The 68,647-nt window shown below is 59.6% G+C and overlaps 1 protein-coding gene across 4 annotated transcripts; it reads right to left on the bottom strand.

The window, feature by feature from the left end:
* Positions 1-13,448: 13,448 nt before the first annotated feature.
* OLFM1 (olfactomedin 1) lies at positions 13,449-50,333 on the bottom strand. 4 transcript variants are annotated; one of them, XM_085019720.1, is made up of 7 exons: positions 50,047-50,333; positions 36,222-36,371; positions 31,098-31,253; positions 28,824-29,043; positions 21,334-21,440; positions 14,451-15,132; positions 13,449-14,244 (listed from the first exon to the last, which is right to left on the bottom strand). In XM_085019720.1, the coding sequence occupies exons 1-6, from the start codon at positions 50,110-50,112 to the stop codon at positions 14,458-14,460; spliced, it is 1,374 nt and encodes a 457-aa protein (XP_084875846.1). In that variant the 5' UTR covers positions 50,113-50,333; the 3' UTR covers positions 13,449-14,244; positions 14,451-14,457. The 4 variants fall into 4 exon arrangements, with proteins under 4 accessions (XP_084875846.1, XP_084875843.1, XP_084875850.1 ...); XM_085019717.1 differs by lacking the exon at positions 50,047-50,333 and adding an exon at positions 38,302-38,606; XM_085019724.1 differs by having other exon boundaries at positions 13,449-15,132; positions 21,334-21,473; positions 26,594-29,043.
* Between the last annotated feature and the right edge of the window lie 18,314 nt (positions 50,334-68,647).

The following is a 68,647-nucleotide window of genomic DNA, read 5'->3' as shown; positions in this document are numbered from 1 at the left end:
GCAGAGACACAGCCTCGGGGTGGGGAGGGCGGAGCGCTGGGCAGCACGGCCAGCATCCAGGAGCGTCGCGCTCTGCCGTCAAGGGCGCAGCGCCCACCACGGGCCTGGCTCCACACCAGCTGGCTTGCGTCCTTAACAAAGACGGGTTCCTCTCTGGAGGGGCCACCTTTGCCCATTTACCCTCCGTGTACATGCTGGGTTGGAGGCACCCATCCCGGCTCCTCCTGTAGCAACCAAGGGGGTCCGCTAAGGCCACCCCTGGGGGTCCGTGCTGCACGGACGGTGGAATGAACCTGTCTCACACACACACACACACACACACACACACACACACACACGTACACGCACACACACATGCGCACGTGTGCAGGGGCCAAGCTTGGCCCCAGGCTGGGGTTGGGGTCAACCCTCACAGCCCTGCCAAGCCGAGTGAGCCTCTCCGCTAGGGTAAAGCAGACGTGAGCTCAGAGAGGCTAAGCTGTCTCCCTGAGATCACCCAGCACTGCACCTTGGTTCTGAAGCCAGTGCAGCATTTCCTGGGTGTGGCCCCAGATACGATTTGATTTCAGTAACCATGGGGCCACGGACTGATCCTGGCCAGTGACGACCACGTGGCAGGTGCCCTCCTTCCCTCCCAGAAGCCCCTGGAGGCTCCTGGATGGGGTCCTGGATCCCTGGACCGCCGCCTTGGGGGTGGGGGAGGAAAGCTGCGCCGCTTGCCCGCTGCCCTTCCCGTACGAAGCAGGGAAATGAACACAGCCCGTCCATCAGACCAGGGGTCGGAGACACCCGAGGGAGGGGTCGCTTTCTAAATCTATGCGTAGCTGCGCACGTGGTCCCTGGGAATGCTAGGTGTCCGGGGCCGGGTGGCTGTGAGAGACTTTGGAAGGTCAGCGCCAGGCCCCCTGCGGCCCCAAACAAGTGAGAGAATGTGCCCAACGCCTTGGCTCAGCCTGGGGCTGTCGTCCTCTGCCTTTCAAAGGCCTCCAAGCCGGCAGGTGCCTTTAGAAAGCCCGTCTCCGCTCCCCGGGCTCCGTCCTGCGCCCTCTGCAGCCTCGGGGGGCACCTGGCTGCCTTCCCTCTAATTTAGGAGTCGACCACTTTACATCCTGAAAGGGCGGCCGAGGCGCCCGGGCAGCTCATTTCCCTGATTTATAAAGTCAGCGATTCCGCCACGCTCACTGTGGCCGATGTTTTATGGCGCCCTTTTATCTGCACAATCCATTTTACGGCTTAAGGAAGCGACAGGCAAGTGAGTTCTCGGCACGCGGGGACTGGACAAGCCCAGCATCTCAATCAACACAACCGTCTTCTCCTGACTTTGAGACAGAGCTGAAATGTCATCTTGGGGCTGTGCTCTGGCTGCGGGGAGCCGGAGGGGCCGTCTGGAGCCGGAGAGATTTCTCGGCTGTGATACGGATTTGCGGAGAACCGATCTGGCCCGGCACACAAACAGATGGTCCCGGGCAGGGCCCGTGCACGTGAGCATCAGGGCCCAGGGCCGGGGAGCGAGGTGACCCGAGCTGCAGCCCGCAGGGTCTCCCTAACCAGACTCAGGGGGCAGGCTGCTGGAGACTCGGATTTACACACTCGGGGGGCTGGGACTCTGGCCCCCTCCCTTCGTACAGCAGGCACGTCTCCCCGATGCCCGCCTCTGCTTGCATTCTTCTGGTGCCGGGAGGCTCACCACCGCAGGAAGGTCTTCTGGCATCAGCGGAAACCCCCTCCCCACAGCTGCCCCCTTGGTGGCTCCACCTCAAGGCTGAAGCCGTCCCATCGTTCCTCCTTCAGCCAGGAGAGGCCCCTGAGACGCAGCACAGGTGGAGGGCTTGTCAGGCCCTGGCTCTGAGCTGCCTCCTTCAGTTCTGGCCCCCCGTCTGAGCGCTGGGCCTTGGTTCCCCTCGTCACCCCAGCGCGGACGCCCTCCTGCCTCTGAACTCACTGCAGCCTCCCTGATACCGCTGTGAAGCCCTTGAACCAGGCTCTGCCCTCCTCAGACGCCCCCCTCCATGCCCTGCTTGGAGGCCGTCCTGGGGCTGGGGCCCAGCTCCCTGCAGCCTCCAGAGGAGAGGCTGTGTGTCCGGGCCCCGTGGGGGCGGGGGCTCCTTTCCTCGCATCCTCAAACCCCTCTCCTCCCCTGGGCAAAGCCCCGCCCCAACTGCATGGAACCTGCGGTCCGCTCCCTCCCTCACGGCCCCCTCTGGGTTCTGGGCCCCATTCCCAGGCCCCCTCGGGTCCTGACTCCACAGGCCCCGGCCTGGCTGCCCCAACCCCTGGGCAGCTCCTCCTGCGGAATCCTGGTGCCACGCCTCCCTCTGGCCAGCCTCCGGCTCTTCAGCTCCCTTGGACCTCAGCCCCTTGCGTGGCCAGTTCTCACCACGGAGCCGGCCCTGCCCGGCCCCTTGCATTTCCAGCGTAGCCCAAGCCGTCTGTCTGCCCTGTTCGCTCACCTGCTCGCTCACCTGCTCACTCACCTGCTCGCTCACCTGCTCACTCACCGGCCCCAACCCTCCATGCATCCGTGGGCCAGCTGGGAGCTGCCGGAGAAATGGCCCCGCGGGGTGTGGTGCTGTGGGTCTCCCTTGAATTCCGGCCACGGATCCCGAATGGGTGCCCTGCCTTTCAAACCAGTGCTCTTGCGCCTCGTCCCTTAGTCTGGGGACCTCCATATGCTGCAGGTGTGGCCCTAAAAAAATAAGAAAAGAAATTAACACAACACTGTAAACCAACCATACTCTAATAAAAAAAGAAAAAAATAGGGAGTGAGATTAAGAGAGCCACAGCCTTGTCTGGTCCCAGCAAGCCCGCCCGAGGTCAGGCTGATGCTGACACCCCCGCCCCGCCCGGACGCGTTGTCTCTCACCTCTCATGCTTGTGTGTCCACCAGGAGTCATGCAGAGATTCCGCAGGCCCACGGCGCAGGCCACCTCGACAACCGTGTCCTTATCCGTTTCTCCGGGGCACCCAGAGCCGTTACCCATGTCCCCACGGCCCCTCCCTGCCCTGCAAGCAGGGAAAGTTCTGGACCCAAGGCCTTTGCCTGGCGTGCCTGTGGCCCGATGGTTTTAATATTGGCATAACTGCCCCGCTCCCACTTTCTCACAGGGGGTGCCCCTGTCTCAGGGCAAAGAGGAGCCTTGGCCGCTAAGCTCACAGGAGCAATAGGTCTGGGGTGGTGCCGAGCATGCCTCGGACCCCAAGCCAGCTGTCTCCAGGTTGGGACTTCTGCATTCCTACAGGCCCCCCTCTGTCCTGCTGTGTGAGCGATTTGTGTTGGGAGATTGACGGCTGGGCTCCATCAGGCTGGTGGGCCTTTCTGGGTCCGGGACCTAGTCTGGGGCCGCCGTGGGGACATGGGGAGCTGAGGGGCTCATGAGAACAAACTGGAAGTCTGACTCAGCGCACTCCCAGGCCACGTGCTGGCCAGGGTGCCAGGCCTGGGGACGGGCGGGGAGGCCTTTGGAAGGTCCTTTGCCCTAAGGAGTTCCTGAGATGAGCCGGGGGGTCTGGAGGCCGCGCCAGCAAGCGTCACGGAAAAGCCCTTAGCGCAGTGCAGGTCTAACCGGGTCGGGGGAAGTCAGTTTACGAGTATTGTCCTCGAGGACGGCTGCCGCGTCTGATCGGACAGTGTTTCCGTAACGGCCCGCTAGTCTGATCTGAAGATGGACCTTAGGAATTCTTCCGGGTCAGGACCTGTTTTCTGGTTCTCGCTGTGCTCGTGGCCTCGGTTTTTCATTTCATTCCGGCTGTTCTGAGTAGTTGCCACCCTCCACGTGGCTTTGCCGTCCAGGGCGAGGCTGCAGCGGGGCTGGGGCAGCACAAGAGGGGCCCCGGCGGGCATCCCTCGCTTTCCCTGGGAGGGGCCGGAGGGGGTGCGGTTTCCTATGAAGCAGGCAGGGCCTCCGTCCGCGTCCCCAAGGGGAGCTCAGTCTTTCACTTCCTTCTGCGACTGTGACCCAGCGGAGTTCTGAAAAGCAGAAAGGAGATGCGCGGAGACCCCAGCCTGCGAGGCACAGAGAATCGTTGCTGGGCGGAGGTCCCCAGGTCCCCGAGGCCCTGAGCACCGGGACGAGTAGGTGAACACCTCGTCTCCTTGGGGCTCGGCACCTGACGGGCACCCCGAGAAGACGCTCTTGGAGTGGAGTGGAGAACTGGCTCTGCCCAGATCTGGACCTGCATTTGGAAAGACCGGTGGTCCCCAGTGACCGGAACATTCTAGGTTCACGCCTGTCATTCACTCATCAGCAAACACTACCATGTGATGGCGCAGGGGCCCTGGGGACGCACGCGCAGGGGAGCTTCTCTGTGCTGTCGTGCTGGGAGGGGGGGCACGCAGACAACGCAGTGGGGGGATGGATGCCTCCTGTGGGCGAGCTGACCTGCAGGAGGAGAAGCATTTGGCTGTGTGAGCATCTGAGCCAGCATCCCAGGCGGAGGGGTCAGCCAGCGCGAGGGCCCCAGGCTTCTGCCACGTGACCTGGGGTGGGTACCTGCCGACCAACAGGTGCAGGGTCCCTCGAACACATGGTCTCATGGCTCCGAGATGGGCTGTCACTCTGGCCGTTGCTCCGTGGCTGTGAGGCTGGTCCATGAGCACGGCAAGGGGGTCGGCTCACCAGCCTCCCTGGGGCCTTCGGGAGGTTATCTGATGGCTCCCAGCTGATCCTCTCCCCCCGGGCCACGGGGACTGCTGTGATGATGAAATGAGGTCATCAACTCAATGGCCCAGTGTGGAGCCCAGCACACTGGACCGGCCAGCCAGCCCCAGCAGCCCCTGCATCCATGTCTCCCAGTCCCTCTGTCCCAGCCCTCGGCCTTGTCCCCTGCCCCAGCACCCACTCCAGCCCTCACCTGGGTGGTTCCCCCAGGGCTGGGGGCTCTGATATCCCTGGGGTGGGTCCCATTGGAGTCCCCCCTCCAGGGTCATTGGCGTGGCTGTCACACCTCTAGCCAGTGCTGGGCCGTGGTTGACCAGGTCACTCTGATCTCAGACCTCTGCTGCCCTGTTCACAGTCCAGAGAAACTCCCTCGGTGTTAAATTAATCTTCTGTGCCCCTTTGCACCCCTGGGGAAGATGGCTCCCCCGAAAGCCGTGCTGGGGAGGAGGGCAAGAGAAGGTGGGGGCCTGAGAACGGGTTGTTTCTTACCCGGAAAATCGCCTTTCATGACTTTCAGCCTGTATTCATAGACCCTCTAAGGGCTGGAAGAGGCTACCTAATTTTTTCTGTTATTTTATTGCATTTTTTATGGGTGAAACTAGCTGCTAGTTTGGTAGCTGAGAATCGAAGCCTCATGACACCTTCTGGAATTCTCTGTCTCTGTCTCCTCTGCTGGACCGAGCAAGCCTCGAGGGCTGGGCGTCCGCTCCGAGCTCGGCACAGCATCAGCAGCGCGGGATCCCTGGCCAGGCCGGCTTTCCCGCCAGTCTGCTCGGGACCCGTGCGGATGCGCAGCCTCCTGGGAGGAAGGACCCAAGCAAATTCTCCTTCTGGACATCATTTGTGAAGCTCTGAGGCTCGCGGGCCAGGCCTGGAGCCGCTGAGCTGCAGTAAAACTTTAATTGAATGTCTCCTTCCCCGGCCCTCCCCGAGTTGTCGTCAGCGGCTCTGAAGGACCCGGGGCAGCTGCTGTTTCTCCTCTTTATTATGGCCTGCCACAGCCAATTTCGCAGGGACACCGGCGCCGCGGAAGTGAGACAGGCAGCTGATGGGAGAGCCTGTCCCGCTAATTGAAGGAGCGGCAGCTACAGCCTGGACAGAAAGGGGTGTGTGTATGGGGGGGAGGGATGCCGCGGGAAGGGGGGCAGCCTGGAGTCTGTGCTGGGGTTGCTGGCAAAGCCCCTGCTGCTCAGGAGCCCCCGGGAGCCGCTGGACGGTGGGGAGGTCCTCCGGGGTAACCCGAGAATTCCGTAAGCAAATGTGAAACAGTGAAGCAGGTGCCCAGTGGCCTCCTTCTGGGCGACCTTCCTTTCAAGCCTGGAAAAGATCAATAAGGAAATTGCTGTTTCTCTTCAGAGTCAGCTGCTGGAGCCGCCAGTGCGGCCGGCGTGCTCCCTCGAGGCCCGACGTGAGCAGGAAGGACCGGCCGGGGCGGGGATGGGGGCAGCCTGCTCTCCTCCCGCCCTTGTGGGGACTCAGGCCAATTAGAGGACAGGGTGGGACGTGCACTGATTTCTCCAGACGCGGCTCTTCTTTCCGCAGGAGCCCAGGGCTGGGTGTCGAGGTGGGTGCCCGCCCCAGCCTCGCCCCTAACTAGCTCTGCCAGCGTGTTCAGGGGTTAGCTTGTCGCTGCAGCCCCATTGTCTTCACCTGCTAGGTGCCTTCGAGGGGCAGAGGGCTGCGGTGTCATCCCATTTCACCAGGCAGGTGGGGGGTTGGGAAGGGGGCCAAGGGGCCCTTGACCTCCTGGCGGCAGCCTCTGAGGTCTCCCGATGTGGGACTTGGAGCCGGTGCTCCTGCCCTGGCAGAGGTCACAGAGACGTGGCCGCCTTCCCCGGGGGCAAGACAGCGGCCAGTCCTGTGACGTCACCCCTCAGCTGTGCCCTCCAGGCAGAGGGCAGGTGGAAGGAGGCCTCCAGGGAGCACCCGGTCCATTTTGCCAAAGTGGAGACTAAACCTTGAGGGCGCTTCCGAGGCTGGCTCACTGACCAGCAGCTTCCCTGGTGTGGTCGGGCCCTTGGAATCTGCTGATGTGAGCCTGTCTGTGTGCCCGGGCACAAGTGGGCAGGCGTGTACGCCCAGGGGGCGTCCGGATCAAGGGCACACAGAGGGAGGAAGGGTCCCCCTCCCCCACCTGCCGGCCTCCGCCCGTGAGGGTGCAGCAGAGACGGATGCCAGCCCCGTGCCTTCCTTGGCCGGGGTCCCCCGTCTCTGCGTGCTCAGCGCCCAGCAGCAGTGACTCACCAGCACGCCGGATCCCTGCTGCCACGGCGTTCTGGCACCTTCCGCCGCCTGCTCTGTGATGAATAAGCGTCTGGTGACTCACCGGCTAGAGGACAGGCTGTGTGTGCCCGCCGCCAGCCGAGGGCAGGAAGAGCAGAGCAAGGGCCTGGAGGCTCAGGTGCGCTCTGTGCCCTGGATCAGCACAGGTGAGGCGCCAGGTAGCAAGGGATTCCCTGAGGGCCCCCCAGCAGTGGGACCTCATCCTGGCAGTCTGTGGATTTAGACATTTTGTTTAGAACAACAAAGATCAGCCTCAGAGAGACGGAGCATCCCGAAACCACTTTATTCTTTGCTGAGGTGACAAAACCGGTGAAGGTAAAAAATCCCACTTAGGTTGACCAATCAGTCGGGGCGAGGCTGGGCGGAATTGTGCAAGCCTCGTGAAGAAGGCCAGGGAGTGAGGGCCTAGCTGCGGAGGCTGTGAATATTTGCCTAGAAGCAAATTTATGGAAATTTATGGAAATGGTGCAAATTCCAAGTGACAGCAGCAAACGCAGATTCACCAAGAGAAGGGCCTGGAAACGGGGCCCAAGGCCGTGGGACCCTCAGTGTCTGGCCCAGCACCAGGGGCAGTGGAGCCATGTCTCTCCTTTCTTTCTTTCTTTCTTTCTTTCTTTCTTTCTTTCTTTCTTTCTTTCTTTCTTTCTTTCTTTCTTTCTTTCTTTCCTTCTTTCTGTGTGTGTATTTTTCGGGCTGCACCTGAGGCATATGGAGGTTCTCAGGCTAGGGCTCGAATCGGAGCTGCAGCTGCCGGTCCACACCACAGCCACAGCTATACGGGTGGGATCCAAGCTGCATCTACGACATGCACTGTAGCTCGTGGCAAGGCCGGATCCTTAACCCTCTGAGCGAGGTCAGGGATTGAACCCTCGTCTTCACAGACCCTCGCTGGGTTCATTAACGCTGAGCTGCAATGGGAACTCTCTGTGTTTTTTTTTCAGGGGCGTGGCTTTTCATAACTTGTGTTGGGACAGCTGGGCCGCCTTTTGGAAAAAGATAAAAGCGGACCCACTATGGAAACCCCAGTAAGAAGGGAACCTGCACCAGCACCAGAGGAAAATGGGTCCATTCAGTCATGAGCACGGCCCTTTCTGGGACTCAAGAACCAAAAGCATTCAAAGGATGATGGGTAACTCTGATCCGATTTGAAAAAACCCATCAGAGCCAAATTCAGAAGATGGACGGAGCACACGACGCTGGCAACGCCCAGAGTCACAGACCCAGGCCGACCTCCCACACATTCGGAGCGCGCTTAGCGTTCCTAAGAGAGGGACGATCCCGGCCGCCGAGTAGGGAAACGCGGGGAAAGATGGGAGCCCAGAGCGCCCAGGTGAAGGCCGCCGATGGCCTTGAGACCCAGAGGAGCCGCCCTGACTCTTAATAAGGGAAGCAAACCTCGGAGTGCTTGGCGACCCCTCGATTTCTCGAACAGTCCGCGGGGGAAGCCGTGCACTCCTTCCTGGCTGGGGAGAGGGCACGCGGGGGACCTTGGTGGGAGGGAATGCCCCAGGACAGGGCAGAAGGGCAGAGTGTGTGCCCTCAGACCTTAGTCCAAAGACACACGTAGGTCATGCACAAGCATGATGCGACTTTACACGTGGCGGGGTGTGTAAAGCAGATTCTTAGAAACAACCCAAACAGCGGCTGTGGGGGTGCTAGTTGCCTCCCCGCCACGTCTGCTCCGTGGAACAGCACGCGGTGATGAAAAGGAACAGCTCCACGTCCCCAGCGTCACCTTCAGGAAAAAACTAGGTGAAAACAGTGTAGAATACAAGCAGGATGCGGGCAGCACCGGAGCCCTCTCTTTGCTCCTGGGTTCAAAGGACTCTATCTCGTCCCTGAAGCCTGTGAAAATAGTTTCTAACAATGGACTCATGAAAGCAAAAGCTCGCCGCAGGAGACCCTTAAAGAAACAGTTCACCCGCAGGGAATCGAATGGAGGCCGTTCTCACTCAGGGGGGCGTCACCTCAATGCCACCGACCTGGGAGACCAAGGAAGGAGCGCGTCCCCTGACGGAGAGCAGGCCGGCTCACCTAGGAGGCTCTGCTGTGCCTGGGCCTGCTGACGCCCGGCATCAGATGCGCCGTCTGGCATTGAGCCTCTGGGGTCCTGGGTCAGCCCCCCTCCAGCACGTCGGGGGCTTCAGCCTCGCTTTTCACTGGCTGGGGTCCCTGGGTCACGCTTCTTTCAGTGACACATGTCGAGGTCTGTACACGCAGGTTGGAAGAAGAACTTCCGGAGTCATAGCGGTGCGGGGGAGGAGGCGTGCGGAAGGGAAGAGTTTATTGCGAGTAGAAATGCTGCTGGGGCACCGGGCGGCCTCCTGGTGGTCAGGGAGCGTCGACAATGAGTGTGTGGTCCTGTTTCCACAGCCCAGGGAGAGGAGAGCTCTCGCGATTCACCTGCTGGCCTGCTGACTGGTCGGGGAAAGGGGGTCTTTAGATACACTCGCTGGTTGGTTGCGGGCGTATAAGGCCCTGTGGGGTGCGGGGGATGGGGTGAGGCCACATAGCTTTCCTAGTAGGGGCAGGAAGGAGTGGGCCAGGCCGCTCAAGGTGGGGAGGGGCATTACGCTGAGACGGGTGGGGCCATGATAAGGGTCAGGTCCTTCTTGTCTTGTTGGCCAGAGGTTGTGAGTTCAGTCTCCTTGAAGGGGCCTTGAGGTCCCACGAAAAAGTGTCAGGTCCTCATGGGCCACGCCTACGCAGGTGTCCAGACAATTGTCCGACCCAAGTCCCCGCCGCCTGAAACCCCGCCCCAGGCTCTAGGAACTGCCTCTGGGGTTCATTTTCCCGTGAGCTCCAAAGGACCGCTCGCTGCCCACCTTCCTGGCTCGGCTCCTGTCCAACCCGCCCTCCCCAGGGACCCGCGGGACCCGAGGGTTTCTGATGTGTCCCAGTGGTGGCGTTCGCGTTCCTGTGGACGTGGATGCTGCTTCATGGGTCAGCCGGCCCGAGAGGTTTTCCCCACCTGAGGACTGGGAGCCTGGCGCCTCCTCTACACGGTGGTGTGAGGTTGCAGGGATGTGTGGCTTCAAGTGACCTCTGGGCCCAGGCCTGACCATGAGTGACCCGCAAACTGAACCACGTTAAATGTTCCGATGAAAGACAGCCTCCCATCCCCCGCCCCGGCCTGTCCAGCTGCCTGGCAGCACCCTCACCTTCCTTTCCCTCCTCTCGGATGCAGCCTGGCACCTGCCTGGGGACCCTGCGCTTCCCAGGGACACCAGAAATGCCTACTTCCTGGTCCCTCCTGGGAGCTCGGCCACCCCCACCCCACGCCTTCCATAAACCCCACGCGGGCCTCGGACTCCGGGAGCCAGAAGTGAGTTCCACGGGCAGCAGGGCAGGCTTACCGGTCACAAGCCTCCTTCAAGAAGAACCAGGAAGATTCCAGGCCCAGTGGCAGGCGGGACCGGGCCTCTCACGCTCAGGCCTCCTGTACCCCCAAAGAATGGCTGGGAGTTGGTTCCAGGCCAAACTTGTAATAAGGAAAATTCATCTACAGATGTTCTGCAATCAGCCAATCTATTCCGTTATTGGAGTCAGGGAGATTTAGCGGCAGGGCGTTTGTTTTATTTGCTCTCTGGATGGAACCATTTTTCTCGCATGTTTAATATCCTGGAGGAGCACTTTCCCCGGCAAATCCTCAGCCTGAGACAGCAAATCCATTCGGAACCGATCAGGTCATTATTTTGTCTTCTGGTGACTCAGAGCAGGTATTTGCGCATTTGTTGTTTTCTGTGTCATTAAGGGGAAATTAGGAGAAATCGGCCCATAATTGAGGCTGTAATTATACAACAATCCCCTGCCTGATTGTATGGGGACAGCCTTCGTGTGGGGAATAAAGTCTGGGCCTCTTTTTGTTTTTTTGTCTTTTTGGTTTTTTTTGTTTTTTTGTTTTTTGTCTTTTTGCCTTTTCTAGGGCTGCTCTTGCGGCCTATGGAGGTTCCCAGGCTAGGGGGCTAATCCGAGCTGTAGCTGCCGGCCTACGCCAGAGCCACAGCAACGCGGGATCCGAGTTTTGTCTGCAAATTACATACCCCACAGCTCACGGCAACGCTGGATCCCTAACCCACTGAGCAAGGCCAGGGACCAAACCCGCAACCTCATGGTTCCCAGTCGGATTCATTAACCGCTGCGCCACGACGGGAACTCCAGGTCTGGACACTCGGACTTACGTTTCAGTCAGGGCGTTTCTGGGAAGAGCCGGCGTGCCCGGCTCGCTGCAGGGCAATTTGCAGACAGGAGAGTATGACGCCGCCTCCACTTCTGAAAGTTTTAATTGCATGCTCGTCTTGCAAGGGCCTCTTGCTATAGAGCACTAATGAGGGGCCCAGCTAATGAGGCTCTAATTAAGGTTTAGGCATTTCCTTCTCCCCTCCCTCATCAGGGTTCAGGGTGTCTGGCAAAGGACATCCAGGACCAGTGACAAGAAAGCAAGACAGGCTTGGGGGTGGCAGAGCAAAAAGCCCTCAAATCTCCAAGAACAGGCTGGGGGGGAAGGGACAGCCCAGAGCCCTGCTGATGAGCAAGGTCTTAGAGGAACAGGAAGACGTGGGGGAAGGGGAAGCTTCCAGAAGGCCGGAGCTCTGAGCTGGATCAGGGGATGTGGGGTGGATCCAGGGGAGGGCCCCCGGGGCTCCACAGCGCAGCGAGCTGGGGGGACCCCTGCCTGGTGAGTCGGGTCAAGGTGTGCTGGGGTCCGAGGCGGCCTGTGCCAGCCACGCGGCGGCCCTGTCCCCCTGCAGAGAGGCAAGTCTAGACTGCCCGTGAGCTGGGAGGGTTGGTGTGCTATAGAGACCTGGACCCCGCGGCAGGTGGGAAGGTCCAGGGGTGACCCTTGACCTGCAAGGCAGCCGCCCCTCCCCCACGCAGAGTTGGGACCTGGGGGCCCACATCCCCCCACCTTTGCAGAGTCCTCTTGTACTTCAGGAGCCCCCCCTCATTTCTCATCCTGGGGGGGCGGCGCTGACGACGATCCAGGGAATGCCCAGATGGTCCCAACGGCGATGAGCCTGGCCCGTGGTTGTCCTCCTCCTTCAGCGCGTGGCTCCACCAGGGGGGCGGGGAGGGGGACAACCTTACTTCTCAGCCCATATTTCCCCAACTATTGGCCGGGCGGGTCACCAGGAGGCCGGCTGTGACCGAGCAGGGACAAGTCCCCCCCCCCCCCCAGCCTCCCTGCCCAACCGGCTCCCCTTCTCCGTGGCTCCAGCCTCTGACCGGCCATGGGGATGAGTCGGAGGTTCTCACAACGACTCCACGGGCACCGCGAGCCTCGTGGACGCCCGTTCTGCCCCATCCAAGCACCGCCAGCAACCCTCCTGGGGACCCGCCCAGCTTCTTTCCAGGACGAGGGATGGAACCTCAAGAAGAGCGTTTGGGAAACACAGCCACTCCCCCGCCTGCTGGTTTGGCTGCGGTGCCAGCTGGGCCAAGCTCACGGGGCTGCCGGCTCTTCCCCGACCCGCATCACTGTCCTGCTGTCCACACTGCGGGGAGGCCAGCTGCCCCGGAGCAGAGGGGAGGGCGCGGGGGGGAGGCGGGTGGACCCCTCGCTCCAGGCTCTGCTTCTAGTGCTCAGGCGTGCCCCGAACTCGGTCCTGTGAAAGCAGAGTTCCTCAGACCCGTTCCTTCTGTGCCCACCGGAAGGCGCAGGGCATGCCAGCGGGCTCTGTCCTGCAGACGGCTCAGGGCCTGGGGAGCGGAGGGCCCACTCGGCACCTGTAGGCCTGGCTCCGTGTGCACCCGCTCTCCTCCGGTTCAAGGATCTCTGTCTCCAAGGCTCAGGGACCCGGTCCCCAGACGGGGCCGGCCGCTCACCTGCCGTGTCCCCAGTGAGTGAGCGGGCCAGCGAGGGCCTCTGTTTATTTTCTCCCACTCTTTAGCAGGGTCTCCGCGGGGGTCCTCCCACCACGTCTGAAGCGGATGCCTGTCCCGGGCACCTTCCAGCCAACTTAGAGGAGCCTGATGGGGTGGGGGGCAGGGTGCCAGGCAGGGGGGTGGGAGTCTCAGTGGCGTAGCCCTCGGATTCAGATTCCAGCTCGCGCGGGGGGAGGGACCTCCAAGCTGATTCCCAGGCTCCGACTTTTGGGGCTCTCGGGGACCCAGAGCTCCCATGGGGCCCGTGTCTGGGTGGCGCCTTTCCCTGGTCTCTGGAGCGGCCCTCCCTCCAGAACTGCAAGGACCTGGCATCTCAATCATCCTTAAACCTTGACGGACGATCCACGGGCTCCCACTGTGGCCCAGCAGACCCCCGACCAGTGTCCGCGAGGTGGCGGGTTCGATCCCTGGCCTCGCTCAGCAGGTTAAGGATCTGGCATTGCTGTGAGCTGTGGTGTAGGTTGCAGACTGGGCTGGAATTCCCAGTTGCTGTGGCTGTGGGGTAGGCGGGCAGCTGCAGCTCCGATTCGACCCCGAGGCTGGGAACCTCCATATGCCGCAGGTGCAGCTCTAAAAGGAAAAAAAAAAAACAAAAAAAGAAATGACACATGAAGCCAAACATCTCCTACGACTTTTATTGTTCCTTAGTCCACCAGAGAGTACAAAGGTTCCCTCTTTTTTTTCTTAAAAATGTCTTTTCCGCACACCGTTGCCCTCGGGAACGCTTCCTTCCCACCGGAAACCGGGGTTTCCCTGGATAAGCGCTTCCCATCCGTGCTGACCTTACCGAGGTCCTTTAACAGGAAGAGGATAATTCCTTTAACTATTACCAACATGAACCCCGTCATCTCTCTATAAGGGTGAACACTGATGTGTGTGGGGTTTTTTCTTACCTTTTTAGACACGAAACCACCCACGTGTGAATCCAAACTACGGCATTGCACTTACAACATTCATGGCATAAACTAAACATACGAGTCACCACCTCAAGGGAACGACAGACGGACACTGTACGATCTAGCTACGGGGTACGCGGATTCAAAGGTCTGGGGCTGCCCCCGCCCACGCCACGCGCCGGCCACCGCTCGGCGGGGACAGGGCTCGGGTCCACGGCGACGCGGAGTCTCGGCCCAGTTCCTCTAAGACGCGGTCCCGGGACGGCAGCGGGGATGGGAAGTGAGTCACACGAGCTGACACCGCCCGCGCCGACGCCGAGCGCGGCCCCGGGGGGCTCTCCGTGACACACGACACTCACGTCCCTCGCGCGCGCGCGCGGACCACAATCTACGGACGAGTCCATGCAATCCTAACAGCGGGGTGTTCTCGGCGAGAACTGGCCAACAGTCATCGCCTGACTTCTTGAGTGTGTTCATTGACCAGAAAGGGGACCAGGATGGGGGAGCCGGGGCGCCCCGGGCTGCAGTCCCGGCTGCAAAGACGGGGAGGCTCCTTCCCCCGCGGGCCGCCCTCCGGCTGGAGCGGGAGGGACGCGGGGGCCACGCCGCCCCCGCGACGCCGGAGTCCGGGCTGCTGCTGAGTTTTCCCCACGAGCATCGGCAGTCTCAGGAAGATGCTTCGGGCAGCTGCTTCACGCGTTTCCGGGGCGCCCAGGCCGGGGGGGGCGGGGGCACTACAGCTCGTCCGACCGGATGACGTGGAAGAGCGTGACGTTGTAGAGGACCTGGTGGCCGTTGTTCCAGGCGTAGAGGGCGCGGTCCTTGGGGTTGTAGTCCAGCATGGAGATGTGGGAGTACTTGTTCTGGAAGGGGATGTCGATGTACTCGTAGGTGGAGGCGTTGGTCTGGTAGGCGTAGTGGACCTTGGTGCCGCCCGAGTAGCCGTTGGTGACGTAGAGGGTCCCGCAGATGATGAAGGCCTCGCCGGCGCTGCGCTTGGGGTAGCTCGTGTTCCAGGTCTGCAGCACCTGCAGGGAGACGGGGTCCAGCTTGCTGATGACGATGTTGCCGGCGTTCTGGTTGGTGGCGTAGACGGCCCACAGCCCGTTCTCGTCCACCATGAGGTCGATGTCCGAGTGGCCGCCCCAGGCGTAGTGGTACATGTTGTTGTAGCCGGCGTAGTCCAGGCTGCGCGTCTTGAGGATGCTCTCGGTCTTCAGGTCGAACCGGATGACGATGTGGCTCTGGAACTTGTTGAAGTAGATGGACCCGTTGTAGACCACCTGCCCGGTGCCGGACCAGGGGTGCGGGAGGCGGTGGGACGTGAAGTTGTCCGTGGTCATGAAGTCCAGCATGGACTTGTACTCGCGGACGAAGCGGTTGTTGTGGTAGCCGTCCATGTACCAGACCTGCGGACAGAGCAGCCCCGTGAGCGGTGCAGGGCAGAGGGAGCCGGCCCCGAGGGGAGGGGCTGGCAGGACCGGAGGCGGCCGACTGAACAAGGGCGTCCTTCCTCCCGACCGTCGGGCACCTCGCCCACGGGACGGACGAAAGGAAGCACTGCCTGGAGGAAGGACACTGCCAGGGGGCACTGGGACCCGCAGCCTCGCGCTGGGTGGCGGCGGGGGCCGCCCTCTGCAGGTCCCGCCAGGTGAGCGGCAACCAGAAACACTACATGAGTTTGGGGCACCCCCAGGCTGTGGAGTGTCGCCCGTCTGCTTGCTCCCCGCTCCCCTGGCCAAGGGCACGCTTGGGGGACAGCTGGCACTCCGTCAGCACATACACCGCCCCCAGCAGGACGCTGCTGCAGAGGACACAGCCACCTGGGCCCGGATGAGGACAGGTGCCCAGAGCGCCGGGCGGTCTGCCCTGATGACCGTTGTCGAGGTACCCTGGCAGGACGACGCTGGCAACCAAGTGGGCGAGTGCGTCAGGCCTCTCTTTTGGGCCAGGCGGGCACAGCGGGCCGGACTGAATCACCGGTCGGTGGGGGGGCGTGGGAGGGGCGGAACGTCATTAATCTGACATTTGGGAAGCGTCGCGTGTAATCGCTGTCACGCCCCGTCCAGGGAAAGCCTCTCTCCCTGAGGAATGCAAGCTTCCGGAAGGTCTGATGGCTCCAATCTGCCAAGATAACACCCCCAGTAGAGGCCCCAGTTTGGGGTTACAGGGGAGGAGATTTCCGATTATTGCTTCAATGCCCGCTGACTTGAAAATTGTCTAGACTTTGAACAAAACGCTTTCGTCATTTTCAACCAATATGGGAGCAAATTAGGAAGCGGTGCCATCAGTCAGAGGAAAGTCTGCGGGGCTAATGCCATCCCCAGCGTGTCTGCCTGGCAGCAAGACAGCCGCCAGGGCTCTGCCAGCTGCAGGAGAGAGTGAGGATGTGGGCTTTCCGACGCAGTATTACACATGCGTGAGGAATTAAAAAAAAAAATCGTAGCCTTGTTCCTGAGACATCCACTCAGATGCTTAGAGGCAGATGTGCCTTTTGTTCAACAAGATTTGTTTTTTCTTTTAAATTGGGTCTCATTTGAGGCTTTTATCCCAGGCTCTGTAATGTGGGTCATGGATTAGACAGAACGGGACAGGCGCAGCGGGGGTGGGCGGTGGGGGCTACGCGGGGCGGCGGGGGGATATGCCGACCTCCCTGGGCCACCTCCTAGACCGGGAGCTCGCTGCTCGCAAGACTTAGCTCAAGCGACGTGCTGCTTTGCACCCTCTCCCGGCCCCTCCCCCACCTCAGCTCCTGGAACAGGTGTCCTTGTCTGCCTCCCCCACGAGTGGGTTTGGATCAGGGGGACCTGGTTCCACGGAGGCTCCCTGGTACCCCCAGGGACCCGGCACCCCTTTCCCCTGGGCAGAGCTGCATGACATCAGCAGCCAGTCGCTAAGACTTTGTGAATAGCCTTTTTCTCTAATAAACGGGCAAATCGGACCCAGGGCACAACACTCGGGAAATGCAGTTTGGGAGGGAGAAATCAGCCCAAGATACTAAACGCCTGACAACCAGCTCCTGGCCTGGGCCGGGGGGGTCTGAGCTACCAGTGAGCCCCTCTGTGCACAAGAGACGCAGGTCACGGGAGCCACGAGTGGCCTGTGGCGAGGGCCCCTCGTGGGCAGCGGGCTCCCCTCCTCTGAGTCCACTCCCATCTCACCTCAAATGCCCTACCCTTCCCCCCACCCCCTGTCCATGCCACCCTGTCCACACCCCGAGGCGCAGATGGAAACTTGTCAGCTCCAGGGCGCTGCCCAGAACCCCTGCCTCTCTGCTAAGGCCGGGAACCAGATTTCGCTCCCCCAGAACACGACATGGACCTTGGGGTGTAGCCAGGCATGGGCTGGCTACAGCTTCCAGGAGACTCTACCACACAGCAGGGTTCCTGAGGCGCCCCTTCCAAGTCCCCAACTCAGAGGGGCTCAGAGGCGAGGGTCCCGCCCAGGGTCTCACGGTCCAGTCGGCTGACCAGAAAGTGGGCTGGACCCTGCATTTGCATAGGACACGCCCACGGCCAGCCTTCTCCTGGCCATGTCCCCCCAGGCTCGAGGCCGCCCTCTGATGCCCACTGTCCCCACAGAGCCAGCTCTGTTTCCGGGCACGGACTGAAGGAGAGGGCGACTTTCCACCCACTCGTTCCCAGGCTTGACCACGGTGCCCGTCTCACCCGCCGCCTGGCAGGATGGCCGGAGGGGCCCACGTAGCTGTGTGCCTCCCCCTTTCCAGGTGATGGGAACAGACCCTGCCCCCCAGGTGCTGCCAACCTCGGGGCCATGCCCCATGCGGGTGGCAGCTCCCTGTGCATGACCTCCTGCAGGAAGGACCTCGGGGACCCAGACCAGGGATGGGGAGAGCTGAGGACACGAGGGGGTGAGAAGCCAAGGCGGCCAAGGGAGAAGGGGTTGGGGGGGAGGGCCAGAGCTTAAAGCCCCCTCTCCCAACAGAAAGAAGGTCCCTGAGTGAGAGGCTGCTGGTGCCTTTGCTCACGGAGGCTCCTGGGCAGGTCAGAGGCCAGTGTGCCTCCCACCCCAGCAAGCACTCCCCCCTCCATGGGGGCCCCAAAGATAAAAAAAAAAAAAGCCAGCTCAGATTCCCTCTCTCCTTTGCAAATGCTGGGCTTTGGGCGGATGCTGCGGGCAGGCTCCCTGGACCCAGGGCACCCGACACCACCTCCCACGTAAGAAAACCTGGGAGTTCCCACATCTCGACTGCATTTCTGTTCCATGTGGCGGCATTTACCGAGAACGTGGGATTTGCCTAATGGCCCCTGTTATTTTCTTGTGCTTTTCAGCAAAGAGGCCATGTGGGTGCAGGGCAGGGCACGGGGCCCCCACCTTCCACGGTGAGGCAGGGACACGGCTGAGAAAGGTGCAGTGGGGTGGGGGCGCTGGCTGAGCCACTGGCTGTGTCTGGTCTGCTGTGGCAGGACGTGACATCCCCAGCAGGAGGTGACCCCGGGGAGCTGGGGCAAAGGGCAAAGGGCTCCGAAGGGAGCAAGAGGGGTGGGGAGACTCCCCTGGGGAGGAGGGTCCAAAGGGGGCGGGGTCGGCAGCCCCCAGACAGCCCCTGCGACGACGGAGAGACGGCTAGAAGGGGCGCTGGCATTTCCTGAGCCGCGCGGGCTCTGGGCTGACCGCTGACCGCACGGGACAGTGCGGCTGCCCGTTTGGGAGCACTTGCCCTTCGGGAAGCGGGATTCGGAGGATCTGTATACCCCGGGTGGATGGCTGGACACTGTTTAGACGACAGGGAAGGACTTTTAAACATGCAGCTAAGCTCACTGCTGTTTGTGCAATGGCAGGGTTTTTGTGATGAGATGGCCTCCTTGGAACAGGGCCAGAGGCCGGCCGGTCCCCTCACTAAGGACTGATGTGAGCCATCCCGGGACTTCGAGGCCAGTAAGAGGATGGTAAAGCCGGCCCCCAGGAGGGTCACAGTCAGAGGTCTTGGGGTTCTGCACCCGGGAACTGGGTCCCTGGAACACACGTGGTCTCCCAGCAGGGGGGCATAGCCGGGCACGAGGACCGGGCTTCTGGAGCCCTGGGGCCCTCGGAAGCACGTGGCCCGGTCACCGTGGTGAGAAGGCTGCTTCCGGACCGGGTAGAAGACCGCCAGAGCCCAGCACAGAGCCTGGCACACAGCTGGTGCTTAGGGAAAGAGCTGGCTTGGTTCTCACAGCTCCGCACAAAGGCAGGGGGACGCGAAGGCCCCTTCAGGGGCTCCCTGACCAGGGAGCCCAAGGCATTCCCCGACACCCCACCCCACCCTCGCGGGCCCCAACCTCTTCGCTTGTTCCTGGGAGCCTCTGGCCCTGAAGCTGACATTGATTTCTGTTTTTGGAGGGAGTTACTGGTCTCCAGCGTGTGTGATCAAAATGGGTTGGAAGACTGGAAAAGACCAAAAGGAAACAAAGCAGCGCCTTTCCAGACCAACGGTGGGGCCTGCGGACGTGTCCCCTGCAGGCTGCGAGCTGGCAGCTGTGCAGAGCTCCTGGCTTGGGGCAGGGCTGCCAACTGCCCAAAGCTTGGGAGCGGACCCCCACGGCCCCCTGCCGGCCAGCGGCTCCCCTCCCTCCGTGCCCAGGCCCTCCGGCCGCCCTCCGGCTCCGCCCTCCCGCTCCCCCGGCATCCGCCTCGTCCATCACAAGGGCCCCTTTCCCTGAAGGTGATCAAGTCATCAAGCAGAAGAGAGACGTCTAATTTCCAAACGCATCCATCACCGCCTCGCCGCCTCGCAAACCCACATCCACGCGGCCCGGGGGCTTCTGGGAGCCCTGCTGCTTGGTGTCCGAGAAAAGGCAATTTGAAGAGCACTCACGACAACAAAGGGAAGTGACGTTGGATGGGGGACCCAGCGGTGCCTCTGGTGTCGAGTCAGGCGTGGAGGGTCCTCCAGCCTGGGGCTCGTCCCAGCTGTACCAGGCTCAGTGGTTCCAGCTCTCAGGTCCCAGCAGCCTGCTGGGTTTGTGCAGGGGGGCGGGTGGGGTGGGGGCACGAGGCAGGGGGAGGGTAATCGAGAGGGGCCTCAGCTCAGAACATCCACGGCTAATCAATGGCCTGTGGCTAATAAATAAAACCATTGTCCAGCCTTTGCAAGATCTTGGGCGGGTCACGTGGCCCTCCTGAGCCTGGCTTTTCTCATCGGCAGAGCGGAGACCACTGTGACCCGCTGGCTGGAGGGCGGCTGCGGGACCAAAGCAGGACGGGTAGACAGGACACCCCGGAACCCCCCAGGCCCCGCCGTCGCGGTCTGGTTCTCCCAGCCCAGTTACTGTAATTATCACCCATGGCTGCGGCGAGAGCAGGTGCCTGATCAAACGCGGGACAGAGTGGGGCTTTCCACGGGGACAGCACTGAACGGTGGCTGGGGTAACCACGGGCCAGTTCCATTGGAAACTGGCCATGCACTGGTCATTCATGGGCCAATTAAATTGTTAGAAAATGCCCAAGCACCAGCTAGCTGCCACAATTCCGAAAACAAAACAGAAAGGAACTTCAGCCCCCAAATACCTGCCCCTAGCTGTAGCCGGGGTCTGCAGCCTTCTGGACACTGCTGGCAAAACCAGGCACAGGCTCCAGGAAGAAGCTCAGGCCTGCCCGGGGTCGGGGGAGGTGCGGGGGGCCCCCTCCCGCCGGAAGTTGTCGGATAAAGGCAGATGCACAGGCCACTAGACAGCCCGACTCGGTCCCCCCCAGAAGGAGACAGTGTGCCAGAGACAGGTGCCCCTTCCTGTTCTAGACAGAAGCCGTCAGGCTGCCGGAAGGGCGGGAAGGGGTGGGGGAGGTACAGGCCAGAAAGCTCCAGGTCCCTTCCTACTAAAGGTCCTCCAGACGCCGCTCCGGGGATCTCAAATGTCTAAGCTCCTTTCTCATCGGCCGTTTTTAATGTTTATTTTCTAAACGTCCTGCCAGCAAGGGGCTGGAAAAGAAAGGCTCTGGACGGCTGGGTGCCAGCGGTAGGTGGGTGGGTCACCAGGGATGGCGCTGCCCGCCACTCCTCTCTTCCGCTGAGACCCAGAAGCTGGGCGTGTGGCACTCCCCTCTGGTGAAACGCTCCCCAAGGATGCTAGCCAGCCGCCTGTCCCCACACCCCAGAGGGACTCCAACCACAGAACCCAGCGCCCCGCTTCCTCATCCAGATACAACACTCGTCTCTCTCTCTTTCAGAGTTTTTACCCCAGGGGGAAACGTCTAGAAAAAAAAGAACGTGGCTTTTTTCCTAAATCAAAAAAGAACATGCGTTTCCATCAGCCATGAAAGGAATGGCAAATGAAACCCAAATGAGAAGTCATTAAAACAAGAGGGCCTAGCGGCGCGGGGGCAGGGCCGCCAGCCTCTGAAGGCTTCGGCCTAGAGGCGCCTCCGAGCCCCCAGGGAGAGAGCCCTGCCTGCGGGGGCGCGTCGCAGCCCACAGCCCCCATCACTGCCACTGTCCACTGCATGTGGAACCCCGCCCTGGGTCTGTGACTCTGGGTTGGCACAGGAAAATTCAGCCAGGGACCTGGGCCGCTCCCCAAAGTCCCCGGAACACCCCCCAGGGCCACCAAGCTTTGTCCCCCAGGACGGTCCAAACCCGACCCATACCTGGGCCTGAGGAAGAAGGCACTTACCCTGTTGTCACCTTCTGGGGCCAGAGGATCCGTCATCCAAGACCCAAACCTGGAGCCGGACGTCTTGACGGTCACGGGGTCGCTTATGCCCGTCAGCTTGCCACATGCTGGAAGAGAGGGCACGGCACGGAGGTGAGTGTCTTGGCCCGACCCCCACCTCTCCCTCGGCTGCTGCTCCTGCCCTGCTCGTCCCAGGGTACCCCAGCCCCAAAGGCCAGCGAGATCCCCGGGAGTCGGGCCGGGCGGGGAGGGGGTGCCAGAGCTACACCTCCGGGTGTGGGAGGAGCGGGTAGGGGGTCAGCCTCGCCCAGACTCCGTTTCCTCCTCTGGGAATTGGGGGTGTCAGGGGGGAGCAGCAGCAGGTGCACCTCCTAAGGCTGATGGAGAAGGTGCATCTGAAGGCCCAGTGCGGGATGCGAGGCGCCGGGCGAGGCTCGAATGGTTCCAGGAGGGACGAAGAGCAAAAATAAAATAAAAAATGGCGTTCCCACTGTGGCTCAGCGGGAAGGAACCCGACCAGGATCCACGAGGGCTTGGGTTCGATCCCTGGTCTTGATCCGTGGGTGAAGGCTCCAGCATCGCTGTGGCTGTGGTGTAGGCTGGCAGCTGTAGCTCTGGTCCAACCCCTAGCTGGGGAAGCTCCATGTGCCGCAGGTGCAGCCCTAAAAAGACAGTAAAATAAAATAAAATAAAATAAAATAGAAGCGACTAAGGATGGGGGCCTCTCCTCCGCAGGACTCACTACCAGGCGCTCTTCCAACCATTACAACCAGACCAGGAGCACGGCTGCCCCTCCCGCCGGTGGGCCCAGACCTGTGAGCGTCCACCGGGGGCTGCAGGGCTGGGCTTTGAAGGCACTGCCCAACCGGAAGCATGCGGGTGACGCACTGTCCTGCGCACGGATGGTGGATGGAGACTGACGGGGACGCGCTCGGGGCCACTCAGCCTGGATGAAGCGGGAACCCAGCCCTCCTGACTCAGCCTGGCACCTGTCCCACTGCCCCGACAGCCCACAGTGGCCACGGTGCCAAGCGGAAATCCGCTCCTGGGCCACAGGAGCCGATTCGCCCCTCGACGTAGGAATGCGGGACCCGTGTCCTCTGTAACGCCCTCCCTCTCCTCCAGGCCAGGCCTGCGTGTCACTTCCCAGCTCTGCCTGCCCCGCTAAACGGCCACGGTGTCAGCACCGAGTCCGGAGATCGGCCGTTTTCAGAGGATGGCCCATGACAGCCTGGGGACTGCAGTGAACCAGGGTAATCCAGCCTCCGAGGTGGGCCGGACAGGGAGCCGCCCCGGGGAGGGCCACGCCCACCGCGGCCGGGTCTGGGGCCTCCCCCTCCCTCCGAACTTGAAGCAGGCAGGTGCATCTGTCAGGCTCACGGCCCAGCCTGTGAGAGGGACCCTCCCGACCCCAGCCTGGAGCCGGGCGCCGCCTCGGCTCTGTATCATCCAGAAGAGCTGGGATCTGGGCAATCCGAGGCTTGGTGCAGGGTTGGGCGCCGGCTGCGAGCAGAAGAAAGGTGGCTTTACAACCAAGTTCCCATCAAGTCACCCTGCCCTGCTCTAAGGCCCGGCGGCCCCGCTCCCTGGGCCGCTGCCTCTGGCCCAGATTGGAGAAGGAAACACAACTATTTTTACTTGCCCACCCCTTCCCAGTCTGTACTTTGCCTGTTCCCCTTTGAGAAGGAAAGCTATGCTTTCCCGCTGACATGCTGTCCCCTCGTGGCCCGAGGCTTCCTGGCAACCATGGCCTGCAGGGCAGGTAGGTGCGTCTGCAGGTGGGCGGTGGGCACTGCGGAGAGAGGGGCTGTCCCTCCCGTCCACCCCTCCATCTGCAGGAGGACAGAGGGCGCTGGACATTAGCAGCGTCTGCAGCAACCAGGAGTAAGGCAGGAGTCACTGGGTCCTTGGAAATCTCACGAGAACATGCTTGTCCACGAGAGCCCTGTTCTCATCCCACGAGGGTCTTGAGGACTCGGGGTGGGGTTCCCTGGGGGGGGGGTCCGTCTAGAGGAATGTGGGTGGGCGAGAGGCAGGGCACTAGGCTGGTTGCCCCCACACACTCTCATTGTTCCTGTGACCTAGGGGAGCTTTCTGAGTTGCCCCCCTGGAGAGAGCAGACCCCTACCCCCCACTGGTGGGACTGGGAGATGCTAGCAGAGGCTAGCTGGGGACGTGGTCCTGTCTGGAAGAAGTCCCAAGGTGCCATGGCCCCAAGGGTGTCATGGATCAGGGGCCCCGGGGTGGGGGGACACTTGCTGTTGCGCTGTCGTGGACACACATCCTGGGAGGTGCCCGCCCGCACTGAGGCTCTGTCCCAGGCTTCAGCGGCCTCTCTGCCTGGGACGACCTCCCCCAGAGGAAACAGACATCTGTCCCCCACGTCACAGTCAGGAGGCACGCAGACGGCGGGTGGACGGCCCAGCTCGCTCTTCCGTCTGCACCTTCCCTTGGGCTGCCCGCCCCCTGAGAAATGCCGACATCCCCCTCCTCCCCAGCTCCACCCGCCCACCTGTCTCCTGTGCCTGGACCCACACGGATGCCTCTGCTGAGCCTGCTCCTTCTGGGGGCACCCACCCTGCCTCCCTGGGCAGGGATGTGGGGTCCGGGTGTTCCCGGGCAGGACGCTGTTACCCCCACCCCACCCCCCACCCCGAAGTCTCAGCCTGGGGCGGTGTCTGAAAGGAACGACCGACTCATCTCTCGGGAACTGAGGGGTACACCCATCCATGTCCCAGAAACCCCAGTCAGCCCTGTTCTTCTAGGCGTCCAGGAGAGGGAACGGGGGTGCAGGTGGGCGGCCGCTTCCATGCCCGGCATAACGGCACCCACCTCAGCAGTGGCTGTGGGAGTTAAAGCAGTGGGACACCTATCAGAGGAACTGCTCCCTGAGGCCGGCAGCCAGGGATCCAGACAGACCGTGGCCAAGTCCAGGCCCCCGGCTGCCTTGGATGGTACCTGTGTCCGGCTGGCCGCCTGCGGCTGCTGTGAACGGGAGCCCACCTATGGGGGGGCGGGAGGCAGCGTCTGCAGGGGCATCAGCTCCGCCCTGGGGGGAGGTCTCCCAACTCCATGCCCTGAGCTCACTGTGGCTGAGGGTCCAAGCCCCCCCATCCCCAGCCCCTGGGGGAGCCTTAGAATCTTGGATTAGAGGCTGCAGGAGAGGGTCCAGCTGGCCCCGGAGCCCCGCTCTTCAAACTCGTGGCTGTGGACTTGGCGCTCCACTGGGGCTGGAGTCAGGGAGCTATTTTTGGTTCTCCGTCCAGACTGGTTTTGCCAAGACCTCAGGAACTGACAGGATCTAAAAAAGCCCCGAGGCAGAGCCGCGAGGCGGAGTCTTGGCACAATCAGTTCAGGAAAGTGTCCCTCTCTCGTCACGAGTGCTCAGGATTCGTGAGCCTGGGAAAGGGAGGGAGGGGAGGGTGGAGCTCGGGGCCGTGAGCAGGTGCATCTCAGAGGAGGCTGGGCTCCCAGCTCGGAGGGCGGAGGGCCCTGGGCCCTGAAAGCCCAGGATGGGTCTCAGGAGGAGGGGCCGGCCACCTTGCGAGCTGGGAGCTGGGACAAAGCAGGGCCCCTGCAGGTGACTCCATCTTCTTGCCGCTCCTAGAAGGAGGCCTCTCTGAACAGCAGCCCAAATGAGCCCCAAACGGAGACTACACAGGCCCGGGGGTGGGGCAAGGAGTCAGGCCGGAGACCAGAGGACGGGGCGGGGGGCCCCGTAGAAAGCAGACGGGTCCCGGGACCGCCAGGCCTCTGAGGCCATCTCCCAGCTTTTATCCCTCAAAGACTGGAAAGAGAGTTTGCAAAACTGGGAGCGTCAACAGACAAACGTCCCTGCAGATGAAATAACCAGAGGGGGCAGCCTCCCCTGCTCGCAGGCCCAGAGCGGGAGGGGCCCCCCCCCTGGATGCTCTCCTCCACCCCCAGGGCAGGGATGGCGCTGGGAGGCCTCTGCCACAGGCAATTCCAAGCACTGCCCGGAAGGACTCAGGGGGGAACCCCTGCCCGCCCGCCGGACCCCACTGTTGGAGCAGCACTGGGACTTGGTGGGCTAGCCTGTGGACCAAGGCTCCCCAAACCTCATGCTCAACCTTGAGTGCAAATTGGATGATTTATCCACCGTTCTTGGCAGCCACTTGCCCAGCTCCCTCAGGCCCCTGGGGAGGAGGTAAGGGCCCCCTCTCTGTCTCCTTGACCCTAGGAGGCCTTCAGCACCAGAGTCCCAGGATGGTCCAACTAGTGGAAGCCCCCAGGTCAGCTAGTCCCCCGCATCTCACAGACAGGAAAACACCCCAACAGGTGCACGATGCACTCGCTACGAGCAGCATTCCGCATTGGATCCTAAGTCTCTGGCTTCAGCTGGTTTAGCTGCTGGGGCTTCTGACTCCGCAGGCGCTCTGTGGAGTGCCACCGAAGTCCCCTGTCCCAGCGCAGGGCCACGGCGTCCCTGGGCAGCTCCGTCTCCGCCTCCCCTGGGAACAAGAGGAGCCACAGGGGAACCAGTGCTGAGCACCTGCCTCCCTTCCATAGCGTGCCGGAGAGATGCTGAGCCCAGCGTCCTGTTCTAGAATCAGAGTTTCAAACTCAAGTTCTGGCTGGGCCATGAGGAAAAACGTACAATCCCACGGAGAGAGGGATTTAACAACGGAAACCCCAAACCAATGGAACCTCCAGCCCTTGTTCTGGGGTCAGGAGTCATCAACCACATGGATCCGAAGAGAAGGAGAGACCTAATTAAGCGCCTTCGGGGACCTGGAAGGAGAGCCGATTCCCCACTCAAAACCGGGGACCTACAGTCAGACTTCAGACCTGGGGGTGCGGCGGGGGCAGCAGGGAGGGGCTGCGGGCTCTCGCGCTGCATCTCAGAAGTCCTATCTGCCCAGGACAGCATCGGAGCCGGCAGCTGGTTCCCTGTTTCACCCTCCTTGGCAACCTCCGGCGAGGAAACAGGCTGCTGAGATGGTACCTATTTGCAAGGCTAAAATATGACTAAATTAAGCAGCCACAGGATAGCAGTTGGGTCTTTAAGTTACGGAGTTTGGGTGAAAACCAGGAAGAGGGAGAAGCAGCGGCAACAAAATGTACCCACTATCTGCCATCCACCTGCCTACTGGGACCTGCCTGCCAACCTATCGACTTATCAGCTGTCTACCTACTGACCTGCCTCCCTATCCAGCTGTTCTCTTCCTGCCTACCTTCCCTCCTACACCTGTAATCTGTGTACCTACCTGTCTTCTGACCTGCCTACCTATCTACCCACCTAGCCAGCGGTCCCTCTTTCTACCAATCACATCCATCGCCCATTGACTAATGACCTACGTGTCCTACCACCGCCTGCTCTGTGCGGGGCACAGCGCGCAGCCCGCGATGCGCGTGGTGACCAGGACTCCGGCGGTGACCCCAGGGCACGGGGACTTCTCTACACTTCATCTTACAGACAAAGAGGCATCTGAAATGCCAAGCGGTCAGGCCATGCGAGAGCCACCTGGCTGCCGAGGGGCACTTACTGCTTTAGGATCCTGCCTGCCCCGGGCAGGGGTTCTCAGTTTGGGGTTTGCTGAAATCACCAAGGATAAAGACAGACCCGGAACTCCACCCCCCGCAGACTCAGCGGCCCGCCTACCGGTCAAGGTCTTTCTGAAGAAGGACTTTTGCGGAGAGGTGAGGCCACACAGGACCCTAGGGTGGAGAACAGAGCCCCGGGGGCTCTTCATCCTCTCTTTACTCCCAAGGCGACTATTTCAGTGGCCGGAGGGTAACCACGGAAAGCCCCAGACTGTGCGCCTTAAGGGAAATTCACCCAGCGGCTAAAACAGGCTGAGTTCGCAGGGGAAGGCGGCTTGCCTGGGGTGGGGGCAGCACCCTCTGGGAAAGGCCCTGAGCTTCTCATTGGTTGTGAGGCTTCACTCTGAATTTCCATTTTTGCCCCTTGATCTGCTCCTTGGAAGATGTGGAGGCTTCAGCTTGGTTGCGCACTGGTCTGTCTACACAGTCTGTCTACCAGCGAGGGGAAAACGCTGTTGCGGGGAAATAAAGCACGAAGAAAACCCCCACCTCCCAATGCTCCAGGGGCTGAGAGCGCCCTCCAGCGGGAGTGTTTGGAGGGTCTGGAGAGAGGCGATGGGGGCTTGGGGTCTTTATGGGAAACCCAAACCCAGAGACAGCACCCAACGGAAGTAATCGCACAGCGCCACCACCACCGACAAGCCCAAGACCCAGGAACACTTCCGACAGCCCTGCCGACCCCGGGAATGCCGAAATGGGACGGGCTGGTAGAGACGGCCAGCCCAGGCCCTCCCGGGATCGTCCCCGGTCACCAGCCCCGGACACACCAGGACCTGGGCGCCATGAAGCACACATGAAAAACCACAGCAGGTGGTCCCTCATGCGACGTGGCCTGAGTGTACGTGTGACCACGGAGTCATTCTTACTCCCAACACAGCTCACATCCTTTCCCGGGTCGGGAGGATTTTCTAGGGCACCTAGAACAGCCCGAAAATAACCTAGACAAGCAAAAAGGTTGGCTGGCTCGACCTCCTCGCCCTTTGAACGTTCTCTCTCTTCCACCCAAGAGCACTGGGGAGCTTTAAAAGTATTTGTTCTTTGGGGAGGTTTTAAGTTTATAATAAGGTATTCGTAGTGAGGGAGAGTGGGGGGGGGGAATAAAAGGGGAATCTAGTGCGAATATCAGATAAAACCCAAGGGGAGCTTCTTCCTCAAAGCAGAATTCTCCCAAACGCTACCCAATCAGTTACTCGGAAAAGTATAATTATGCACACCAACCACGTTTGTGTTGATGAGAAGAGCCAGCAAATCTTTCCTAAGAAAACCCACATGTGGAATCGGGGTTTTAAAATGCACCATTTAAAAGTGGGCTCGACGCTGACACGCGAAGACTGGTTAAAGCAACTAATGAGCACTTTGAGAAGGCGAAGGGGCGTCAAGCACCAATGAGACTCAGAAGGAACCGGCTCCCAGGCCCGCCCCTTCCAGGCGCCCGGGGGGTGCCCCCTCATTTGTGTGAATGGGATTGGATTTTCTGCACCAGTCAGTATCTCGGGGGGCTTCCTCGGCCCCTACTCTCGAGCTGGCGGGGATCTGAGATGTGTGTTTCCATCCCTGTGAAACGTGTCTTGAAAACTCACCCCAACACACACGCACACGCACACGCACAGGCACAGGCACACACGCACGCACGCGTTCTGAGGATGGCATGTCACGTCTAACGTGGTTCTAGTCCCTTCCAGATGTGCCGCTCAGTGAGGGCGGAGAGCTGGCCTCTGCGCAGGGTCCCGGAAGGCCCTAGGGCGGGTGCTGCCTGCACTGGGCTGTCCCTCCAGATGGTCCTACCCAGGAGCCCTGGTCCAGCCGTCGGCTCGGCTCCCTGAAGCCAGGCGGGCGCTGTCCACTTCAGCACCACTCCCTAAGCCTGTGCGCGCTGAGCGAGCGGGAGGTGCAGCGCCCGCCCGCCCGCCGGGTTCTGGGCCTACCTAGTTTTTGCATGCATGCACGGAGCCTCTCTTCAAGATTGGACACTCTGTTCTGAAGCTCGTCGTAGTCATGGGCGCCAATCTCCTCTTGCAGCTCGTTAAGTACTGACGTCAGATTCTGGGCCTCCTCCTTAAACTGCAATACCAATTTGGCATCGGCCTTGTACTCTTCCAACACAGGGATCAAAGGCCTAAGTTCATCCATTTTCGCTTTTATCGCCTGCAAGGTTAAAATAAGCTGGGTTCAGTGCGATGCGTGCAAAAACTCGTAACACCCTGCCTTGGCCTGGCTTCTCCCTAGGTGAGGAAGTGTGTGCGCTCCCCCTTTATTTAGAGATGGATTGATTCTGGTCCAAAGGAGTTAAAAGAGCGTATTAAACAGTCTCCAGAACACCAACATATTTGGGAAAGGTCTTTATTGTCAGTTTAGAAGGCAACATCTTACGGTTACATGCGTTAAGTCACAGACACAAAGTTTCTTTTTTGTTTGCTTTGTTTTTCTGTTTCAAAAAATGCATTGACAAGGGTTCAACTTATTCATGAAATGCATCTACAGTCGCATGCAAAAGAGGTCCTGGGTGTGGTCAAGGTTCCTTGGGGCTATGGTGCTAAGTGTTGGGAAATCAGAGTAAAAATGCAAGGTGCAAAATAGCTCTCTGGCCTCTGTCAGGCTTACATGGGAGTGAGCTGCCTCTTCAGTCACTGCAGCATTGAAAAAACTCTCTTTTAAGTTAGCCCTGCAAGCAAGAAAATGAAAACTGTTGAACGACTACCTCACTAGCCTGCCTGGAACAGACAGCCACTAACAGACAAATAGTCCCACAGTCACTTGGAAAAAAAAAATCGCACGTCGAGGCTAGAGTTGGTCCCAATGAATTGCTTTAAGGGCAATTTATTGCCCTCGTAGCCATTTCTGCCGGAGGGCCCAATGCAGTTAAAGTGTGGGCAAGGGCTGGCTGCTACTCTGACCCCGAGCCACAGTGGCACAGAGATGGAACTGGGAGAGAGGCCTGCGCCGACAGTGCCTGCAGGGATGAGCTGGCCCTCAGGGATGAGCTGGCCCTCGACTGCGGAAGACACCCCGGGCTTGAGAGGAATCTGATTCTGGCCCAGAAAAGGGCTGGCCTCACCAGGAGAGACACAGGCTCTTGCTGGTCGGGCAGGTCAAAATCTCTCTCCTGGATGACTCATGATGACATGTCACAAGCACGCACATGTCCTCCTGTGTCCACCAGGAGCCATCAGCTCATTTCTCCTCAAGAGGATCTAGGGGCTGTTATTCTCCTTATCATAGAGATTTATAACTTCATCAGCCTGCCATTTCGTCTATGTAGTGTATTGCTTTTAAAAGCGAACCAGCAGGAGCGAGCGAGCGCAGGAAAGGACGGCATTAGCATAAAAGGACAGGAAGCCAGCATCAGCAGTTTCCCCCTCCGGCCAGCAAATGACCCATTCATTTGCATCTGGGCTAGATTTCTCATTAACATGCATGTATACCTTAATTAAGGTGCATATAATTTGTCGGTTTAACCATGTTGAAGCCAAGTAAACTCTAGGTGTTTAGACACACATTTGTACATATGCATACATAATTTCAGGTCAAACCAACCCCGGCTTTCATGTCCAGAGTTACACGGAGGAAAGGAATTTACTGGGAAGGAAGAAACACACTCTCTCCCTCTCTCTCTCCCTCTCTCTCTGTCTCTCTCTCGCTCGCCTACCAGTGTACAGTGTGACCTGTCACAGATAAATCAGGTCAGATGTGACGAAGAGCCCCGAGTGAGCCCTGCTCAGAAATGGCTCTAATCAATTTAGCTAATCCTTGGCTAATGTGATTCACCTGCAGCTGTGGATTGGCAAGAACCAATCGCGTCCCTGGCCCCAGCTAATCTGTGACTTGGCTGGACAAGTCGGGACCTGGGACCCTGGCCTTGGAAGCTAATAGGTGTGAAAACTGCACCTCAGTTCTGCCCCTTTCAAGGTGAATTTTGCCAAACCAGGGCGAGGGCAGGTGGCCTCTCAATTTCCCAGGACAGGTGCCATTTGCAAGGTAAAGAGGGATCCTTGCTGGGCGCCTCCCAGGCCTCTAATTGCTGTTCTGGAGGGACAGGGGTGAGCAGGAAGGGAGGCCCACCCAGTCTCAGAAGAGGGGGGGCAGGAAAAGGGGGAGGAGGTGGAGGGGGAAGAGGAGGGTAGAGGGTGGGGGACGGGAGGGCAAAGAAGGGGAAGGGAGGGAGTGGGGGAGGGGAGGAGGAGGGGGAGGGGCACACCTACCTTGAACTGCCTGGCCAGGTGTTGCTTATGACTCTCCTCCACCTGTTTGAACTTGGACTCCAGGCCTTTCATCTGGTTCTCCATCTTCTCCACGTACTGCAAGTCTCTCTGGGTCCGCCTGTCCAGGACCTCTATGGATTGGGACATGTTTTGCACCTGCCAAAAATGCAACAGGTTCAGGGAAGGAGCTGCGGCAGGTGCCGGAAGCCCTTATCTATCGCCTAACAGGAGACGCCAACGTCAGCCAGCCCACTGGGAGACAGAAGCGGCCCGTGCGTGACTTCCTAGTTCACCAGGGTATCAGGGATTGCTGTGACCGAGGACGCCCCAAACAGAGCATACTGGTTTGGTCAACACGTCCTCTGCCATCTTCCAGGACCTGTTCTTACAGGCAGGGGGGCAGGGACCTCTGCGGCCCCACTGGTCAGAGCTCCAGGCAATGGTTTGGGGAGATGTGGGGGGGCAGTTGGTTGTTTCTGGTCTCTTTATCCTGCAGGCTGAACTCACTCAGGCAGGCATATAATACCAACAAAGACGAACAGCACTGCCGGGCGCCCCACCCCCAGGGCCAGCTTCTCTCTCCCGAGTTCACTGGGTGTCCCGCAGAGAGGGCTGATGGCACAAGCACGGGACCAGGCTCCTGGAGCCTGCATCTTGTGCGCCACCCCTCACACCCCCCAGCATCATCGGTAGATGACTACGCTGCAAACAGGTCCGTTCAGAGCGGAGTCAGGAATCAATCACCCCCGCAGATGAAGAATCGCTGTTGTACATCTCTGCAGGCAGATCTGAATTGAGTCTCGCCTCAAGATGAAACTTTAATATTCAACAGGGTTCCAGAGCGCTTCAAGGAAAAGCGGTTGCAGTGCAGCCACCTGCCAGCGCATTTTATTTTCGGGAAACTGGCTTGTGCTTCTGGGCAGATGCCTTTGCGGTGGGGGATGGGGGCGGAAGGAGGCTTGGGGTCCCTGCATTCATTTTGTCAGAATCGAACCAGTTCCTGGGGGCGGGGGGTGGGCCTCCTTAGCTGCAGACCTTCGTTTGCTGCTGTTTTGTTGAATTTGCAAATCCCCTCCCTTCTAGGAACAAGATGGTCTGGGTACAGGCTTAGCTTTGCCTGGTCGGTGAGAGACGCTGTGAGAGACGCGGTGATGGCGTGGTCTGCGTTCTCCTGGTGGCTGCTCCGCCCCGCAGGTAAAACAAAGTAAAAGAGAGAGAGACCCAACGGAGAAAACCTGATGCCGCTCATCTCGGCGCCTAAAAATGCCTGGGATTTCATGGCTTGTTGTTTGCAAGGAACACACACACACAAACCCGAATCTTTAAACGGACAGTCTTCCACTGTCCGTTTAAAGATTCGGGTTTGTAAGCTGCAGTAGGACGTGGGTGACTCCGGCTCTCTGAGCTTTTTCTTTTCCTGTGTTTCATGGGAAACAACTCTATTCACTCTATTACCTCAGGTTTCCCTGTTCCCCCTCAAATATTTGTCTCTGTCACTCTCAGGAGCTGCAGACTTCTTTAGAGCAAAGTCCTGTTTCCTTTATTCTGCCAGGCCCAGCCCACATGCCACCTCCTCCAGGGAGGCCTCCCATCGATGAGACAAGCCGGAAGTGGCCGTGTACCACTTGGAAACACCATCCCGTGGTGGGCACCACGCCTGCACAGCGGTAACCCACACGCCTGTCCCAGCCAACTTGCTGGACCATGGAGGAGGCGGAGGCCCTGGCGTAGCCATATGGCTGGCTGGCGGGAGGAGGTGGCTGGCTGGCGGGAGGAGGGGGCCCGAGGGCGGCTCCAGTCAAGACCCCTCCCCGCTCCTGAGGGGATTCCTGATGTCGCAGCAAAACCCACAGGGCTGCAGACCAAAACTTGCTGAGCGGCAGCTGCTGAAGCCACGTAGGCTGCAGCCCCGTTCCCCTGATGGGGGCCCCACACTGCACTCTGGGCTGTTCATCTGCCTGAGGAAGAGTGCTTTTCCCAAATTAAAAAAAAAAAAATTTTTCACTCAATTTGAAGTGGAGAAAACAAATGCTGAAGATGCCAAGCTACTCAGTTGCCTTGAAACACGATACGCTCCGCTCCTACAGTCCTTCCTGCATCCCCTTTGCAGCCAATCAGAAACCAGCTCGTTCAGCCCCAGGCAGCAACCACTCTCAGCATCTTCTCAGGTCCTGGTCCAGAGGCCCTTCCTCTGAGCCCGTCCATTTTCCCACCTGTAGCATGAGTTCCTGAGAAGCCAACGGAGGGGCCCAAGGTCACACAGCCCCCAAAGACACGGTCCGCCCCCGGCCCCACCCAGGTGGCCGCAGGTGCGGGGGAGGGCGTCAGTAGCCTGCAGAAGACACCCTGGCCTGGAGGGAACCTCTGACCTCTGATGTTTACGGACCATCTGTGTTCTAGGCACTGTGCTCAGCCCACATTATCTCGTTTGTTGTTTTTTTAAGAAAGGAAACTGGTAACAATTTCCACAACTGGTCATATGGTCATAGCTGATCCATGAGTTACGCCTTTTGTCCTCAGCAAGCACCCCAGCTCGACTGCTTGATCTAGGGGGTGACCCCAGCCTTTCTTTCTTTTTCTTCTTTTGTCTTTTTAGGGCCGCACCCGCAGCACATGGAGGTTCCCAGGCGAGGGGTCCAATCGGAGCTGCAGCTGCCAGTCGGCACCACAGCCACAGCCACGCCAGATCTGAGCTGCATCTGCGACCTACACCACAGCTCAAGGCAACGCCGGATCCTTAACCCACTGAGCGAGGCCAGGGATCGAACCCGCATCCTCATGGATCCTAGTTGGGTTCGTTAACTGCTGAGCCACGATGGGAACTCCCTTTATTTCTGAATGCCTGGCTGTTGGCAGTGCTGCCTGCCACTGCCTCTAGTTCTGGGGCCTGGTGCTGCTAAGAGATGCCCTGGATCTTCCTGGCTCCACTGTATAGAACCAGTCCAGTCAGGTCGGCCCCAGAACAGGTCCTGGGATGACAACCCCGGTGGATGCTTCCGATCTCCTTTGATCCTTACCGACCCCTGGGAGGTGGATGCTATTTCCAGTCCCATTTTACACACCAGGAGACCACGGCTCAGAGAAGTTCAGTGATCTGGCCACCGTCACACAGCAGCCAGCCACCACACTTTCAAACGCTGGGCCGTGTGCTTCATCAAAGAACAGAACGCGAGGCCCCCTGCCTGCCTTTGGCCAACTCTGGTTCCTGAGCCCTACCTGAGGGTGGCGGGGGGAGCTCTCAGGACACACTGGTGCCAGGCTCCTCCCACGGCCGGATTTGGGATCCAAGGCTGACTCTGGAAGCTTCTCAGGTGGGTTTTAACGACACTACGCCAGGCTGGAGAAACACACACAGCCGGGCCCCCGGTGCTCGGACAGCACCCCCTGAAGAACAGAGGGGGTGGGAGAGGGGCGGGGCGGGGGAGGGGACGGAGGGACACAGCCCTGCCCCCTCCTGGCGCAGGGAGCCAGCCGGGTCCACAACAAAGGGCTTCTGCTCTGAGAACACAGCGCCCGCAGGGTGTAAAATAGGGCTTTAAATTTTTAAGCAGTAAGGCTGTGACGCACAGGCAGGAAGGAGGGCTCCCGGGGGCTCCCAGAGCTTCTGGAACCCTCCCAGCACCTCCTCCCAAGGGCTCGAGGGGGGGCCCCCCAGCAGCCCGAGGCCCCTCTGCGCTCTGCCTCCCTCCTCTACCATAATGAATAATTAAAGGCCCAATTAGGCTTTGGTCTAATTTGGTGTTAATAAATGTTGGTGAAGCCCGTTACGTGCATTTGTCTTGAATTCTTTTCCAGGGATTTACTGGGGTGGCTGAAGGCCGGAGAACAAAGAACACACAGGCCCTCGGAGGGGAGCCGGAGGCTCAAGCTCCTCCAAGCCCTTCTCCTGCCAGGGAACCAGAGTCCCTGCCCAGCTGCTTCCAGAGGGCAGAGCATTTGTGTGCCTGTGTGTGTATCAACGAGCATCTGTCTGTGTGTGTGGTGTAGGGACTGCGTCTGTGTAATGAGTATTTGTGTGTGTTGTGTGCGTGGCGTATGCACATGTGTGCGGTGTGTGCAATACATGTGCGGTGGGAATACGTGTCTGTGTGCAAATGTGTGTTTGTGGGTGGTGTATGTGCGATGTGAGTGCTGTGTGTGTGCGCTGTGTGTGTGTGTGGTGTATACGTGGTGCGTGTGCATGCAGCGTGGTACGTGTGGGGTGTGGGGGTGGCTGTGAGTGTGTGTGTTTGCAGGTGGTGTGTGTGTGGTGTCTGTGGGCACGCGTGCACGTGAGCACTCGTGTGGGGTGAGTGTGCGCGGCGCCGGCTCTCAGGATGCAGAGGATCTGGATATAAGCGGCCCCTCCCTGGGGGGGAGGTGAGGGGGCAGAAGGACCACCCACTTCTCCTCCCCTCAGTAATCCCCCCCCTGCCCTGGCCCCGGCCCCCGGCTGGCTCTCAGGTTATCTGAGACTCAGGGTTCCCTAGTGGAATGTTCCAGGAAGCCAGCTGGCTGTGGCGTGGAGCACCAGCCTCCCCGGGGGTGGAGGGGGCAAGCCAGGAGGAAGGCGGGCCGGGCTTGCGAGCTGACGCCCCGCGCCCAGCTGTCTGGCTGGGGCCAGCTGGTCTCTCTCCCTGGGCCCAGACTCCCACTTTTTGAAATGGGGTGAACATCTTAAAACCTTCACCTGGATCTTGTGAAAATCAAGTGAAATAACAGATTCAAAATGCACCTGCAAAGCACACGTGCTATTCCCAGGTGTTTACACAGGCGGCAATTTTCTCTGCTTTGCACCTAGAAGGCAGCCACCGGGATGGACGTCCGGCTTGGCTGTCCCTAGGTCCTTCCACTCACAGGCATCTGGGCTCCAGCTCTGAGCCCGGGAACCACAGACTGTGGGTGGGACCTGGAGATGGGGGGGGGGAGCCCTGCACGTCTCCCAGGCTACGCCCAAGGGGTCTCCTCCTGGGCAGCCCGCGGGGGGCTCCATCCAGCCTCCTTCACAAATATTCCCAGTGGGACAGGCAGGGAAGAGTGAGGCCCTGGAGCCAGGATGGGCCCTGCAGGCCAGCCACGCCTCACTGCTGGCACGGGCACACACGGGCACGCACACACAGGCACATACAGCCAGCAAAGACTCACCTTCTCCAGCAGCTGCCTCAGCTGTTTCGTGCGGGCATCCCGTGAGCACATGGTCTGCTGGGGGGCGACCACCGTGCAGATACACCTGCCCTCGCTGTCCTGGGCAGAGCTGTACACCTGCCAGCTCTCCTCAGGGTTGGTGGGCAGCACCTAGAGGGGCAGATGGGGCGAGGGAGAGGGAGGGAGAGAAAGTGAGGGCACAAGAGAGCTTGGGGATGACTGTCCCCGTCCAACCCCCCCGGAAAGAATCAGTCCAAAGGCATCGGCCACGCGGGAGGAACACAGCCATCTCGCATCAGGATCCCCAGGGCTGGAGGGGAGTCAAATCATCATGACTCTTTCCAAAATGTTTTTAATTCAAGGGTTGTTTTTTTTTTTTTTTTTTTTGAAATCTAAGCGATGCCTGGAGTCTGGGCATCTGACCCAATTGCTACGTTAGGTGGAAGGGCGGGGTGGCCAGAGGCTGCGAGCTGGCTGAGGAGCAGGGCAGGAAAACAAGTGGCTGGTTGACTCACAGCGGGCACGTAATTTAGAAATCAGATCTCCGCCCCGTAAGGCGAGCAGGGAGGCTCGCGCAGCCTCGCTCCGCCGCTCCCTGAAGCTGGAGATGAAGCACCCGCGGCAAGAGCCGGCATCCAGCAGCAGCCTATTAGCCCAGAGCCGCAACGACCCCAAGCCCCGGCAATGTGCCTGCTGGCAGCCTGGCGAAAGCTGCCCGAGAAGCCGCCAGGCTTCCAACTCGCGCAGGCTGCCACCCACGAGCCATTTGGCGGATGCCACCAGTAACTCAGTCCTGAGGTGTGCAGGGGTCACACCCAACCTCAGTCCTGAGGTGTGCCCATCACGAAACCTCAGCTGGGCATGGCTGCTGACATGGGGATATGGCTGGTGTCACCTTGCAGCCCAGCTCAGGTGGTCTGGACCACCAGGTACACGCGGCAGACACGATGGCCCGAAACACTCCCTGAGCACAGACTCTGCAGCCTGCCCAGGGGCCTCAGGTCACCTCCCTGCTATTTTTAGTGTGGAGATGGGGAGAAGTTAGGCGCAGGGAGTCCATAGGAGACGCATTTCATTTCATTCATTTCCAACCCCAGGAGCTCAGGACCCAGAGCAGAAACAAAGTCGTTTGGAAGAAAACGCTGCATGCAGTTCTTGAAAGAGCAGGTGCCGGAGGGATGAAGGTCTCAGGAAGGGCCACCAGGATGCCTCCTCCCGGAGCGCCGCGCCCTTGACCGCCAAAACCCAGTGGGAAGCTGCGTGTCCTTCACCTCTCCTTTTAGCCAAGAGGGAGCCCGCCTGGGGCTCGCCCCTTCCGCCCCCACCCGCCCTGCCACCGAGGGGGGTGGCTCCAGCCTCCACCTAGGTCCGCGCAGCCCAGCGGAGGCCCTGGCTCTTGCCCCCTCCCCTAAGGCTTGGAGAGGGAGGAGAAGCATTAGGGGGATAGAGTGGGAGGGGGCGCAGAAGGTGAGGGGCGAGCTGCACAGCTGTGCCTCCCCGGCCCCGCCCGAGCCTCTGCACCCTGGCGGGCCGCGGACCGGTGGCCCTCGGCAAGGGGATGGGGCGGGAAAGGCGCTCAGGGACTTTGAGGGCAGGAGCTCCCGCGCGCCGGGGCCCCACTCCTGCCGGTCCAGTCGCCTTTTGCAAAGTAGGGCGGGCTCACTTCCGAGCCCAGGCTGGACCCAGCGACACTGGGGCGGACGGCGTCTCCACCCCTTACCTGCCGAGTGACCTTGGGTAAGTCCCCAAGACCCCTGCCTCAGCTTCCTCACCCCATCAACGGGGGCTTGCTAGCTGAATGAGGACTCCGAGCCTCGGCGTCCCTGGCAGGCTCCCTGGCCCCGACAGGGCACCCGGCAGAGGCAGGAAGCATCGCCTGGAGGGGACCTCGACCCGAGGAGAGGAGGGCGCTGGGGCCGGAGGGAGCAGGGTCGCCGCCGCAGCGCGCAGGAGCCACCGCGGGTCCCCCCGCGCGTGCCCTTGCCCTGCGCCCTGCTCCCCGCGCGGCGCGCGCCCGGGGCTGGGGACCGGGAGGGGGCGGGGAGGAGGCCCCGCCAGGGCGGGCGGCGGGCGCACTTACGCCGGTGCTGCGGTCCAGCGTCCCGCCGCTGGCCGCCGAGAGCTTGGTGGTGTTGAGGCCCACCAGCGAGGGCAGCGTCTGGGACATCCAGTTGGTGATCATGGCCATGGTGCTGAGCACAACCCCGATCTTGAGCAGCGGCACCGACATCGCGCCTCGAGTGCCTCCTGCGCCCGCGCCGCGCCGGCGCCGGCTCCGCGCCCCGGGCAGCCTTCAGGCGGCGGGCACCGCGGCGGGCAGGGGCGCCCGGCCGTGTCCCCGCGCCCCCTCGGCCCGCCGCCGCCCGCCCGCCGCCGCCGCCGCCCCGCGCGTCCCGGCCATGGTCGCGCCGCCCCGGGCGCCCGGGAGAGTGGCCGCCCCGCCGCTGGCCCCCGTCCGCTGCCGCCCGCCGCCGGGAAGGGCCGCCGGCTCCGGCTCCGGCTCCGGCTCTGAGCGCCGCGCTGGCTGCGCGCGCGGGGGCCGCGGCCGGGAGGCGGGGACACTGCCGGGCGGCGGCCGACGCAATCTGCCCAGGAAATGGGTGGATTTTTCCTCTCCACTCCGGCTCCCCGCCGCCCCCTGGCTGCTGCCGGCGACGTCTGCAGAGCCCTGCCGCCGAGGAGTTGGGAGGGGGTGACCCGGGAAGAAAGACAGACCACCGCCCCTCAACTCATCAAAATCCGCCCGCGCAGATGGCAGCGGCCTTAGCGCACCAGCTGGCCGCTGCCCTCCCACCCTCAAGGCCGCCAGCGAGCCAGGGCGGGCGCCCCTCTGAGACCCCACAGGGCTCGCTTCGTGGCTGCTGAGGACCTATCCTGCGGTGGCTCCTCGCTCCTGACAGCCGGGCAGCGCCCTGAAACCCAGCCTGGAAGGCGAGCTGGAGCCCAGCTCCAAAAGCAGCCCCTGGGGGGCTCTCCAGCTCCAGGGTTGCGGGAGGGGGTCAGGGAGAGGGAAAAGGCCCTTCAGGGAGCCGGGGACAGCCAGGAGCCCCTGGGTCTTTGCTGGCAGTGGAAGCACTGCCCAGTGCGGGCTCCTGGGTGCAGACCTGCTGGAGTGGTGCAGGAGCTGGGTCTGGGTTTGGGGTTCCCACCTGCCGGCAGGATTGCTAAAGCGGCCACACCCAGGACAAGAGTGGTGCAGGTGGGGCCCAGGTCAGGGACCTGGGGTCTGTGGCTGGGGAGCAGGGGTGAGTGTCCTCCGGCTCCCGCGGGGGCTCCTGGTGCCCAGGCAGAGAGCTAGCGCGGGCTGGCACGAGCCCCCAGCCCTGGACAGCATCAGCGCCAGGACACGTGTGAGTCTCTTGGAAGTGCAGGCCTGACTGGGTCAAACCCCTTGATAGGGTTTTAGAATGTGCAGGAGGCTCTTCTCACGGGAGATGGAAGATGCACGTCCTCCAGGCCCCCGTTAAACCTTCCCAGCCATTTGGGGAGTAGAGAACCCCCACCTCACTCACTGCCCTCTTCTCTGCCTGGGAGAAAATTCATCTCCCTTCCCGGATGGGGACTGAGGGTGGACGTCAGCACGAAGGAGCTAGCCTTCCTCCGGTCAAGCTGGACCGCACCTTCCAGGGCTCCTCTCTCTGCTCGGGTCCCTCTGTAGAGGGGACTCAATCACGGCCAGGGTGGTCCTGGCCTGAGCCTTGGGGGTGAGACCTTTGAGCTGAAGGGTCCCCCAGATTTGTTTTCCTGGCTAATGCACAGGATCTGGGGCAGCGGCTGGGCTGGAAGCAGCGAATTCCAACGGTTGGGGAAGCGCGCCACCTCCCAGCGCGAGCGGGTACTGCAGGCTCTGCTGGGTCCACGCTGAGTGCAGGTGCTGGGGCGGCAGTCACCCCAGCTCCGCCTCCTTTCTCTTTCAACGACCCTCTAACACAGATTTAGGGCCGAAAGCTGTGCCAACCCAAATCACTCACACCTGCTTCGCACCGCAGAAGGACACTGACCACTTATTTGTTGGACCAACTGTATAGAGCAGATTCCCGGGCACCGTGCAAACGAAAACTTAGCTACCACCAACTGAGTACATGCATTGCCAAGAAAGGCATCTCAGAGTGGTCACTCCGTGGGCAGACTCTGGGGCCAGACAGCCCGGGATTGAGCCCTGCTTCTGCCGCTTATTGGTTGTGAGGTCCTGGCGGAGGCAATTAGCCCTCCTGTGCCTCGGTTTCCCCATCTGTAAAATGCATTTCATAAGAGCAGCCGTTCTTTCTGGGGCATGTGAGGACTCAGTGACTCAGTGTGGAAGCAGATGTGGTGGCAGATAAGGGGGATCCTCCCTGTCACCCCCCTTTTTCAGAAGACCAAAGGGGCTCAGGGGAGACCCTCAGCTGAGCCACCAGTGACCGGTGCGTGAGCCCCTGGCAGAGCGGGGATTCAATGCTCCCAGCAACCCCTGTCACCTCCCCTAAGAGCTGATTGGCTGAGGACCACGCCCAAGATGCTGTGGATGCAGAGGCGCAGATGTGATGCCGAGGAGGTGCTGATGGCCGTGCAAACCGCTCCCAATACCCAGAGCCATACCTTCCAGGAAGGTGCGCTCCAAACGGGCAGATGCAGAGAACTTACAAAACCTCTCCTGATCTTGAAGAACTTGAGATTTCACGGCTGTCATGTCCCTGGGGATTTCTAACTGCTGCTCTAAAGAGAGGAGGGCCAACCCAGCCGGGCTTCTCCCCAGAGGAAATGAGAACCAGGTCGTTTGCAGCGATGAACCCAAGTCTGCTCCCAAGACCTGGCAGAGGCTAGACGCCCCCCTCCACCCCATCCCCAGCTTGAGGGGCTGCCTTCCACGCTCTAGGGGACAGGCAATTAGAGGCAGCCTGGAGATTTGAAACCCCCTTATCGTATTTCTCCTGAGCTAGCAATCCTGCTGGGGCGCCAGAAAGGGCGTGTGGCAACCCCTAAGACGCGGCTGAGAAGCAGCCGTTTTAAAATGCGGCTTTGGGTAACTGACATGGCATTCGCCAAATGTAGGCTGCACCCTGGAACTCCTACAGCTCCCTGGGGACGAAGCTGACCCCAGGAGGTCAAAGCACTGGGAGGGATGGGAGAAGAGCTGATTCACACCCACCCGGATGCCTTTAAACCCTGGTCGTCATCTGGCTACCTGTCTGTTCTCCATAGAGAATAGAATAAATGCACGGTCTCACCCCTCCTCCCAGATAGAGCGCGTGCGGACAGGACCGGTCTGTGTGGTGCACCCGCTCCCCACCCAGCTGGGAGCCCGCACCTGTGCTGCTCTGACCGCTGAGAGGTTCGAGGGAACTCACTTCCAGCTCATCTAATCTCAAACCCAAATCCTCTGCAGTGTCCAGAATCTATGACTCAGTAGGAAGAAACTACTGCTTTTAAGGCATTTAGAAGCCCCAAGCAAGTGTAATTTGATTTAGAAGCTGTACAGTATTTCCCAAAGCAAACTGTGCCTTGTCAAGGATGCAGGATTAAAGGATCCACGGCGTCGACCAAACCAAGGGTTCTTCAGAAGCAGCTGAAATCCCGGTTTCTGCACGGCTTTTGCTTCAGCAAGGGCTCCCTTCGTTTTGCGACTCTGAATAACCATCGTTCTACTGCTGGAGCCGGTACCGCGCCCCGGACACCCTCAAACTAAGTACGCCACGCACATGATCCTGACAGACGCCCTGCGGCGGTGCTAACGCGGGCTCCGCTTTATAGAGGAGGCACCTTGGGCTTCGAAGGATGACAAGATCTGTCCAAGGTCACAGGGTGGGCCAGCTGTTCCCAGGGCCAGGCTCAAAGCCATGGACCCCCCTGCCCTTCAGAGGTCGTGGTGTTTCGGTCCGAGGTCGCTGAACGGGTGGGGGCCTAAGGAACAGTGGGTGTTTATTGTTCCCAGTTCTGGGGGCCGGACGATGGCGATCAGGACGCCGCGCCGGCGGCGTGGTCGCGACCTGGTGAGGCCCCCCGGGTTCTGGGTGGGGCCTCCTCACTGTGTCCCCAGCGCCAGAGGGGAGGGGCTCCCTGGAACCTGATTATGAGGGACCAGGACCCAGACCGATCCCAATGACCCCACCTCCTGCTACCATCGTCTACGGGGGCAGGATTTCAACACCATTCAGGGGACACAAACACTCAAACCCCAGCAGGAGCCACGGAGAAATCTCTCGAGGTGCAGAAATAGCAAGATCTGTGTGGCCAGAGGCGCCCGCCAACTGCACGATGCCACAGGGCACGGTGGCCAGGACGTGTCTGCTGGAGCATTCCGGAGCCCTCAGCTCAGCGTGGGAGGGCTGTGAGCGCTCCCCTCTGCCCAGTGATTCTGGGCGGAGCCTGCTCAGCTGCCCCTACGGGCCAGGGTTCTGTCCTCACGCCAACCCCTTCCAGCCTTGACCTTGGTGGGCTCTGTGCACATTTGCCAGCACACGTGAAAACAAGAATGCCAGCCTCCACGGCCCGGGTTCCACGGCGCCCAACGTGAACACTGATGTTACATAACCGTGAACGCCTCCTCCTGCCTGCAGCCCTGTTGTTCTGCTAAGGGACCGCCCTGGGGGGTTGGGGAGTCACTGAATGAAGCCCCACCACAGCTGTGGGACACACCCGTCCCCTGGCCTGGACAGGAACCAGGTCCACAGGGCGGGGACTTGCTGGGGCCAGGGCCAGCCCCCAGGCTCCTGGACCTAGGGACAGTCCCCAAAGGACAGGGTTTAGATACCCTTTTGCTGTTTAAGAATATGCATAGTCCCCTCGAGCTATTTGCATATATGGGGGGGGCAGGGAGGGATGGAGGGGAGAGAAGAAGGAGGGAGGAAAGAGAAGGATGAGCGTGGGGGGGAGAAAGTGGGGAGAGGGAGGAGGAGACTGGGGGGGGCTCTTCTGCTCCCCCCACCCCTCTTCCTGTCCCCCTGGAAGAGGAATGTCTTTGGAGCAGGGAAGACGTGGTCCAGGCGGGGCGCCGCGGGAGGAGCCACGGCTCTCTGGAACTTTCTCTCCCCGTGGCCTCGGGAGACCACAGTGGGCCGTCCTTCCCTCTGCCTTGTCCTCAGGTTCAAGCCCCCTCTCCGACGTGGGGCTTCGGGTCTCTGGTATGCCTCAGACAGTCACATCCAGACAGTGGGAGGGAGGCCCCATTTGGGGGTAGTTGCCCCAACAGAAACGGGGTCCCCTTCTAGGGGGAAGGCTTTGAAGAACCCGGGACAGGAGGATTCCGCCGGCACCTGGCCCTCGGGGCTGAGCGGGTGAACTTGACTGCTTCCTGCTTCCCAAGTAAGGGGACTCATTTTGAAAACATCCAAGAGTCAACTCTGGGGTCCGGCAGGAAACACCCCAGAAAGTCGCACTTGCTCAGGGCAGAGGACTTGGTGCCCCCAGACCGGGGAGCCTTCCGCACGCGGCCGCGCCCCTGGGGACACGCTGGGCCCTCAGGACGTTCCCAGCGCCTCCAACGCTGAGGCCCCTCTGCCTGCAGAGCCCAGGCTCCGCCTCAGACACCTCGGCCCCTCCGCCAAGGGCTGCTGTCGTCCCGGGAGAAATCCCTCGAGTTGCTGACACTGTGACTCAACCGCCTTCTCCCCAGCGGCCACAGGCCTCCACGTCCAAGTCTGCAGAGTGAACAGGACAAGATCCGGGGGCTGGGCTGCCCGGATGGGAGCGAGGGAGCAGGGTACCCACCCATCTGAGAGCAGAAGTGTTCGGCATCCTGAGAGCTCTTTTCTTTGAGTCATGCTAGGCTGCCATTTACAACCAGCACCCTGGGCTATAGTAGAGCTATTTATAGTATTTATAAACACACTTTTGTTCTTCCCTGACCCTCAGACACCCGAAGCAAGTGGGAGTGACGTTCTTTCCACTGGTGAGAGCCCTGGGGACAGCCTGGGGGCCCCCGTGCCAGGAGGTTAAGCTCCTGGGGCGTCTCGCGCACTCCCTACCCCACCGCGTGGAAGCGGACGGCCCCAGGCGACAGCATCAAGGTGGACAAAGCCCGGGCTTCGGCCCCCGCCCTCCCTTCTCTCCCCTGGACCCCTCAATCCAGCCTCTTTCTAGGCACCCACCCTCTTACTGGCTGTCTGATCTTAATGTCACTGCACTGGACACAGGAACGGTGCCCAGCCAATCGCCCCCTGCCAAGACCAGGATGAGTGGACAGGGAGTCCACGTCTTCTAAACCTGTTCAAGAGTAAGGAAGTCACTGTCGCCCACTGTCACCTGGGCGCTGGTCATGGGACTTAACCTGGGTGCCCAAGCAAGGGAGGCCGTGTCGGCAACGAGAAGCCTCCTCACGGCGGTGGCGTTGTCTCCCCGTAATTATGTGACACGCAAGGTAACAGTGTAACCAGGACCTTAGGGGGTCTGGGGCAAACGGTCAGAGGTTTAGAGGTGACAGCAGCTAAGAAGGCCGGCGTCCTATTCTTGCTCCCTGCATCTCAATGGCCACGCACCTGCTGGGAGATGCATCCGGGGGTGCAGGGCTTGCTGCGGACCCCGCCTTTGGGTTGGAGAGAAGACCCCACCCCCTAGGCTCCTCCCCTTCCAAGAGCCAAGCTCCAGGGTCAGAGCAGGCCAAGCATCAAGCACCAAGCATTGAGTTTCGGGCCACCCAGTTAGAGACCCGGCGTTCGAGGCCGTGTCCTGAGGCCCTGGAGCCACCGTGTGGACACCAGGTACCTCCTGTCTTACTGGTTCTCGGGGACATGAAGCCACTCTCTCTTTTTATTTTTCTCTCTCCGCCTTAACGAGACAGACCTGGGACTGCATCTGGGGTCTGTCACCTTCTGGCTGGGCCACTGGGCAGGTTACCAGCCCTGCCTCCAACCTTGGTTTCCTCCTTGCGGTCACAAGGACAACCACACCGTCGCTGGGCAGCGTGCAAGGGACCCAGATCAAGCTCCTGGTGAGGAGTGTGACATGGGGAGTGTGATACGCCGTGACACTCAACAGATATTAAACTTGGGACGGGTTTTCTCTCTGGTGCTGTAAGCTCCTGGCGAGTTTCTTATGTGTAATAATCTGATAAATGAAGAGATATGTGTACTTTCCGGTTCCACTGTCCCCTCCCCCCCAAATCTCAGCCACCGGGGGGATGACCTGCTCGCAGTGTCCCAGCCAGAAGCGCGTCCACAGGGCACCTGTCCCCGCCGAAAACTGGCTCCTGTCCCCGTCAGGCCAGCTCGCAGCTGCCATGCATCTAATTCGGCTTAGCCCGTAATTAGTTTGTTATCCCTTTTTACACGGGGATGTTAATACCGATTACAGGGCCTGATAACTTCAGTCACAAAGACAACCCAAGGCAGAAAATTGTCTCTCTTTTAACTGGGGAGAGGCTGAGGTCCGTGGAACGAGGAGCAAATTGCTTTCAGAGACGAAGCAGCTGCCTCACACGGAGGACCACAGCCGCGGCACCCTGGGGTCCCGAGCCTTCCCACCCAGAAACGCAGACTCCTCCCAGTCCGGCAATTTGTGGGGCCGACCTCAGTGCAAAGACGGAATAAAACGCAGGCCTTCTGAACTAGCTGGTTAGGAAACGACCCAGTGTTGCCAATGCCCCCGGATCCCGGTACCGCCAACACCCCAGTGGCCAGGGCGGAGGTGGGACTACGAGCCAGGGAGCCGAGGGCCTGGGGTGATGGGCAGGGGGTCACTGAGATGGTGGGGACCAAGTTTAGGTTCAAGCAGGTGACAGAATTCACGCTCCCCTCTGAATGGATGGTTTTCTTCTTGCTAAGTCTGTTCGGGGCAGTGGGTTGGGGTCTTCTGCTAAGTCTGTTCGGGGCAGTGGGTTGGGGTCTTCTGCTAAGTCTGTTCGGGGCAGTGGGTTGGGGTCTTCTGCTAAGTCTGTTCGGGGCAGTGGGTTGGGGTCTTCTGCTCTCGCTGAATGTGAGGGGGAGAAGACAGATTTAAAGAGATGGGTCTCAGGGGGATGCTGGCGCGGAGTCAGCCCCTCTGTGACACCTGCCTGACTGGACTCCGCACCCATCACGGCTCCCCCACCCCATCCCAGAGTCTACTCACACCTCTTCTCAGGTGCCCTGACCTGCAAACAGCCAACCAAGCTCGGGACAAGCACGCAGCAGTCACTCCATAAAGCCTGAAGACAGCCCCAGTAACAGCTGGCGCTCAGGGATGCCCTCTGGTCATTTACAGATGGCACCCCCCACCCCCACCCCAAGCATCAGCATCCTCAAGAAGTGAGGAATGGCCCCGCCCAGCCTGGGGTCAGGCCCCACCTCGCGGGTTAGGCCCCGCCCAGCCTGGGGTCAGGCCCCAGCTCCACCTGGGGTTAGGGGCCCAGTGAGATAAACCAGCCCTTCAAGACTTGTTTGCTGAACCCGGATGCAAAAGCATAGGTCCTGGGCCCTTCTTTGCGCTGCGACCTCGGTGTGCAGCCCTCCTGCTGCTCAGCTGTCCTGTCCCGCCCTCCTTCTCCGGCTCACCCAGGGGCAACCATGGACCAGCTGAAACAGCACCCCTTCTGCAAAGCAGCTCAGAGCTCCGAACTCCCTCCACTCGGATCCCAGAGCCCTCATGCCTCCTAAAGAAGTAGTTACCGCAGAGCCTCAGGTCTCCCCGCCTGGATGCCAAATGGCCAGGCTTGCACTTGGCCTTGCCAGCCCGGGTTTGACCGAGCTAAGCCTGACCAGCAGGCATCCGAGAGCCGCGTGAGGCAGGAAAGGAGGACAGGACCCGGGTGGGGGTTTGTCGTGGGGAGACATCTTCGAGCATCAGCAAGCTTCAGCCTCCTAGTTTTAAAAAGTTGGCAGCTCAGGCTAAAGCCGAGAGCCTGTCTCAAGGTCACCGGGGCAGGGCTGGTGGGACTGGGGAGGGTGAGAGCAGAGGGGGCAAGGTCACCGGCACAGAGCTGCCGGCCCCTTTCACGCCGTCACACACGTGGTTCCCTTGTGGTTCTCTCAAGGGACGGCAGGGCTGGGGTGGGGGGAGTCGGGGGGTGGCGCTCGGGCAGCCCCAGGCTGCCCCACCGCCCCCAAGACGGGAGATCAGCTCCTCTCCCGCACCTGCTGGGGTGCTCCAAGGAGGCTTCTCAAGGAGCTCGAAATGCCAGCCTTTTATTGACAACCACAGAACAAAACCCAGTAAAGCGTCCTTCTGTCTGGGGACAGAGTTCATCTGGGCCCAGGAGCCTGGCGCATAGTAGGTCATCCATCACTAGGTGGCATTTGATTGAGCGGCTCACCGTAAGCGAGCTGTCGGGAGAACAGATGGCCTGGCTGTGGGCTCTGTCCCTCCCGCCACCCCCCCATCCCCCGCCCGTCTGCCTGCATCCTTCGGGTGGAGATTGGGAAGCGCAGGTCAAAACATGCGGGCTGGCTCGTTCCCATTTGAACAGGTGCTAATCCACCACCACAGTGGCCCCAGAACGTGTGTCCCCATGCCTCAGAGGGGCCCTCGGGGTGAGCGAGTGGCTGGGGGAGCAATTCGCCTAAAGTGGACGTGGGAAAGGGTGAAGGGGACACAGACGCACGCGGCTCCGTCACCTGCATGCTGCTCCCCCTTCTCCTGAAGTCGAAGTGTTTTATTCGCTCACACACGTAGGCAGCAAAAATGCTCCTGACAGCACGCAGCGTAGCCTCCTAGGCTCGACTCGCTTTGGGACCCAGGAAGCAAGATTCTTGGGTGGGGGTGTCCCTGAGCAGCTCTCGGACCCAGAGCAGCCCCGTCCCCACCTGAGAGGTCACTGCTAAAGGCAGAGCACCCCTGGCCTGACCCCGAAGAAGCCCACCGCGGCGGGATCAGGACGGCCTGCGTCTCTGGAGCTGGGGACCGAGCCAGCCTCTCTCTGACCCCTTCGCAGACTTGAAAGGGCTGGGAAGGTTGAGCCGCTGCTCTAAGATCCCAGCACAATTAGGAATAATTGGCTTCCAGCAGAAGATTCTGAACACGTAGCCTCAGAGGCAGGGCCCAGGGAGGGTACCGGCTGTGTAGAGGGAGGTGTCCCCCTGGGAGATCTCACAGCTCAGCTTCCAAAAGAGGAACTTTCCAAAGAAAACAATCCTGCTTCCCTTCCGCCCCGGGTGGGCGGGGTGGGGTGGGGGGGGTGGCTGTGGGCTCAGGGAGCTGGCTGGAGTCCTGAAGGGGCCGTCGGGAGAACGGGGGGCAGGGGGCAGGCGCGTGGGCAAGACCTGGCCACTGTGGGCCCCTCAGCGAGGACGGGGGTTCCCGTCATGGAGACAAAGCTTCCACACAAGCTGGACCAAAAGTTTCTTTCAAGAACAGGGGATCTTTCAAAAGATGGAGAAGCAAACATCTGGAGGAGAAGCATCTCGCGAGGGCGGGGACAGGGCTAGGGGAGCCTGGAGGTGGCCAGTGGGGCCTGGGGAGCCTGGCCAATGGCCGGCGGGGCCTGGGGAGCTGGAAGGCAGCCACTTCCAGGGCCACCCAGACCAGCCACCTCTCTCCCGAGACGTCGGAATAGGGCATAAGCTTTCTGGCCCCTTCCTGCCGCGTGTGCTCATGCCTAGGGTGGGAGCATGTGGGAGCGTGTGTGTGAGTGTGCACGCGTGCCTGCACACAGTGTCCATCCACAGGGCACAAGCCCGCCCTCAGCCAGGCCTTCCCAGCAGCCGAGACAACTTCCCTGCCAGAGACCACGCGGCACCTCCCTAGGGGGCCCGGCTGACGGTCCTAGAGGCACCAGGGCAGGCGCCCTCGGCCTAGATGGGATGACCCCCCCCCCCCCCCGACGCTGGAGCCATGGCTGCACCTGCTGGCAGAGCCAGGGAGCCGGCAAGGGCTTCAAGGCAAAACAAGGGAAGCTCCTTCCAGAGCCTTCTCTCTTGCAATCTGCCTCTCCCCGTCTCTTCTCTCTTTTGTTTCCTCTTTTATTTGGAGAGGGAGGGGGCAGCTGGCACTTGGGGCCGAGGAGCTGGCAGCCCATCCACCTCCCGGACAAAGGGCCAGCATCTCCCAGCTCCGACCATGGCACAGGGGCACCGTTGAAAGGGCATTTTAATGTCACTCTGAGCAGCCTGACTCCTGAAGCTGGCAGGCTCTTCCCAGCACCCTGGCGCCAAAGGAACACCCCCTGCCCAGCACTCCCGGACAGCCCTTCTCCTCCCAGAGCTGCCAGCTCTGAAATGCAATTTTAAAATGGAGAATACCAGCCAGCCAGAGACAGGCTCTCTGTTGATACACTGTTCGGGGACACAAGCCACTTAAAATGCCCAGCGGTCTCTCCACTCGCTCGCCGCTGACACTTCACGCCGCCCATGTGGCCACAACCCCAGCCCCAACCCAACCCAACCCAACCCTCCACAATGAGCCTACAATGCACCTCAGCCCCGGACACAGCGCCTGCCATCCCGGGTCTGGTCTCCATGGCACCACCCCTGCCGCCTGCTTGGGGAGCCCAAGGGCAGCGTTATAGCCCAAGGCAAGGATGCAGGATGCTCCAGAGGGGGGATGCTGGGGGTGGGAGTTAGGTCAGATCTGCCTCTGAAAATGCCAGGGGCTTGGACATCCTGCTCCTCCGTCTTCCTCCCAGACGACAAGAGCAGCCAGATGGCCCCCTTCGGCTGCCCTCTGAACTTCTCAGCAGGGAGTGGGAGGCCACGGAGGCCAGGAGGGAGTGGTCAGGGCTGGGGGTCCTGGGGGACGGAGCAGCAGTCTCCGATCAGCCCGCACTCCTTCCTCCACCCCAGGTGCGGCTGGCACTCTGGCCCCCTCCCCAAGCCCGCGGCCGGGGGCGCCCGGGTCGGGGGCGCCGGGCCGCGCCGAGCTGCTCCCGACTTTGCCAGGCGCCCCGGGGCCGGGCGGGGGCGTCGCACGCAGGGAGGAAAATGGCGTCGGACGCTCGTACCTGAGTGAGTTCAGTGCCCATCAGGATGAGGAAGAGGAGGCCGAGGAGCTTCCGGGCCGGGGGCATGTCTCGAGGCCACCTCCAACGTCCTGGCGTGCGGGGGGCCCTGGGTGCTCGGCGGCCGGCGGCTGCGTGGACGCGGACGCGCTCCCGGCTCTGCTCTGCTGGCTCCGCGGCGGCGCCCGGCCGTGTCCCTGCGCCTTCAGCACCGGGAGCAGGTGGCGCGCGGGGTCTGCTGCGCGGAGCCTCCGCTCTGCATCTCGAGCGCGTCGAGCGGCTCCGCGATCGGCCGGGCTGGGCGGCGGGCGGGGCGGGCCGCCCCTCGGCCCCTCCTCGGCCCCTCCTCCTAACGGCCCCGCGCCCGCACAGCTCGGGCGCGCGGCTGCACCGCCCGGGTGCCAAAAGTTTGCCGGGAAGGGGCGGGGGCGGGGTGGCGCAGAGGGACCCGCGCGCCACGCTCGCGCGCGGGAGCAGGGAGGGTGGCGGCGGCGGCGGGGAAGCAGGCTGGGACAGGATGTGACATCAAAAAGGCGGGGGAAATTTAACTCGGGGAGAAAACTTCACCCTGGCTGGCGGCAGCCGCCGCAGGACTCCAGGCCCCTGGCGTCTGGAATGGGGACCCCCGGCCCAGGGCCCTGGGGAGCGGGGATCCGGGCCCTCCTGGACTCAACGGGTGGTCGCAGAGCGCCCGGGATGAGGGCTCAGGATGGAAAGGCCTTTGGAGGCCCCCTTTCCGTGAGATAAGATGAGACTCAGAGCCAGGAGGGTTGAGGCTGGGAGTGGGTTGAGGGGGATGGGATCGGAGCTAGAAAGTGGGTCATCTGGCAGGACAGGTCTTTTTCCTGTGCATCTGGGGTGGCTCGAAAGAGGAGGAAGGGAGAACGCTTGGCGTGCTGGGGCTTCTGTCCCCAGCCAGTGCTGGGTGAGGGTCTGTCCTTGTGTTCCTGGTTCCCATGCGTCCGTGTGGGCGTGGGCACTGACAGCCCTGTTAGTCTGCTGGAGATCAAGGGCACGGGGGTTGAGACCGAAGCAGACACAGCTCTGCCTGCCTTGCAACGGGAACCTAGGAGAGAGGCTCCCTAGCTGGCGCTGTGAGCTTCCAGAACCCCCTAACCTGCCAGTTCTTCCACCCTCGCCCCCCCAGGAGGTGAAAAAGATGCACCTTCTCCTCGGGGTCACCCCCACACTCTCACATGGACCCCCAGCCAAGATCCCAGGGAGCTCGTCCTGGGGGCCACATCTTCCATCTAAATCCCCGACCTGGGGGGAGAAGACTCTGAGCCCCTGGTTTTTCTGAGACGCTGAGCTGGTCGTAGGTGTTTAGAAACATCCTTCTCATCTCTGCCCCCGTGTTTAGTGTTCCGTCTATGGGAAAGAAACTCCAGAAGGAAAATGCCTAACAGCAAAGGGGCTCCAGACCTGATAATCTCAGAATGCCAGCCCTCATCTGTCACAGGTGCGGGGGCTGGAGCCTGGGGGCGTGACTCGCGGGGGCATCAGGCAGTCCCCGAGCAAGGGCGGATGCTGTTCACCCCACACTGGAGGTGGTGCCCCTGGGTGCCTGGGGTGAAGGAGCTGGAGGCGTGTTCCCTGAGAAGAGGGACGGGGATGGGGCCAGCCCACCTTCCGCTCTGCCCCTCCTGGTTTATTGGTGGAGCATTCTCATTCTCGTGCCAGGAGAGAAAGCTGTTGGTGACGCCCGTGGCCTCTGGGCCTCCTGGTGACCCCGGAGAGAGGCTGCATTTGGCCCTGGCTCCCCCTGGGAGTGGCTCTCTGAGCCTCAGTTTCCCCTCCTGTAGAATGGGGTCGACGGAGGCCGTTGCCAAGATCAAGGGCAGGGCTGGATGAAAGCATTGTGTGAACCTGCAGAGACAGTGATATGAAGAGCGGACAGGGCCTGGAGGTTCTGCAGCACCCCCGCTCCGCCAGTCTCTGCCTCAGCCTCCCCATCCTTGTCCTGGGGCGGCTGCAGCTGCCCCGGGTACAAAGAGGACAGAGGCTCAGGAGGGGGGGGGACACGGTCCTGGAGCTGCACTGTGACCGCATCTTTGGTCGGGAGAGGAAGGCTGTATTGATGACCTCAAGTGAAGCGAGCGCTAAGATCTAACTGTAGTAAGACTTGTTTTTCTTTCAAAAATCACACAACCATACACGAACCAGTAATCCCCCTTCTGAACGTCTACCCAAAGGAGCTGACGGCAGCGTCTCAAGCAGGGATTTGAACAGCCCTGCTCGTAGCAGCTCTTCCCGCAGCAGCAAAAAAATGGAAACCCAAGAGTCTGTGGACGGATGAAGGAATAAACAGAATGTAGGTTGTTCACACGACGGATTACCATTCCGCTCCGCCGTTAAAAGGAAGGGAAACCTGGACCTCCTGTCATGGCTCAGCGTAACGAACCCCACTAGCATCCATGAGGACACAGGTTCCATCCCTGGCCTCCCTCAGTGGGTTAAGGATCCAGCGTTATCGTGAGCTGTGGTGGAGGTTGCCGACGCGGCTTGGATCTGGCGTTGCTGTGGCTGTGGTGTAGGCTGGTGGCTACAGCTTCAATTAGACCCCTAGCCTGGGAGCCTCCAGATGCTGCAGGTGTGGCCCTAAAAAGACACAAAAAATAAAATAAAAAAGTGAAAGGAAGGGAACTCTGACACAGGCTGCGAAGATAAATCTTGACGGCCCTTTTCCCCGCGTAGAAGGGGCCAGTCCCAAAAGGGCGAGAACTGTGTGCTTCCACTTCAGTGCAGCATCTCCACGAGGCAAATTGGCAGAAACTGAACATTGATTAGAAGGTACCAGGGAGTGAGGGAGGAATTACCTGATGGTACAGAAAGTTCTGGAAATCGTGATGCTAGTTGCATGATGTGGTAAATGCCTTCAGTGCCACTCAATTGTACACTTGATTAAAATGGTTAAATTTTTACTAAATGATTCATATATTTTACTATACACAATTTTTACCACTGTTAAAAAATGATAATGTCCTATGCCAAAAGGGTTGAATTGTACACGCCAAGTGGCTGAATTGTTTGGTATGTGAATTCTATCTTAAGGAGGTTGTTTTCGAAAGTTACACAGGAGTTCCCTGGTAGCCTAGTGGTTAAAGACTTGGCTTTGTCCCTGCTGCACTTCTGGTTACTGCTGTGGTACAGTTTGGATTCCTGGCCTGGGAACTTCCATATGCCGTCGGCACAGCCCAAGAAAGAGAAAAGTTACACAGACTCGTTACCGTATTGCTTTTAAAAAGTAACATGCTTTTAAAAAAGAACACAGCAACCCAACAAAAGCCCACTGCCCAGAATAAGCTGTGTTGTGACCAGATGGTTGCGATGCCGACATGTTTCCGTGTGTGTGTGTTGTGTGTTGTGTGTGTGCATACAAGGACATACAAGGAAGACGCGTCAGATAGTGTCCCCTAAAACCAAATCTGACCCCTGACTGTGGGAGATCCCCTACCATGCCTGCCTTGTCTCCATCCAAGAGGCAGCCCTACCTGCCTGCTGGGTGCAGGGAGGGATCTTCAGCTACGGGAAGTGCCCAAGATGTGCCAGGCTCACGAGCTCAGGGCTGGAGGCAGAGGGCAGAGGAGCAGGTGCTGATGGACACGGTTCGCAACTTAGAATCTTCGGCTGTACTTGAACTTAATGGAGGATGGGAAAAGGATGCCAGGCTGGAGAAGTGGCTACTAAAATGCCTCTGCCTTCACCCAGAGCTGCTATCCCCTAGAACAGCCCTCTAGTACAGACGAAGGGGGTCTGCGTGGACCCTTCCCCACGTGGAGGGGAACGTCTTTGCTCCCGGCCTCCATCCCGACCACGTCGGCCACCTCCTGCTTTGAGAGATGGGGCACCGTCCCCGTCCTCTTCTGCTGGCCTCCCTTTCCCGTCTCTGCATTTCCGGTGCTTTGCTGTGCTTTGCATGATCCGGCCTTACAATAGTCGTTTCCGCTTCTGCCACCCATGCCCCCTCGCTAGTTAGTCCCTGTTCTGGATCTATCTCTGTGGGCCCAGGGCCCACCCCGAGTCCCCAGCAGCTCCTCTTGAGTTTCTTGTTCCCATTCACTGCTTTGGGGTTGGCCAAAGTCGAGGGGTAAGGTGGCCGCCGTCCTGGATGCTGCCACCCTTCTCTGCTGACCAACTTAGACCAACTGCGTTTTGCTTCTTATCCATCCACTTTACCACCTGGGAGACCATGAAGCCCCCAGAGCCACAGCTCCAGGTAGAAACAGCCTTGGGGCTCAGACAGGGGTGGCCTCCTGTCCCTTCGCGCCAGCCCTGAGCCCTTCGGCTGGAACAGCAGGTGCCAGGCACCTCCACCCTCTCCTGCTGTGCTGATGGGACTTGGGCCACAGCTCGAAGAAGAAGCCGGGGTCCTGCTGAGACTCCTCAGGACGCCCCCCATTCGATGTGCTTCAAGGTCCTTTAAAAGGAGCCTCCTGGCACTGCCAGCCTCATTAGAATGCGACAGAGCGGTTGCCACAGCAACGGCACTAACTCCCCCTCTCCTCCCTGCAAATTTCCTTGCACGTGGGGCCCAACCCACGCGAGTTGTCCTGCCTCCTGTGCTGAGAGCCCAGAGCCAGTGGGCTGCCCGCTCCTCAGATCCTGAGCCCAGCCCCGCACCCCTCCCCCTCCCCCACCCCAGGCCTCTGCCCTCCCTTCTCAGCCTCCCTGGGGGCCCGCAGTCCCTCAGGAACGGTAGGTGTGGATTGAGAGCCATTCGCTGTGTGACAGGTCTGGCCAGACAGAGGCATCCTCAGGGGTGCGGGCACCTGCTGGGCATTGGCCGTAGGCTCACACCCAGGCCCCCAGCTGCCTGCCCTCATCCGCCTGGGGGTCCCTGCAGCCAGCAGCGGGTGGGCTTCTCACCTGAGGAAGTCGTCTGGGGAAAGGCGGCGGGTCCTGGGTGTGTGGCCTGTCGTGGCAGAGATGGTGAGTAGGGCTACAGAGGCCACGCCGCTGACACCGTTCTCAGCCCTACTGTGTGCCCGGCCCGTGCTGGGGGCTTACGGGTCTTCTCTCACGTTCTCACCAGCCCTGTGGGAGAGGATGCTCACTGGGTCTTCTGCAGGGGTTCATGGGGCACAAGGCCCCCACTCCCTTCCCTGCTTCCTCCTTATCCACCCCCTGCCCCCCCCACCGCCTTTGCCTCCCTGTCCCTTCTGGGAACTGTCCTTGGAGCCACTCTCGGGCCCCAGCCCCCAGCCTTCCCCTCCTGCCTCCGCCCAGACTCTCTCCCAGCAGCTCCCCTGACTGCTCAGATGGTCCCCCTGAACCCGCGACCTCCCCCCAAGCGCGCTCCATGTTCCCAGAATTCCGGCCTCAGCCCCCTCCCCAGCTCCCCCTCTCTTACCCACTCTCACACGTGGACCCCTCCCCACACTCGGTCCCCAGACGACCACGTGATTCTTCCCGCTCTGAGAACATCGGGGCGCCCACAGGAGACCCAGGGTCCCAGGCGCTCCGTCTCGCTCCCTCCCCTCCCTGGGGCCCTGTCTGTGCTTACACGGACCTCCCCCCTCCCCACCCCGCGGGACCATCCCCACCCACAGCCAGGACGGCTGCGTCCTCCCTCTTAAGGAAAGGACCCCTCCTCTCCTTTGCTTCCCAGGCCATGACCCCACCTCTCTGCTCCACTTTATAGGCACAAGGCTGTGCCCAGGGAGTCCCCGCCTGCTCTCCCCGAGCCCTGCTCAGAGCAGCCGCAGTCCAGCTGTCAAGCGCGGAGGTCAATGATGAGTCTGTCTCACTTGGGAGCAGCAACTCCCCCACCCCCCGCGGTTGACGCCCCCTCCTCCCTGGAACCCTCTTCCACTGGACCTGCAGCCGCTGCCCCTTTGCTGGTCCCACCGTCTTCCTGCCTGGAAGGCCTGCCAGGTGCCCCCCGAGGCCGGGGCACCAACCTGCTCTCCACGCAGGAGGAGGGGACAGGGCTTGGGAAACAGAGAAGGAGGATCTAGGGCATTAGGTGTGAATTTTAAGTCTTTTTGGGTTTGAGGCTTAACAGCTCCTTAAGTTGTCTTGGTCTGGGGGCCTCCGTCCATGCTGGAATCTGTCCTCCGTCTGTCTGGTCGGCTGACACGGTGTCTGGAGCGTGCGTGGGATCTCGCTGCTGCGGTTGTTTTCTGTCCTCTGATTGGTTCCCCCTCGTCTGTGGACACCCCCTAACCCTGGGCACACAAGCCTCTCTGCGTCCCCCACTTCTTGTTTTTAGGGAACTTCAGCCTTCCCCACCTTCCCTGGTTCAAAGGGCAGGTTCAGACACTTGCTCATCAGGGAAGGGAGGGGACGCAGAGACCAGGGAGGGGCCGTCGAGAAACACTGGCGCAGCCTTGGGGCAGCTCTGGGTCCTCCTCCGGGAGCACAGCCATCAGCATCTGCGTTCTTCCGCAGAGGTAAGCCCCCCACAAACGGAAGATGTTCGCGAAGCATCCTTCTTTCCAGAAAGACGACCTCCAGACCACGGAACACCAGCTTTGAAAACAACGCAAGCTCGCCTCTGCCCTGATCCTTCTCTGCCGTCCTATTTTTCAGCCCCAAACTATAAATCCAACTCCCAGTCTCTCCTCTCCCAGTCACAGTCTTTGGGGGCGTTCACCTGCTGTGACCCCCTTTGCCTGGCAAAACAATAAAGCTGTTTTTTTCTCCTTTGCCCAACACTCTGTCTCCGCGTTTCTATTCAGCTCAGGTGAGCAGAGGCCGAGTTCCCGGCGACGGCCAGTGCTGGCCGGAACTTGCGGGCCACAGAAAGGCTCTTAGACGGTGTTCTCATGACAAGGCAGCCTTCAGGGGTCGGGGGAGGGGGGTGTCGGGTCTGATTTGCATTTTGAGATTTGGAGAAGGGTTGGGGGTCAGAGTGGGACCAGCACAGGCTGTTGTCAGGGGGCAGCTGAAATGTCCACGTGAGTGAGGACGGCTTGGCTGCGGGGGCGCAGCCGGGAGGGGCTTAAGGGCATGGATGGGCTTTTTTTCTCAGAGTGGGGACAGGGACGCCTGTTGACTGAGCAGGAAGCTGGGGCGTCAAGGGGGGGTCTAGAGGCGGGTCTGGGCCTGGGGGTGGGTAGGGCTTCCACTGCAGGGGAAGGGAGAGCACGGGGGAGTCAGGAGCTTGAGGTGGGCAGTGGTGGCTGAGAAGCCTGGGAGGAGATGCTGGGCCGGGGGACCGTCTGCAGCCTCGGGCACAAGCACAGGTGGAGGTGGGCTGCTGGGATGGGCACCCTGGGGGTCTGATGGGCTCTGTAAGCGGGGACGAGGCTGCAGGGACAGGCAGGGTGACCCAGTGTGGACGAGGCGGGAGGCCCCCGCCCTCAGGCCAGGGCCCGCCATCCACTGCGGCTGTAGTGTTGGGTCCAACCCAGTGCCCCCCTCTTCTTGCCCGAGGACCCGGACAGACCCCCAACCCCATGCCTGGCTGGTCAAGGGAGGGACCAGAGATCCTGAACCCCGCCGTGCGTCTCGGCGCTGGGGACCTTGCAGGCGTGAAGGGTACCCTCACTGTGTCTATATTTGAGCCGAGATGCTTCCATCTTTTCAGAGAGAGGAAGCAGGGTGCCCGGATGCTGAGCGCCCTGCCCCCATGGCGTCCAGGCTCCTGCCCTGCTCGCTGCCCCATGCTGCCCTGCAGCGCTGGAGACACCTTCCAATTCCACCCTTGCAGCTGAGCCCATGGGACCCTGGCAATTGCTCCACAAGGAGCCGGGGCCAGGCCCTGGCTGGAAGCTGTTGTCTCTCACCTGCTTCTAGGAGGAGACTCAGGCAGGGAGCAGGGAGTCCAAGGCTTAGGGGATCGGCCAGCGGCAGAGGCCGCCTCAAACCCAGGAGCCTCAGGATCCCGAGCCGGGCTCTCTCATCCTCCGCTGGCATGGACTCAGCTGTGGAGACCCCCCCACCCCCCACCCCCGCTCTCCAGGCTGCAGCTTCGCCTGCTGAATGCCTGCATCCCCCGGGTGCAATTTGAGAACAAAGACAGAAAGGAAAGCAAAAGCCATTCAAGGCGCTGGCCAAAGGCGAGTTTACACAAAAGGCAACCTGAAATCAGGCCCATCAATTTCCTTGGGCTCTCCTGCTAGGATTTTGTCAGCAACAGCAGAACACAGAGGAAGGTCTGAAGTTCTGGATCCAACCTGCTATTGAGGGACACCCCCCGAGGGCCTTCGGAGCCAGGCCGATGCCTGGAGCTGGAGTGGGCAACCCCTGGGCCTCCAGGACCACTTTCAAAGGCTTTGTTTTGGTGAATAACACTGGCGCCTTTGGGGTTCCCAAGGCGGGGGACTCATCAGAGGCTCCCAGGAGCTTCCGTCTCCTTAGTAAGGGATCTGGGGCACCCTTCACATCCTGTATCCTTTTGGAATTTGCTCTGGGGGCACAGGTTTGGGAGAAGGGCAGAGGGGCTGGCACAAGCTGGGGCAGAGCATGAGCAATTATTTCAACCTCAAAGAGCCTGGATGATTTCTTTTCAGATCTGTATGCTTTTATTTCTTTTTCTTTTTTTTGGGGGGGGGGTGGTGCACCCATGGCATGTGGAGGTTCCCAGGCTGGAGGCAGATTTGGAGCTGTAGCTGCCGGCCTACACCCCAGCCACAGCAACGTGGGATCCGAGCCATGTCTGCGACCTACACCACAGCTCAAGGCAACGCTGGATCCTTAACCCACCGAACAAGGCCAGGGATCGAACCCGCAGCCTCATGGATACCAGTGGGGTTTGTTACCACTGAGCCATGACAGGAAGTCTCTGTGATGTGTTATTCTCTTCATGTGTTGCTGTATTTCCTGAGTCACTAATAGTTTCATGAGGACATTCTTGTCTACGGCCATGAGAAATATTGGTTCATTGTTGGTGTTCTTGCAATGGCTTTGTTTTCGTATAAGGATTATGCTGTCCTCCTAAAGCCAGTTAAATAACTCCTTCCTCTTCTGTTATCTGCAAGGGTTTGTGTAAATTTGATATATAAATTTTGTCATAGCTTTTTGAATCTTTGATAGAATTCATCAGTGAGACATTCTGAGCCTGGAATTTTCTTGGTGGGAAGATTTGTTCATTTTTATTTGAAAAGACTCGCAAGGAGTTCCCGTCGTGGCTCAGCTGAAACGAACCCGACTAGTATCCGTGAGGGCGCAGGTCCGATCCCTGGCCCCGCGCAGTAGGTTAAGGATCCGGCGTGGCTGTGGCTGGGGTGCAGGCCGGCAGCTGCAGCTCTGATTCGACCCCTCGCCTGGGAACCTTCACATACCGCGGGTGCGGCCCTGGACAGGCAAAATGACTAAATAAATAAGTACATAAAAAGAGACAACTCATGAAAAAAATTGCCACAGAAATATTCAGATTTTCTCTTTCTTCTAGTGTAAATTTGGATAAGTGGTTTTTTTTAAAAAGGCGTTTGTCCTTTTAACCAAAGTTGTCAGATTTGTTAGCATAAAGTTATTCATCAATTCTCTTACTAAACTTTTAATGTTATGGAGTTTATCGGCATAAAATTAGCCATATTATATTCTTATTATCTTATAAGATCTGAAATAACAACCAATCTTTCATTCGGATAGTAATAATTTGTGGTTTCTCTCTCTCTCTTTTGTTTTTTTTGGCTTTGTTAATTTTCTCTCTTTTTCATTGGTTTCCTTTATTTTTTTTCCTTTCCTTGTCTTTATTCTTTTCTCCTTTCCACTTACTCTGGATTGATTTTGCTCTTCTTTTAGTTCATGAGGTAGCATCTTCGGTTATTTTATTTATTTATTTGAATGAAAGTCTAGTTGGTTCTCAATGTTGTGCCAATTTCGGCTGCATAGCAAACTGACCCAGTTGCATACACATATGCATTCTTTTTCTCATAATGCTACCTACGTGTGGAATCTAAAATACGGCACAAAGGAATCTATTTACAGAACAGAAACGGACTCACAGACAGAATAGACTTGCTGTTGCTGGGGGGAGAGGGAGGGGTGGGATGGACGGGGAGTCTGGGCTTTGCAGATGCAGACTCTGACCCTTAGAATCGATAAGCAATGAGGTCCTTCGGTACAGCGCAGGGAACTCTATCCAGTCTCTTGGGATAGACCAGGATGGAAGACAGAACCTTAAGTTTTTGATTGTGGACCTTTATTCATTTCTGATACAAGCTGTTTAAAGCTACCCATTTCCCTCAACACACTGCTTTAGCTACATCCCATAAGTCGTCCCCTGAGGTTTTGTCCATTACCATTCAGTCTGAAGGATTTTCTGCTTTCCACTGTGACTCCTTTTTTCTGAGCATGGATTATTTAGATGCTGTTGATATCCATACGTTTGGGAAATCCTAGACATCTTACTCTTCTTAATTTATCGTTTAAATCCACTGTGGTCAGGAAACATGATCTGTCTGATATCAGTTCTCCTAAATTTAGCTTACTTGCTGTGTGGCCCGAATACATTGTCTGGGTGAGCAGACCACGTGCACTTAGACAAAGAGATGCGTTTTTCTTTGCTGGGGTAGCGTTTGAGAGATATCCACCATGTCATGGTGATAAATCGTGTCATTCAGATCCTCCGTGTCTTGTTGATTTTTATTCCCTGCTCTTCTATCAGTTGTTAGGAGGGGGCATTGCAATATCTTACTAGGCTCTGGAATTGTGTTTCCTCCTTCAGTTCTGTTGAGTTTGTTCCGTGTATTTCGAGCCTCTGTTATTAGGTGCACACACATTCATGATTGTCTCGTCCTCTTGATAAATCGGCCCTTTTGTCTTTATGAAATGTCCATATCTATTTTTGGCAACAGTTGTTATCGTCCTGCCTATTGTAGATGGTGTTAATAAAGCTACTGAAACGGACTTGTATTCTTTGCATGGGATGTGTGCTTTCATCTGTTTACTCTCAGCCTGCTTTTGTCTTTCTACTTGAAGTGCTTTTCTCGTAGACAGTATAGAGTTGGGTCTTGCTTTTTTAAAAGTCCATTCTGATGACCTCTGCCTTTTGACTGGAGTACGTATTCTATGAATATTTAGGTATATTGTTTTATGTTTATTTTCTGTTTTTTCTTCAGGTTTTTGTTATAATTGTTCCTTTTCCACCTTATTCTTTCTTTATTGGCTTTTTAGGGCCACACCTGTAGCATATGGAAGTTCCCAGGCTAGGGGTGGAATCAGAGCTGCAGCTGCTGGCCTACACCACAGCCACAGCCATGCCAGATCCGAGCTGCATCTGCGACCTACACCATAGCTCATGGCAATGCTGGATCCTTAACCCACTGAGCAAGGCCAGATTCGAACCCGCGTCCTCATGGATGCTAGTCAGATTTGTTTCCACTGAGCCACGACGGGAACTCCTACCTTCTTATTTTATTGTGATTATTTAACCATTTAAAAACAATTCCATTATGATTTACCTCTAGGCTCTTACGTTACACATCTTTGCTTTGTTATTTTAGGGGTTATGTAGGGAGTACGCTCTACACTCCTTAATTTTAAGGACCTGTGCCAGCCTGTGCCAACTAACACTGTACACCACTTCCATTCCTGCAGATCCATCCTTTATGCTGTCATTGTCAATTGGAGTACTCCACATGATGTCGTAAACCCCAAGGACAGTGTCTGGTATTTGCTTTCTTCAGTCATGCGTGTTTTAAAGAAATTAAGGGGAAAGGAGTCAAATTCTATTCACGGAGATCCTAGCCATGTCTGGGTGCTTCATTCAGTCCTGAAGCTCCATATGCCCACCTGGCATCGTTGCCTTGTCCTGGGGGGCGGCCCTCTAGCCTTCCTTGCAGTGTAGGATCTGGAGAAGGGTGCTCTTTGCTGTCCTGTACCTGAGAAAGACTTTATTCTTTACTGTCGAAGCGTCTCTAATTGGATGTTGACGTCTTGTTGAGAGAGTTTTCTCCAAGGATGCTCTTCGTTTTCGTAGTGCTTTTTCTCTCTCTTCTTCATGTTGGGTGATGTCTCTCATTGTATATTCAAGGTCATGGATTCTTTCATTAAGCCCATCTGGAAACTTTTAAAATTTATGATGCTTTATGTTTCGGTTCCAAGATACCTGCTTGGAGGTTTTGACGTTTTCTATTTTCTCCACTTGGTTTTCTTTCCTTCATCGGGAGGGTGCTTCCCTTCCCATGTTGACGTGGTGAGACGTGGCTGTTCTCGTCCCCGAGTGCACATTTGGTCCACCTCGGGCTCCTGTCCCTGAAAAGATGTCACATTTTCCTCACTCTTCAGTTGTCGAATAACTTCAGAAACCATTACGGCTTCATTCTGAGATTTCGGATTCCATCTTATGGCTCCAAAGGGTTGGCGTTTCTAGGGCCATTTACTCAGCTAGACCCAAATGGTGAGCTGTGTCACACCTGTGGATGGCTGGGCGCAAACCGTTGCTCACCTGCTCTTTGTCCACTCCACACCTGTGTGCTCCATGGTCCAGCCAGAGCCCCAGGCGGAGCTTTGCTGTGAAATGCGGGCTCCCTTTCTTGGCTCCCTCCTTTTCCGGGTCCCCGTATTCTTGCCTGGGCTCCTTCCTGCGGTTCTTTCCCACCAGAAGGACAGCAGGTCTTCCTGTTGGAGTGCCCGCTGCCAGGCACTACCCCCGGTGACCCCCGCCCCCTGCGGACACAGCTGCAGAGACCCACTGCTTCCACGTTCTTATTCCCACGGAGCATCTGCCCGCTCTGTCCACTCCCCAGCCTTCGCCCACTTGCTGTTTTGTATTCATCCAGCACTGAGAGTTGTTTTTCGCAAGAGGATTGGTTGGTTAAGGGCTTATGTATCCTGGAAATGAAGCCGCTCTGGACACCATTTCTGATTTTAGCATCATTTACCAGCCTGAGGACCAAGGAAGGAGAGGCTGTTTGTTTTCAAATGCAGCCAGTCCTCGTCCCTTTAGACCTGCCAGGTCAATCTTGAACCCCTCTCTTCCCTGGCATTTCATCCTGGGCCTCCAGGAGCAGCCGGGTGGTGCTTTGAATATTCCATCTGGAAACTCCTCAGGTAACTCACTGGGTTCAGTAAGTTTATTTCTGATTTTCCAGGAAACCAAAGCAGCCGTGGTACCAAGCTCCCTCTCCAGCACCACACCCCTCAAAAGCCTCCAGCATGGTCCCCGACCTTCCGAAAACCCTCGCCGTCAGCCTCCTCCTGGCCCTTTCAGTGTCCGATAACCTGAGAGGTAACTATCATGCACCTTTCATCTTGACCAAGAAGCTCGAAGCTTCTCTCGTCTCTTCTTGGCATCTGGAACCCAAGCTAAAGTCATATTTTCGGTTTGGGTTAGGGCAGCTCCCTGCCCTCTGCTCCTCTAGGAACTCAGCCAAGATTTCAGGCCGACAACGATGGTTCCTTACTTTGCTCACAGATCTGCCGTTTTAGCAGGACTCGGGTAGGATGACTGCTTCTGTTCCTCACGGCATCTGCTGGGGGGGCTTGAAGGCTGGAGAGGACTCGAGGGCTGGGGGCTGGACTCGCCAGAAGGCTTGTCACCTGCGTGCCAGCCATGGATGCCAGCTGTCAGGTGGGACCACAGCTGGGGCTATTGGCCAGAGACTCTGCCCCTGGCCTGTCCACGCAGCCTGCCTGGCTTTCTCCCCATATGGCGCCTGGTGCCAAGGGAGGCCATCCGCGGAAACAATGCGGAAGTAGGTGCCCGGCGTTTTTGTGGCCTGGCATACCTTCCTCTGTGCCCTAATGGTCGAGGTAGCACAAGGTCTGCCCAGGCTTAAGGAGAGGGACACAGGCCTACCCATGAGGGAGGAGGGCTGACATTGCCGTGTAGACGGAGCATGGGGTGTGGGCTCCAGTGGACTGGCCATGTTTGGAAAAATGCAGCCTACCTCAGGGAGTTTCTGGTAAATGCGCGACTATAAATAATTATTAATGAATAAGTGACGGTTCCATCTTCTTCTTTACAGGGCTCAGGATAGATTGAAACCGTTGTTTTTCTAAACACCTCTTCTGTGGGCAGCCTTGTGCTGGGGCTGCTCAAGGTTTCTGTCCTTCAACAGACGACAACGGCCACGGTCATTGTGTGAGCCGAGGTTACGTAGCAATGACGGTGGGCCAGACCCTTTGAAGAGGTTTCCTTTTTTTCCTTTGCTTTTCAGGGCCACACCCGCGGCACATGGAGGTTCCCAGGCTAGGGGTGGAATCAGAGCTGCAGCTGCCGGCCTGCACCCCAGCCACAGCCGCGGCCACACCAGATCTGAGCCGCATCTCTGACCTGCACTGCAGCTCTCGGCAACGCCAGATCTTTAACCCACTGAGCGAGGCCAGGGATCAAACCTGCATCCCCATGGGTGCTGGTTGGGATCGTTACTGCTGAGTCATGCTGGGAACTCCGAGGCTTTCTTAGTATTACCCGTTTTGTCTCCTATCTGTCACCTGTATCTGAGGAAGAAAGCACACGTCCCAGGACTCGAACGAAGTCTGGGAGGTGAGCATCAGAGGAGAGGCAGCCACAGACCTGGGGTTGCTGCTCCTCAGCTCTGTCGGGCCCACCGCGCCCCTCGCCTCCTCATGGTCCCGACGTCTGGTCCCCAGGTGGTCTGAAGACCTGAGCTTCCAACCTCAGGGCCACAGGCCCGGCGTTGCGGCGGGAAGCGGGGGGAGGTGCGGTTGGGCCGGGTCAGCCCAGGGCTGTGGCACAGGCGAGAGGGCACAGGGCGGACGGGGACAAGGAGCAGGCACAGCAGGGGTGTCAGGCAGTCATTTATCTGGAACTCTGGTGCGTCTCTCCAGCTCTGGAATGCTGCTGTGACTCAGGGAGGAGCTGGCTCTTTGCACATCCCCTGGGAGTTGGGGCATCTGAAAGCTGTAGAGGGCCGGCCTTGTGGCCTTGCTCCTGGCTGTGGCCTGGGACCTGGGGCCTGGGACCTGGAGCAGGTGCCAGCAAAAGGCTTTTTTTTTTTTTTTTTTTTTCCCTTGTATTCCCTATTTTGTTTTTCTTTCTTTCTTTTTTTTTCTTTTCTTTTTTTTTTTTTTTCTTTTTTTGTCTTTTTGCCTTTTCTAGGGCCGGTCCCACGGCATATGGAGGTTCCCAGGCTAGGGGATGAATCGGAGCCGCAGTTGCCGGCCTACATCAAGCCACAGCAACACCAGAACTGAGCCACATCTGCGACCTACACCACAGCTCATGGCAGCACCACGTCCTTAACCTACTGAGCGAGGCCAGGGATCAAACCCGAATCCTCATGTATGCTAGTTGGGTTCATTTCTGCTGTGCCACAAGGGCAACTTCCAAAAGCTTTCTGAATAGACTAACACACGTGTCACCTGCTCTGAGGACCAGAAGCAGGCACGTCCCGCCTCTCACCCTGCCCATCCCTGTGACCGAGCCCTGGGCGTGGTCCTTGTCACCGGAACCACTGCGGTCCTTCCTGCCCCGCCCCCAATCTCCCCGCAGAGCATTCATCCTGCCTCTGCCGGTCGCCCAAAAGGGGTCCTTCCACCGTCCTGGTTTGCATCTCTCGCTCTTTGCTTCAAACCCCTGTGCTGTTTACAGCGTCTGCAAGATAAGAGCCAACTTCCCCATCTGTCCCCACCCTCTGGTCTTGGGAAGGCAGCCCCTTCCTCCACCAGGACCGGGCCCCTGGAGTCTGGGCACCGCCCCCCGTGGCAGATCACGCCTGTGTCACGCAGGTCACCGCGGCTGCTGCGCCCTGCACAGGGCTTCCTGCCTTCTAGTTACAGTCAGTTTTCCCTGTTCACTCATCCTGGCACACGAGCCAGAAATCAAGGAGGTCGTGGATGGCAGGACTGCAGGGGGCTTGCCAGCAGGGCCCCAGGGACGGCCACGACCACAGTGCCTTGAAGGGGCTTGTTTTCCAGCCAGTCTGGGTCTGTGATGGACAGGACGTGCAGGAGAGGGTTTTAGACGGCAGCGCTGTTCGTCCTGGAAGTGAGAAGGGAGTCAGCACAGAATCCCCCTGGAGACGCCTCTCAGGCTGGAGGCAAGCTGGGTGGAGATGGAGGTGGGGCTGGGGGTGGGATGAGGGAGGGGCGGAGGGGGAGGGGTGGGGTGGAGCAGGGTGCAGCTGGCGAATCTCTCAGCGCTGCCAGATGGCTCTCGGTTGAGCATCTCCCTGGGATCCAGTCTCCAGGGCCCTGTTCAGGGAGCGGCCGGTTTGCGTGACGCGCTGTGTTGTCACAGAAGAAGCATATCGACTGAACAGCTCGAGTCTCTGAGCCGGTGCGGGGCCATCCGTCCCCAGATGCTGCAACACGGAGGGTTTGTTCTTTAAACAGACGGCATTCTGTGCGGGGCCCCTCGCTGCTGGAGCTGCTGGGGGGACTCGGGGGTCCTGCATTTGGAGGCCCCTGTCCTCTCCCTTGGCGCCTTTCTCCCCAGGCAGCCTCCTGCTCTCCAAATAGCAGAAGAAAATGGGCCCATTAATAACCCATCCAGGCAAATTTGGGAGCGGGAGGAGAGGTGAAACGAAAGCATTCCACACTCAGTCAAGTGCCCCTGGAAATTGATTTTCAGGGCTCCACATGGGTCTGGAGCTGTGGCAACGCAGGATGGCGCATTGCTGGGGTGCCCTGAGGACACGGGGCACCGTTCAGGCTGGCTTTGGCTCATTTGCATCACTCAGGGTGGGTCTGCCTTTGGGATCTGGACTGAGAATCAGGAGAGCAGGACCCGGTGGCCTTCACGCGGCCCAGAGGCGCTGTCCCATCCAGCGCAGACCCGCCTTTGCCTGTCCCAGGACCGAGCAGTCCCTGCTGTACATTTAGTGGTGCTTTCGGGTCCCTGGATGGCCTGGGATATGGGTCAGGCAGGCTCTGAGGGGCAGCTGCCTCCAGGACAGTCAGCAGGAACCTGCCTGCCGGGGAGCCTGGGGATCCCTTAAAGGCAGGGGCTGCTCTGTCCTCAGAGCATCCCTGCAGAAGCTCCGGCCGGCCTCTCTTACCTTCACGTTCAGGAGCCTTCTCTGCAGGCCTGCGGGAGGCGGGAAGCGGCTCGGTGGGGTGGGGGTGCTCCCCTCTGTCTTCCAGATTGTTCTGTTGGCCTGCCCAGCGCAAGGGTCCTCTCCCCTCCCGCTTCACCCTGGGGTCCAGGCCACGTTATCCCCGGGATGCCGGCCGGGAGAGCCCAGCCCAGCAGTGGCTCCATGAAAGTCTGGGGAGCCAGAACCCCATAAACGGCCCATGCTTACACAGCGCCGGACATTCGGCTGGTGGTGGTGACCCCGGGTGGCAGCTGGCAGATGCTGAAGGGCCTCAGCATGGCCAGCCAGGCGGCAGCCAGCGAAATAGAGCCGCGGCACCTTCCCCGCCCCCCACCCCATCCCCCCCACCCCCCCAACCCCACCCCCCGTCTGCCGGCTTCTGCTCCTGACTTCAGCCCCCTGACAGTTACCAGGTCGCTCCCGCCAGCGAGGCTCCATCAGCGAGAAACCAGACGCTGGGCATCCTGGGAGCCCTGCAGACCGCACGCGGCCTCTCTGCCCTTTGGATGCCGAACCAACTCTGAAGGGTAGACGATGCCCTCCTCACCCCCCACCCGCAGCCCAGCTGCCCCAGCACCACCTCCAGCGGCCCGGCCCCAGGGGCCCTCTGGTCGGGGCCCTTGGCGGCATTGGGAACTACCTATGGAGCCTTCTGGAAATGCTCGGTACAATCTTTTTGTTTCTCAAAGAAAAGTGAAATGGAATATCCCTCAAACAAGAGCTGTTCAACCGCATGCACCACCTGAGAGATGCACAGTCAAATGACGAGGAGGTGCCACTGCTCAGCTCCCAGAGGGAACGTTTCTGGATGTGTGACAGCCTGCTCTTCTGGTGGACTGGGGCAGGGGCGGAGCTGGCATCTTCCAAACTTGCTGGTCAGGAGTTCCTGTTGTGGCTCAGCTGGTTATGACCTTGACATAGTGTCCATGAGGACCTGGGTTCGATCCCTGGCCTTGCTCCGTGGGTTAAGGATCTGGTGTGGCTGCAGGCTGCAGCACAGATCACAGATATGGCTCAGACGGGGGCGTTGCTGTGCCTGTGGAGTAAGCTGGCAGCTCCGGTGCCCCTGGCCTGGGAACTTCCGTATGCTGCCCGTGTGGCCCGCCCCCCCCCAAAAAAATTGTTGCTCAGAATATGTTTGGGGTTGAATTCTGTCCCACAAAGAGATGCTGCAGCCCCAAGTCCTAGTCCCTGTGATGTGACCCTATCCGGGAACAGGGTGTTTGCAGATATTGGGAGGTTGAGACGTGGTCTTTAGGGTGGCTGAGATCCAAAGTGACTGTGGTCCTGGTAAGAAGAGGAGAGGGACCCTGGGGAGAAGGCACCTGCTCTGCGGTGATGGAGACAGGAGCGGGAGCCGGGTCCTCACTCCAAGGATGCCAAGGCTCCCTGGCATCCCCAGAAGCTGGACGAGGAGGGGCGTGCTCGTGGCACCTTTCAGAGGGAGCTCATCCCCGCTGACACCCTGGGTTTGTACTTCCAGCCTCCAGAACAGGAAGGAGAGAAAGCATCTCCTTTTTTTTGCTTTTTAGGGCTGCTTCTGCAGCATGTGGAAGTTCCCAGGCTAGGGGTCGAATTGGAGCCGCAGCTGCCAGCCTCCACCACAGCCGCAGCCATGCAGTATCCAAGCCACGTCGGCTACCTACAGCACAGCTCATGGCAATGCCAGATCCTTAACCCACTGAGAGGGGCCGGGGATCGAACCCACA

This window comes from Sus scrofa, chromosome 1 (assembly GCF_054392235.1).
Source record: "Sus scrofa isolate SSC_HxYL_T2T_F1_AM1 chromosome 1, Sscrofa_HxYL_maternal_Yorkshire_Landrace_v2.0, whole genome shotgun sequence".
NCBI classification, from domain to species: Eukaryota; Metazoa; Chordata; class Mammalia; order Artiodactyla; family Suidae; genus Sus; species Sus scrofa.
The sequence above is the reverse complement of the archived record's forward strand: the minus strand, read 5'-3'. Positions and strand labels throughout refer to the sequence as shown.

Excerpts from the sequence above, each read along its gene's own strand:
- OLFM1 (XM_085019717.1), bottom strand. The coding sequence starts at position 38,451 with ATGTCGGTGCCGCTGCTCAAGATCGGGGTTGTGCTCAGCACCATGGCC. Across the intron at positions 36,372-38,301 it reads CGCTGGACCGCAGCACCGGC|GTGCTGCCCACCAACCCTGA; the intron begins GTAAGTGCGCCC and ends CTGCCCCTCTAG. Across the intron at positions 21,441-28,823 it reads TGCATGCATGCAAAAACTAG|CATGTGGCAAGCTGACGGGC; the intron begins GTAGGCCCAGAA and ends CCTCTCTTCCAG.